The sequence below is a fragment of the Oncorhynchus kisutch genome, linkage group LG3 (genome assembly GCF_002021735.2).
Source record: "Oncorhynchus kisutch isolate 150728-3 linkage group LG3, Okis_V2, whole genome shotgun sequence".
In the NCBI taxonomy this organism is placed as follows: Eukaryota; Metazoa; Chordata; class Actinopteri; order Salmoniformes; family Salmonidae; genus Oncorhynchus; species Oncorhynchus kisutch.
Window position 1 is genome coordinate 2,388,091 of NC_034176.2, and position 72,089 is coordinate 2,460,179.

General features: G+C 42.5%; 2 protein-coding genes across 4 annotated transcripts in view; both read left to right on the forward strand.

Annotated features, from left to right (window-relative positions):
• Window positions 1-6,010: 6,010 nt before the first annotated feature.
• On the forward strand, window positions 6,011-39,736 carry LOC109874989 (Golgi phosphoprotein 3-like). 2 transcript variants are annotated; one of them, XM_031816593.1, is made up of 4 exons: window positions 6,011-6,490; window positions 23,346-23,477; window positions 26,003-26,117; window positions 37,828-39,736. In XM_031816593.1, the coding sequence occupies exons 1-4, from the start codon at window positions 6,215-6,217 to the stop codon at window positions 38,250-38,252; spliced, it is 948 nt and encodes a 315-aa protein (XP_031672453.1). In that variant the 5' UTR covers window positions 6,011-6,214; the 3' UTR covers window positions 38,253-39,736. The 2 variants fall into 2 exon arrangements, with proteins under 2 accessions (XP_031672453.1, XP_031672455.1); XM_031816595.1 differs by lacking the exon at window positions 6,011-6,490 and adding an exon at window positions 16,570-17,035.
• Window positions 39,737-66,024: 26,288 nt separating this feature from the next.
• pdzd2 (PDZ domain containing 2) overlaps window positions 66,025-72,089 on the forward strand; it is a 157,722-nt gene continuing 151,657 nt past the window's right edge. For both annotated transcript variants that reach the window (XM_031816597.1, XM_031816596.1), the window contains exons 1-2: window positions 66,025-66,321; window positions 66,768-67,300. In XM_031816597.1, the coding sequence (XP_031672457.1) occupies window positions 66,175-66,321; window positions 66,768-67,300 (680 nt within the window). In that variant the 5' untranslated portion in view covers window positions 66,025-66,174. The remainder of the gene's footprint in view (window positions 66,322-66,767; window positions 67,301-72,089) is intronic.

Here is a 72,089-nt window from a genome sequence, read left to right on the forward strand (position 1 = left end):
CTCAGCCGTCTAACCCCTCGGCCGTCTAACCCCTCGGCCGTCTAACCCATCAGCCATCCCTTCTCCTCAGCCGTCTAACCCCTCGGCCGTCTAACCCCTCGGCCGTCTAACCCCTCAGCCGTCTAACCCCTCGGCCGTCTAACCCATCAGCCATCCCTTCTCCTCAGCCGTCTAACCCCTCGGCCGTCTAACCCCTCGGCCGTCTAACCCCTCAGCCGTCTAACCCCTCGGCCGTCTAACCCATCAGCCATCCCTTCTCCTCAGCCGTCTAACCCCTCGGCCGTCTAACCCCTCGGCCTTAATAACCCCTCGGCCTTAATAACCCCTCAGCCGTCTAACCCCTCGGCCTTAATAACCCCTCGGCCGTCTAACCCCTCGGCCATCTAACCCCTCGGCCGTCTAACCCATCAGCCATCCCTTCTCCTCAGCCGTCTAACCCCTCGGCCGTCTAACCCCTCAGCCGTCTAACCCCTCGGCCGTCTAACCCATCAGCCGTCTAACCCCTCGGCCGTCTAACCCATCAGCCATCCCTTCTCCTCAGCCGTCTAACCCCTCGGCCGTCTAACCCCTCGGCCGTCTAACCCCTCAGCCGTCTAACCCCTCGGCCGTCTAACCCATCAGCCATCCCTTCTCCTCAGCCGTCTAACCCCTCGGCCGTCTAACCCCTCGGCCTTAATAACCCCTCGGCCGTCTAACCCCTCAGCCGTCTAACCCCTCGGCCTTAATAACCCCTCGGCCGTCTAACCCCTCAGCCGTCTAACCCCTCGGCCGTCTAACCCCTCGGCCGTCTAACCCCTCGGCCGTCTAACCCCTCAGCCTTAATAACCCCTCAGCCGTCTAACCCCTCAGCCTTAATAACCCCTCAGCCTTAATAACCCCTCAGGCGTCTAACCCCTCAGCCTTAATAACCCCTCAGCCGTCTAACCCCTCAGCCGTCTAACCCCTCAGCCTTAATAACCCCTCAGCCTTAATAACCCCTCAGCCGTCTAACCCCTCAGCCGTCTAACCCCTCAGCCTTAATAACCCCTCGGCCGTCTAACCCCTCGGCCGTCTAACCCATCGCCCATCCCTTCTCCTCGGCCGTCTAACTCCTCGGCCGTCTAACCCCTCGGCCGTCTAACCCCTCAGCCGTCTAACCCCTCAGCCGTCTAACTCCAAGTCACCCCCCCATCCCATCTACTTCTTATCCCCACTCCCCCTCTCCTCGTCCCCCCAACCTCCTTAGCTCAGCCTTCAACACAATCATTCTGGACCTGCTACAGCACGAACTCAGCCAGCTGAAGAAATCTGGTTACTATCTTTCTGTGGGTCACCGACTTCCTGACCAACCTGTCACAGCACATTCAGATGGGAAAACATCTTTCAGACTTCCTCTCTCTCAACACAGGGGTGCCGCAGGGTTGGTGCTCTCCTCTAGTTCCTCTCCACCAACGACTGCACCTCAAACTACTCACGTTGACTTAATGACACCACCCTGGTCGGTCTCATCTCCAACGACACATCTGTCGAACTACTCACGTTGACTTAATGACACCACCCTGGTCGATCTCATCTCCAACGACACAGCTGTCGAACTACTCACGTTGACTTAATGACACCACCCTGGTCGGTCTCATCTCCAACGACACATCTGTCGAACTACTCACGTTGACTTAATGACACCACCCTGGTCGGTCTCATCTCCGAAGTACCGTAGAGCGGTTGACCGCATGGTCAAGTCGCAACACAACCTGGAACTCAACACAGTCATACCCCCCCCCCCCCCCCCCCCCCCACCATCTCTCCTCCCCGATTGGTGGCAGTCGTCAGCACCAATCGAGACCTACATTTAAACCTATATTGAGACCTATATTGAGACCTAATTAAGACCTATATTGAGACCTTTATCGAGACCTATATCGAGACCTATATTGAGACCTAAAATACCTTTATCGAGACCTTTATTGAGACCTATATTGAGACCTACAATAACTATATTGAGACTCATATTGAGACTCATATCGAGACCTATATTGAGACCTCCCCCTTTTTCCTCCAAACATAACGATGGTCATTATGGCCAAACAGTTCTATTTTTGTTGCATCAGACCAGAGGACATTTCTCCAAAAAGTACGATGTTTGTCCCCATGTGCAGTTGCGAACAGTAGTCTGGCTTTTTTATGGCGGTTTTGGAGCAGTGGCTTCTTCCTTGCTGAGCGGCCTTTCAGGTTGTGTCAATATAGGACTCGTTTTACTGTGGATATAGATACGTTTGTACCTGTTTCCTCCAGCATCATCATAAGGTTGTTTGCTGTTGTTCTGGGATTGATTTGCACTTTTCGGACCAAAGTACGTTCATCTCTAGGAGACAGAACGGGTCTCCTTCCTGAGCGGTTTGACGGCTGAGTGGTTCTATTGTGTTTATACTTGCGTACTATTGTTTGTACAATGAACGTGGTACCTTCAGGCATTTGGAAATTGCTCCCAAGGATGAACCAGACTTGTGGAGGTCTCCAATTTTGTTTCTGAGGTCTTGGCTGATTTCTTTTGATTTTCCCTCTTCTCAAGCAGAGGCATTGAGTTTGAAGGTAGGCCTTGAAATATATCCACAGGTACACCTCCAATTGACTCAGATGTTGTAAATTAGCCTATCAGAAGCTTCTAAAGCCATGACATAATTTTCTGGAATTTTCCAAGCTGTTTAAAGGCACAGTCAATTTAGTGTATGTAAACTTCTGACCCACTGGAATTGTGATACAGTGAATTATAAGTGAAATAATCTGTCTGTAAACAATTGTTGGAAAAATGATTTGTGTCATGCACAAAGTAGATGTCCTAACCGACTTGCCAAAACTAGGGGTGATCAGTCCTTTATTCCAAATATTGGGGAAGATGCCAGAGCTAAGGATGATGTGAAAGAGTTTTAGTATAGCCAATTGGAATTTGTTGCCTGTATATTTGCTCATTTCACTGAGAATACCATCAACACCATATGCCTTTTTGGGTTGGAGGGTTTTTATTTTTCCCTGTAGTTCATTGAATGTAATTGGAGAATCCAGTGTGTTCTGGAATCCAGTGTGTTCTGGAATCCAGTGTGTTCTGGAATACAGTGTGTTCTGGAATCCAGTGGGTTTTGGTCTTTAATCGTTGATTCTAAGATTTGTATTTGATCATGTATATGTTTTTGCTGTTTGTTATTTGTTATAGAGCCAAAAAGATTGGAGAAGTGGTTTATCCATACATCTCTGTTTTGGAAAGATAATTTGTTGTTTTGTTTAGTGTTTTCCAATTTTCCCAGAAGTGGTTAGAGTCTATGGATTCTTCAATTACAATGAGCTGATTTCTGACGTGCTGTTCCTTCTTTTTCCGTAGTGTATTTCTGTATTGTTTTAGTGATTCACCATAGTGAAGGTGTAGACTCTGGGTCTCTTTGTTATTGGTTGGACAGGTTTCTACATTTCTTCACAATTACAGTGGAACGTTTTGTCCAGGAAGTTGTCTAAAAGGGATTGAATTTGTTGTTGCCTAATTGTTTTTTGGTAAGTTTTCCACACTACATTCCTTCCATCTATAGCATTTCTTAATATCACTCAGTTCATTTGGCTTTGATGCTTTCATGATTGAGTATTGCTCTGTTCAAGTAGACTGTGATTTTGCTGTGATCTGATTGGGATGTCAGTGGGCTGACTGTGAACGCTCTGAGAGACTCCGGGTAGAGGTCAGTGATAAAGTAATCTACAGTACTACTGCCAAGAGATGAGCTATAGGTGTACCTACCAGAGTCTCTCTCCTTTTTGAGTTTTGATTCTGTTAGTGAACTTATAGGGTACTATGAATGGCTAATTGTTGGCAGGAAAAAAAGCAACGCTTGGAAAAAAAATGGGTATGTGGGTGAAGGTCATGCTTAGGCGAATAAACTAAATACATTGCTATAGTTTACACTTTTCTTTGTTTGTAGTTATTTCATGAAATGTTGTTTTTAGAAAAGTGTTTTTAGTGGGTTTTTTTTTAAGGTACCATGGAATAGCGTTACACACAAGTATGTTAAAGTCCATTTAAATCAGGTTGATTTAGCAATTCTTTAGTAAGTAATACTTAAAAGCCAAGTCTAGTTGTCTTATTTTCACGATTTAAATAAATAATGGGGTGGGAATGGTGTTGGACATGTCACTATTAACATCCGCACTGAGGAGATTTGGCGTAAAGTCATCTGCTTCACTCACCGACACATTCATTTTCTCTGTTCGTTCTTTGTTGTTTCTTTGCCATACATTCCATGATGTACAATTGCACTAAATATGATTTGAATAATACAAAATCTTACATCTCTGCAGTTTTACTGTATTTTACATCAGACGATCTGGTAATAAATAAGGTTGCTAGCTATTACTCCAATGAGCTAGCTGGCTAGCATTTACTGCTAGTGAAGTTGCTAGCTAGCATAAACTAGCGCTAACTGGGCTAGTCATTGTCTAAATGACAGGTAGAATCAACATTCATAACCCCCCCCAGGGGCCAGTTACTCCCAACACACTCATCCAATATATTACTACTCTAGAGAGAAAAAATATTAGTATTATTTTATTAAACAACTGGATTATTTATCTTAAGGCTTTCCTAGAGTGTCAAAACAACAACAAAACCAAATTATTTATTTGTTTTAATCAATCAATCTTATGTTACAGTGATGAGCATAAACTTTTATACTAACATCTCCAATCTGAGGACAAAAGGATGTGTAATTCCACTACATTTTATGGGATGAAAATGCAAGCTTGTATTGTACTGCTTTCACAAATAGTATTTACTGTACTTTAGCCTATAAAAACAAATTGGGTAATGTTATCCTGTGTGTATAACAGCATGCCGTGGATGATTGGTAGTGATGATGTGCAGATGCAGGGTATTCCGTCATTGTAAATAAGAATTGGTTCTTAACTGACTTGCCTAGTGAAATAAAGGTTTAAAAAAAAGTTATATATATTGGTTGGGTGAAAATGGTGTTGGGTACTTTCGAATCAATGAAAGTAACCTGTAGTGGACTTGTGATAATTTTTTGTGCTTCTTCTCTGTGCCATGCGACTGGAGAAAATACCTGATACTTGCTTTGCTCTCAGGAACAGGGCGCCACTGAAAGGAAGTGATTATTGGGGTGGAGGTGGATCAACTGAAATGGAAGATTCCCAGTGTCTGTGAAGCTCGTAGTTTTGTATGACGCAGGCGAGCAATGTAAAACAGAAGAGTCACCTGTCTGTCCTTTTGAGTTTTGATTCTGAGTCTTTACCTGACAAAGTAATGTTAAGATATATCACTTATCCCGTAAGAGCTTTTGTTCCGAACCCACTACAGTGTTTCAGGTGCCAAGTTTATGGTCATGTTGCAGAAGTGTGTAAGAGGGAGATTCCAAGTACTTGACTTGGGCAGGAGCTCACCGGAGCTGAGTACCGGCAGCTCAAATGTTCTGCTGCTTGAGTTCCTTATAGAATATTAGCGCAAATGTATTGTGGAAATATAAACAGTACCCTCACCCAATATAAGTACTGGCAAATATTTTTGTCCAAGTCGAGCACAAGAGATTCCTAGACGTGAGAAGTGTGCATTTAGTGTGCATCATTGCATTTACTTGATAGCTACCTACACAAATAGCTAGCTAGAACAAAGTGTTAATAAGATCAATTCATTTAAAAAGATTAAAAGCAATACAAATAAGTTATCCAGTAGGCAGCTGCAGAGAAGTATGAGATTTTACTGCAGAAGAGTTACAAGACATTTTGAATGACCGTGTGCCCTCCTCCCAGGCTGCTGGCTTGGAGTAGAATCAGATGGGGCCAAAGTAGGGGAATAGTGGTGAACTTTTAATGGAAGCAGGGTTAGTTGGTAGGGCAGTAGAGAATTCATAATAGAACAGTAGGCTGATACATAGCCAATGCAGTAGGTGGCGGCATGCACCTATAAAAACCATTTGCAGACCGCCATAATACCAAAGAAGAAGAAGCAGAAGAATCCGAAGTTGAAGCTCCATGCGTGCAGACCAAACACTTAACGTCTGACGAGTTGACATTTGCAGGGCAAGGGGCGAGGGAGGACAGGACTATCCAAGATGGCGGCTTGAACAGACGCTTTTTTACCGAGCTCCGTACCAAACTTCAGAAAGATTGTGATTAAAAAAAAAAATTGTTCAAGATATAAGACCTTTCCTGTGACTGGAATAATAATTGGATCATTTATTTCAACATGTCCATGCAAAGTCGTGACAAAACAAGAAAGGAAGAAGTTAACCGTTCTATTGCTAATCAACAAGAAAGAAACGTGCTTATAGACAACTGCCATAACTACGCTTGGCCTATGGATAATATCATGCTTTTGAATGCTGTTGAAGATGACGAATTCCCCTCTTTACCGGTTACTCCGTGCAAACCTCCACCCTCCAAAAACCCCAACATGAACTCTGACATCGTGGCTACCCTCTCCTTACTCATCAACTCCAGGTTTGACGCCATTGAGAAAATGGTAGGCGCGAACACCATGGTTATCGAAGGCTTGAAAAAGTCTGTGGAATTTGCATGTGGTGAAATTCCTCCCTAAAATCTCACCAGAAGGAACAGGTTGATGGTTTCAGCCATTGTATTCTCATTTTCCTTATGTTGTTTACCTAATAAGCATCAGGTGACTATTTTTCAGGAATACTCAGGTATTTCAATTTATTAGTTTGTTCTTGTATGACCAGAAGACCTGTTTTGTTTACAAACTTCCGAAGAAGACTGAAAGCTGTATTTTTCAAAAAATTGTATGTATACAGTAACTAAGATACTGTTTTAAAGGGCATACAGGTCTGCTCTGACTTTACACGGTTATTGTTCTATTTAGATATTAATACTTATTTCTAAAAAAACGTCTTAGGAACGTTTATATGTAAAACATTTTGTTATTCAATTATTTTATGATCAGTTTTCACATGTACTTAAAATAGTAGGTACCCTTTTATTTAAATTATTATTTGTTGTTTTATTTCTTAGAATAGTTCCTGATTAAACTAAAGAGGGTTTTTAGTCTCTCTTACTACAAGAACCCTTGGTTTGGTCTTGAACATAATTTCCAGTTGAGTTGAATTTCAAAGCCGGATAACGTCTAGCTCAAAGGTTATGGAATAAGCCATTTTCACTTTAAATTGACTTAAATGGTGCAGACCTCGGTTCCTTATCGTTTACGTTCACTGCTCCTACGTTTTTGACTCATCCTACTACAGTTTATACTTTTATAGAATCTTTGTTGTTTTGTCTTTGTCTATAGTATCTCTTAATGGGGGTTACGAAAAAATGTGAAGCGCAAGGCCTTGTTTTTATTTGCTAAACAATTTCGAACAGATTTTTGCTTTTTTTCCAAGAGTCTCACTCAATTTCTGCTGATGCCAACTTCTGGAGGTCACAGTGGGGCAACGATATTTGTCTTTCCCATGGATCTGAACGCTTTGCTGGTGTCACTACAATGAAAAATACCTTTGGTGGTAATATTCTACACTGACCCCTTTGGTGGTAATATTCTACACTCTGTGACCCCATTGGTGGTAATATTCTACACTCGGACTGTTACCCCTTTGGTGGTAATATTCTACACTGACCCCTTTGGTGGTAATATTCTACACTCTGTGACCCCTTTGGTGGTAATATTCTACACTCGGACTGTTACCCCTTTGGTGGTAATATTCTACACTGACCCCTTTGGTGGTAATATTCTACACTCTGGTAATATTCTACACTCGGACTGTGACCCCTTTGGTGGTAATATTCTACACTCTGTGACCCCTTTGGTGGTAATATTCTACACTCGGACTGTTACCCCTTTGGTGGTAATATTCTACACTGACCCCTTTGGTGGTAATATTCTACACTCTGGTAATATTCTACACTCGGACTGTGACCCCTTTGGTGGTAATATTCTACACTCGGACTGTGACCCCTTTGGTGGTAATATTCTACACTCTGTGACCCCTTTGGTGGTAATATTCTACACTCTGTTACCCCTTGGGTGGTAATATTCTACACTCGGACTGTGACCCCTTTGGTCACTTTATTTGTCTTGTGATCAGTTACAATGACATTACTCTCATTACTGTAAACTTCTACGGGTATAACACCAAACATGAGAATGATGAGTTACAATGACATTACACTCATTACTGTAAACCTCTACAGATACAACACCAAACATGATCAGTTGCTTGAATCTATAGAGAAACATATACTTCATTGGTTATCTAAATTTCCCAATTCGTTATTATTGATAGGAGGGGACTTTAACATTACAATAGATTATTCAACTGATAGATGGCCCCCAGGGAGGCCAACCAATCAGAATTTGGGTTTAATACTTTTTATGGAGAAGTTTGATCTTACTGATATATGGAGAGAGAGGTTTCCAACAAAACAGGCTCCAGACAATCCAGAATATATGTTTGGCTTATATCCAAATGTATTGATGGTGAGTGTGTTACTACAAATATTTGTACTACTCCCCTCACAGACCATAGGGACATTTACATTGATATCAAAATATTCACCCCTGATACTAACCTTGGCAAAGCATCCTACTGGAAGCGAAATAGCTCATTATTAAATAATGATATACACTGCTCAAAAAAATAAAGGGAACACTAAAATAACACATCCTAGATCTGAATGAATAAAATATTCTTATGAAATATTTTTTTCTTTACATAGTTGAATGTGCTGACAACAGAATCACACAAAAATTATCAATGGAAATCGAATGTATCAACCCATGGAGGTCTGGATTTGGAGTCACACTCAAAATCAAAGTGGAAAACCACACTACAGGCTGATCCAACTTTGATGTAAGGGAACACCCCCCTGAAATGGACAAAATTTAATGGCAAGTTATTGGCACTGGACAAACCATATACACGGTGTCCAATACCACTCAATTCGGCGTCGTTTCGTTCAAAGTTGATTGCAAATGCCATTTGGCAAATGCCAGGTGTAACACTTTAAAATCCAACAGGTGGCGAGCGTGCTCCACCGTGGTTTTTCATATTGTAATGTCCTAAAAACAAGTCAAAATTAGGCTCAGTAGTGTGTGTGGCCTCCACGTGCCTGTATGACCTCCCTACAACGCCTGGGCATGCTCCTGATGAGGTGGCGGATGGTCTCCTGAGGGATCTCCTCCCAGACCTGGACTAAATCATCCGCCAACTCCTGGACAGTCTGTGGTGCAACATGGTGTTGGTGGATGGAGCGAGACATGATGTCCCAGATGTGCTCAATTGGATTCAGGTCTGGGGAACGGGCGGGCCAGTCCATAGCATCAATGCCTTCCTCTTGCAGGAACTGCTGACACACTCCAGCCACATGAGGTCTTGCATTAGGAGGAACCCAGGGCCAACCACACCAGCATATGGTCTCACAAGGGGTCTGAGGATCTCATCTTGGTACCTAATGGCAGTCAGGCTACCTCTGGCGAGCACATGGAGGGCTGTGCGGCCCCCCCAAAGAAATGCCACTCCACACCATGACTGACAAACCGGTCATGCTAGAGGATGTTGCAGGCAGCAGAACGTTCTCCATGGCGTCTCCAGACTGTCACATCTATCACATGCTCAGTGTGAACCTGCTTTCATCTGTGAAGAGCACAGGGCGCCAGTGGCGAATTTGCCAATCTTGGTGTTCTCTGGCAAATGCCAAACGTCCTGCACGGTGTTGGGCTGTAAGCACAACCCCCACCTGTGGACATCGGACCCTCATACCACCCTCATGGAGTCTTTTTCTGACCGTTTGAGCAGACACATGCACATTTGTGGCCTGCTGGAGGTCATTTTGCAGGGCTCTGGCAGTTATCCTCCTTGCACAAAGGCGGAGGTAGCGGTCCTGCTGTTGGGTTGTTGCCCTCCTACGGCCTCCTCCACATCTCCTGATGTACTGGCCTGTCTCCTGGTAGCGCCTCCATGCTCTGGACACTACGCTGACAGACACAGCAAACCTTCTTGCCACATCTCGCATTGATGTGCCATCCTGGATGAGCTGCACTACCTGAGCCACTTGTGTGGGTTGTAGACTCCGTCTCATGCTACCACTAGAGTCAAAGCACCGCCAGCATTCAAAAGTGACCAAAACATCAGCCAGGAAGCATAGGAACTGAAAAGTGGTCTGTGGTCCCCACCTTCAGAACCACTCCTTTATTGGGGGTGTCTTGCTAAATGCCTATAATTTCCACCTGTTGTCTATTCCATTTGCACAACAGCATGTGAAATTTATTGTCAATCAGTGTTGCTTCCTAAGTGGACAGTTTGATTTCACAGAAGTGTGATTGACTTGGAGTTACATTGTGTTGTTTAAGTGTTCCCTTTATTTTTTTGAGCAGTGTAGTTAAATTTGAGGTTAAAGATCGGCTCTCACACTTTTGGGAAAGGGCTTGTGAAGAAAAATCTTATTGCAAGAACTGGGAGCTCTTTAAATTTGAGGTGTCCAAATACTGGTAGTAATCTTGCTAAGACTAGAAGAGCTGAGGAGGAAAAGATAACTTCCCTTTCTCAGAGGTCCCCAGCCGACCTCTCGGGGGAGGAGAAGATGGAACTAATTGAGTTACAAAATAAACTGGATAGTATATATAAATTAAAAGCAGAAGGAGCCTTTATTAGATTTAGGAAAAAATGGATTGAGGAGGGAGAACAGAATTCATCCTATTTCATTAGACTTGAGAAATGTCACTCTAAAAATAAAACTATCCAGAAGTTAAACATTGATGGTGTTATTACAGATGACCAAAAATTAATCGCTAAATACTGTAGCAATTTTTACAGAAAATTGTATAGCTCTACGTACTGTCAGGAATCCACAGATATGTTTTTTAACTCACTGAATAATGTTCACTCTATCAGTGATATAGAATCTAAACAGTGTGATGAACCCATCAAAGTTGAAGAGATTATAGAGTCTATCAAACATCTAAAGAACAATAAATCACCAGGTGTTGATGGAATTACATCAGAATTTTACAAATTATTTTCTGAACAAGTAGCTCCCTTCCTATTTGAAGTCTTTTTTTAGAGAGTCTTCTTAATAATGACTATAAGATATTAGCCTTACTACTTGCAAAAAGAAGTCCTGGATGCAATCATTGATGAAACACAGTCTGGCTTCATGAGGAACAGACATATTTCTAACAATGTCAGACTAGTATTAGACATACTTGACTACACAGACCTAATAACTGAGGATAGCTTCATATTATTTTTAGATTTTTATAAAGCATTTGACACAGTAGAGCATCAGTTTCTCTTCCACTCCCTTGAGAGACTTGGCTTTGGGGATTTGTTCTGTAAGGCTATTAAGACTCTCTATGCAAATGGTAACAGCTCTATCAAATTTAAATATGGCACCTCACCTAGATTTGAGTTAAAGAGAGGAATTAGGCAAGGTTGTCCTATCTCTCCGTACCTCTTTTTATTAATCACCCAACTTCTTGCAAATTCTTTAAATAATAGTCCTGTACAAGGTATTTCCATAGCTGGTAAAGAAATTATTATAAGCCAGCCGGCTGACGATACTACACTTTTTCTGAAAGATGCTAACCAAATTCACATATCGATCAATGTGATACAATCCTTTTCCAAAGCTTCTGGTCTATATCTTAACATTAATAAATGTGAACTCATAGCTGTCAAAGATTGTGTGACACCTTCATATTATGGTATTCCAGTGAAAGAGGAACTTACATATTTAGGCATAACCATTACAAAGGATCAGAAGTATAGAGGCTTACTCAATTTTAACCCTCTTATAAAAAAAAAACAGAAGAAACTAAATCAATGGCTACAGAGGGACTTATCTTTAAAAGGTAGAGTCCTAATAACCAAGGCTGAAGGTATCTCTAGACTAACATATGGTGCTCTATCTTTATATCTTGACAGTAAAATAAGCAAGGAGATAGACCAGATGCTTTTCAACTTTCTGTGGAGAAACCGTACCCATTACATTAGGAAAACTATTGTAAACTATTGTAATGAACACTTATGAGAATGGTGGGCTGAATTTTCTGGACTTTACTACTTTAAATAATACTTTTAAGATCAATTGGATAAAACAATTCCTAAGAAGACCCACTTCTATCTGGAATTTTATTCCTCATCATGTCTTCTCTACTTTTGGTGGCCTTAACCTCATGTTGTTTTGCAATTATAATATTGACAGAGTTCCAGTGAAACTTTCTGCTTTTCATCAGCATGTTTTCTTTTCATGGTCCTTCATTTATAAACACAATTTTTCTCCACACAGATATTATATATGGGATATATTGTATAAAAATACCTCTGTTTTTAGAATATTGGTTCCGAAATAATATCCTATTCGTGAGCCAACTGGTAAATGCAGAGGGTCTTTTACCCAGTTATAAAGAATTCTTATCACTTTACAAGGTCCCTGTAACACCTAAAGATTTTGCAATTGTTTTAGATTCCATTCCCTCAGGTGTTGCTATGTTATTCAGGAACGTGTCAAGACCTGACCCTCAGAGCCTACCTTCTATTGACCCTGTTGACTCATCAGTAGGAAAGATTTGTTTCTCTTTTGGTCCATTCAACAACAGAGCGATACGATCCTTGTTTCAGCAGGATGTTGTATCTATACCTCATGTCATGCCTTATTGGAATGGATTTATTAATAATATCTGTTGGAAAAAAGTTTGGATGTTGCCACACACATACCTACTTGTTAACAAAGTTTCCTTTAAAGTTTCCTTTAAAATAAATATTAACCTGCCAACCACTACATGAAGAAGTTTAAGGAAAACATCAACTCAAATTGCTCCTTTTGTAATGACCACCCAGAAACAGTTTTGCATCTTTTTTGGCATTGTATGCATGTAAGAAAACTGTGGCAAGACATCAGTAGGTTTATAATCGAAAACATTTATGAAGATTTTACACTATTGTGGAGAGATGTACTGTTTGGATTCTTTACATACAATAGAAATAAGCTGAAACATTTTTTTATGTAATTCATTTCATTATTCTTTTGGCCAAATTTCATATACACAAATGTAAATTTACAAACAGAAAACCACATTTTCGTACCCTACAAAAATAAATTGAACTGTATTTTAAGACTGTTAAATGCTCTACTAACAAAAAAGCGGTTAGAATTGTAAGTATGTGCATGTCCCTTAAGGTCCTTGTGTAATTGTAATGTGATATTGTACCCTCTAGACCCGCCCCCAGCCCCGCCCCTAGTTCGATTGTCCATTGTTTGTAATCTATGTATGCTTGTGTTCCCTCATGTACTTTATGTATTGATTTGTTGTTAATAAAATAAAATTTAAAAAAAGGGGGCGAGGGAGGAAGGAAGGATTTTTAAATGGACCGCCCTTGGTCGGATATTCGTCACTCATTCATCCTGCAATGATAGTGTTTCCAGCCACCGGTAGCTTGTGGGTGCTTTATATGAGCTACAGTGAATTATGAGTGCATGTCTACTTATATTAAATATATAATTATTAATATACACCTACTGTATGATAGCTGGTAAATGTATTAGCTAACTAACGTTAGCCTGCCTACTGTATGATAGCTAGTAAATTAATTAGCTAGCTAATGTTAGCCTGCCTACTGTATGATAGCTAGTAAATTAATTAGCTAGCTAATGTTAGCCTGCCTACTGTATGATAGCTAGTAAATTTATTAGCTAACTAATGTTAGCCTGCCTACTGTATGATAGCTAGTAAATGTATTAGCTAACTAACGTTAGCCTGCCTACTGTATGATAGCTAGTAAATTTATTAGCTAGCTAATGTTAGCCTGCCTACTGTATGATAGCTAGTAAATGTATTAGCTAACTAACATTAGCCTGCCTACTGTATGATAGCTAGTAAATTTATTAGCTAACTAACGTTAGCCTGCCTACTGTATGATAGCTAGTAAATTAATTAGCTAACTAACGTTAGCCTGCCTACTGTATGATAGCTAGTAAATGTATTAGCTAACTAACGTTAGCCTGCCTACTGTATGATAGCTAGTAAATTTATTAGCTAGCTAATGTTAGCCTGCCTACTGTATGATAGCTAGTAAATGTATTAACTAATGTTAGCCTGCCTACTGTATGATAGCTAGTAAATTTATTAGCTAGCTAATGTTAGCCTGCCCAGCTGGAACTTCTGAAGAAGGAAAATGTTTTATTTCTACAATTTCCAAAAGATAACTAAACAAAAACATTGTTATTTTTTACGAGATGTGTTTGTGCTGTAATGTGCATTAGTAGCACAATTTCTAACTTATTTGCATTCATTTTTACTTACACTTGTATGTTGACTTCTCCATTGATGTTGTTAAGTTTTTGCAGACTTTTCTTAGCGGATGTACAATCGTTGCAAACTGAATTATGGGGAGTGTCAGGCTCCGGATTGAACATAATTGTACACTCGCAAAGTCGAAAATAAGAACGAGGGCTGAGGGGCTTACCAAACTTCCCTTGCTTGGCTAATCATTTGGACCGCCCCCCAAGATGGCAATGGGGATTCTCCCAAGGGCATAAGGCGAGGGTAAGTAGACAAGGATGTGTCTTTTAAGTGTTTGGACCACAGCCCATCTCTACATTTTCCTCCCTGGCTTTACCTGTGGGTTGCTCTAGCTCAGTGGTTCCCAAACCATTTATAGTCCCTTACCCCTTCAAATATTCGGCCTCCAGCTGCGATTTCTCCCCCCCCCCCCCCCCCCCCAGCACCAGGGTCAGCGCACTTAGGTCAGTAAAGAAAACAGTAAGCTCATCTCTCAATTCAAAAAAACTTGTCAATATTTTGCCCCTTGATAACCAGCGCACTTCTGTATGTTGTAAAAGCGTTACATGGTACCTGCCCATGTCATTGCATAGTGAATAAAATACACGAGAGTTCAGGGGCCTAACAAAGTTAACCATTTTCACTTTAGTGTCCAAAACGTCTTTCAAGATGTCAGCAACAGCCTCTCGGTGGATGCTGCAGTGTACCCAAGTGGCATCGGCTGCTTGCACGCGCGTTACCACTCCACTATGTCACACTGTCATGTCTTTTACACCATCAGTACAGGTACCAACACATCTTGACCACCAAAAACCATTTGTGACACAGCTGTCCAGTACTTTCAAAATATCCTCTGTTGTCCTGGTTACCAGTGGTTTGCAGAAGAGAATGTCTTCCTTAATTGACCCCCCATGAACAACGGACAAATACCAGGAGCTGTGCCAGGCCCACCACGTCTGTTGACTCATCCAGTTGTAACAGACATATACCAGGAGCTGTGCCAGGCCCACCACGTCTGTTGACTCATCCAGTTGTAACAGACATATACCAGGGGCTGTGGCAGGCCACATCTGGTGACTCATCCAGCTGTAACAGACATATACCAGGAGCTGTGCCAGGCCCTGTTGACTCATCCAGCTTTAACAGACATATACCAGGAGCTGTGCCAGGCCCTGTTGACTCATCCAGCTTTAACAGACATATACCAGGAGCTGTGCCAGGCCCTGTTGACTCATCCAGCTGTAACAGACATATACCAGGAGCTGTGCCAGGCCACGTCTGTTGACTCATCCATCTGTAACCATATAATTCACTGGTATGTGAAGTGGTAATTGTTTCAAAACATCTCCTGCCATGTCACTAATGCGTTGTGAAATAGTGTTGTTTGATGAAGACATTGTCTGTATAGTTATTTTGGCCTTTTTCCCCAGCATTTTCCCAGCCATATCTGCGGCAGCAGGAAGAATTAAGTCCTCCACAAGAGTTTGGGGCTTGTCTGTCCAAGCCAGTCCTCCACAAGAGTTTGGGGCTTGTCTGTCCAAGCCAGTCCTCCACAAGAGTTTGGGGCTTGTCTGTCCAAGCCACTCGGTAGCTCACCATATAAGACGTTTCTAGCCCCTCCTTATTAATGGTATCTGTTGATTTTATACATGTCTAACTACTCGGAAGTCATCTTAATTCTCGCTCAAAAAATCCTGTGGCATATTTTTCAAATTGGCATGTTTTGTTTCTAAATGTTTGCGCAAGAGTGAAGGTTTCATCAAGTTGTGAGATAGTACTTTTGCACATATAACACACTGTGGCTGAGGAAAGGCACTACTCTGAATATAAGTGAACCCCAAATCAATGTAGTTCTCATCATATTTGAGTGGCTAGGACAGACAAGCCCCATACTATTGTGGAGGACTTGGGTCCAACGTCCCTGTCTGTTAGGTGCTCTCCCGGGTAAGGGGACAGTAGCTCCTCCGCTGCATCAGATTCACAACTGTCAGTGTCCATGCTAGCTGGGCTAACAACACATGTAGAATTATTAATGCTAGCATTGGATGTGCTCTGGGAAGCAGAATAACTCGTGTCGTCGACAGGTACAGCAGCAGTACTACCAGTAGAGCTGGTATGCGTCTCTATGGACGCGGGCCTAACTAAATGGACTGTTTGAATATATATAGATTTTTTTACAAAGAAATACAACTTTTTTTTTGTGTAAATGTGAATCACATTTTTTGTTGTTGTAGTTTTTCTTTTCTTTTTTATCGTACCCCGAACGGCATTGCCTACCCCAGTTTGGGAATACCTGCCACATTCACTGCTCTCGTTATCACCTGCCGCCATATTGGATCAACTCCCAGCGGAAGAGGAAGACAACTGAAATTATTATGTCTCCTCCTATTCGTTGTAGGATAGTTAAAACCAGGGTTAAAAACCAGACGTCCGTAGCTGTATGTATCAGGATAAACATTTGAAGTGGTTTATAATATCGGTCAGTGAGAGTACGAAGCGAAGGGTTTCGTCTTTTTGAGGGTTTTATTTTTTTTAGGACTTGTTGTAAATATGACTTCCCTGGCACAGCGGAGTTCGGGCCTAGTGCAGAGGCGGACCGAGGCCTCTCGTAGCTCTGCCTCCGACAAGGACCGAGGAACCGGGGATGAGGACTTCGAGACCCGCCGCCACGGAGGAGGAGGAGAGGAAGAGGAGGAAGAGGATAAGGCAGACTCCAAAGAAACTCGACTCACATTGATGGAAGAAGTGTTGCTCTTGGGATTGAAGGACCGCGAGGTATAACTTAATAACATGTATTATATTATTATTTTTACAGCTAAAACCATATTATAGTATTTAGCTGGTTAGGTAACGTAAGTTAACGCTACTCAAAGATCTCATCAAATGTACTAACAGGTGCTATCTTCATTTTGTCAACATCGAATGAATGCTAATGTCAGCTAGCTACAATTTTTTTTTTCTCACCTTTATTTAACCAGGTAGGCCAGTTGAGAACAAGTTCTCATTTACAACTGCGACCTGGCCAAGATAAAGCAAAGCAGTGTGACACAGACAACAACACAGAGTTACACATGGAATAAAACAAACAAGCCAATAACACAAACAAGTCAATGACACAGTAGAAAAAATAAAGTCTATATACAGTGTGTGCAGAAGGCATGAGGAGGTAGGCAATAAATAGTAACTTGAGGGGGTATCCCATGAAGGAAGCTAAATCTACTCTGGGGAGGTTTTCTAAAGTTAACCAGTTTCTCTTAGCTTCACAGCTCAGGCATCTGCCTTACTATTATTATGATGATGATGATGATGTAGTATGTTGTTCGGCTTGTAATATACAGGGCCAACCCCGTTTTGGTCATTTCCGCTAGCTATGTAGCATACCACCCTGCATACCACTGCTGGCTTGCTTCTGAAGCTAAGCAGGGTTGGTCCTGGTCAGTCCCAGGATGGGAGACCAGATGCTGCTGGAAGTGGTGTTGGAGGGCCAGTAGGAGGCACTCTTTTTCCTCTGGTATAAAAAATATCCAAATGCCCCAGGGCAGTGATTGGGGACATTGCCCTGTGTAGGGTGCTGTCTTTCGGATGGGACGTTAAATGGGTGTCCTGACTCTCTGAGGTCATTAAAGATCCCATGGCACTTATTGTAAGAGTAGGGGTGTTAACCCCGGTGTCCTGGCTAAATTCCCAATCTGGCCCTCAAACCATCACGGTCACCTAATAATCCCCAGTAACTATTCCCCAGGTTGTTGCTGTAAATGAGAACATGTTCTCAGTCAACTTACCTGGTAAAATAACGGATAAATAAAATAAAATGTGTCTTACAAATTTAATCGCAGCACGTTTTTGGACTCATTCAGCAGTTTTTACTTGCTTAAGTACAATACCATTGGAAATGAATGTTGAGTGTATATTCCTTTAAAATTGGAATTGATGCTTCCTGTTGACAAGACATTTTGATAAATATCCCAATCCAAACACTTTTAATGTGTCCGAATCAATAACCAATATGCACAAACAGTTTGTTTATTGAAAACCTAGAACATAGTGTAACAGATGTGAAACGGCTAGCTTAGTCAGCGGTGGTGCAGCGCTAAATAGTGTTTCAATCGGTGACGTCACTTGCTCTGAGACCTTGAAGTAGTTGTTCCCCTTTGCTCTGCAAGAGCTTTTGTGGAGTGATGGGTAACGATGCTTCGTGGGGTGACTGTTGTTGATGTGTGCAGAGGGTCCCTGTTTCGAGCCCGGGTATGGGCGAGGGGACGGACTAAAGTTATACTGTTACATACACATACATGTGCAACAATAGTAATCATATTTAATCGTTAAGGGAGCACCTTAGAACCTACACATGTTGTTTTGAAGAGTGACAATACGTCGATGATATTGATTAGGAGGGGGGGAATCGGGTTGTACACGCTGTTAAAACAAACACAACATCCCTGGTTATTTTATTTATTTTACCTTTTATTTAAATAGGCAAGTCGGTTTAAGAACAAATTCTTATTTTCAATGACGGCCTAGGAACAGTGGGTTAACTGCCTGTTCAGGGGCAGAACGACAGATTTGTACCTTGTCAGCTCGGGGATTTGAACTTGCAGCCTTTCGGTTACTAGTCCAACGCTCTAACCACTAGGCTACCCCTAGAGCACAACCTGCAGAAGACATCTAGCCACATTTTTAAGTGTGGCGTTTTGATTCAAGTAAGTGTAACGCAATATATATTTTTTTGTTAATCACTTCCATCGATGTCACACTGAAATCAATAGAACGAGGGGGAAAACGTTTGTGGGGTAGTGCTGTTTAAACTAACACTATTCAAAGGCTACACGGGAATGTGGAATAACCTATACTATTCAAAGGCTACACAGGAATGTGGAATAACCTATACTATTCAAAGACTACACGGGAATGTGGAATAACCTATACTATTCAAAGACTACACAGGAATGTGGAATAACCTATACTATTCAAAGGCTACACGGGAATGTGGAATAACCTATACTATTCAAAGACTACACGGGAATGTGGAATAACCTATACTATTCAAAGACTACACGGGAATGTGGAATAACCTATACTATTCAAAGACTACACGGGAATGTGGAATAACCTATACTATTCAAAGACTACACGGGAATGTGGAATAACCTATACTATTCAAAGACTACACGGGAATGTGGAATAACCTATACTATTCAAAGGCTACACAGGAATGTGGAATAACCTATACATGGTTGGTTTGATGAGAATTTACATTAGGCTTATATCTATATTTAGGAAGGTGGTTTTTTTGGGGGGGGGGCTGTCATCACGGAAAAGGTAACAATCGACTTTTTTTCTGTTAATTAACTTAACCTACTGTGGGGCAAAAAAGTATTTAGTCGACAACCATTTGTGCAAGTTCTCCCACTTAAAAAGATGAGAGGCCTGTAATTTTCATCATAGGTACACTTCAAATATGATGGACAAAATGAGAGAAAAAAAATCCAGAAAATCACATTGTAGGATTTTTAATGAATTTATTTGCAAATTATGGTGGAAAATAAGTATTTGGTCAATAACAAACATTTATCTCAATACTTTGTTATATACCCTTTGTTGGCAATGACAGAGGTCAAACGTTTTCTGTAAGTCTTCACAAGGTTTTCACATACTGTTGCTGGTATTTTGGCCCATTCCTCCATGCAGATCTCCTCTAGAGCAGTGATGTTTTGGGGCTGTTGCTGGACAACACGGACTTTCAACTCGCTCCAAAGATTTTCTATGGGGTTGAGACCTGGAGACTGGCTAGGCCACTCCAGGACCTTGATGCTTCTTACGAAGCCACTCCTTCGTTGCCCGGGCGGTGTGTTTGGGATCATTGTCATGCTGAAAGACCCAGCCACGTTTCATCTTCAATGCCCTTGCTGATGGAAGGAGGTTTTCACTCAAAATCTCACGATACATGGCCCCATTCATTTTTTCCTTTACACGGATCAGTCGTCCTGGTCCCTTTGCAGAAAAACAGCCCCAAAGCATGATGTTTCCACCCCCATGCTTCACAGTAGGTATGGTGTTCTTTGGATGCAACTCAGCATTCTTTGTCCTCCAAACACGACGAGTTGAGTATTTTGGTTTCATCTGACCATATGACATTCTCCCAATGTTCTTCTGGATCATCCAAATCCTCTCTAGCAAACTTCAGACGGGCCTGGACATGTACTGGCTTAAGCAGGGGGACACGTCTGGCACTGCAGGATTTGAGTCCCTGGCGGCGTAGTGTGTTACTGATGGTAGGCTTTGTTACTTTGGTTCCAGCTCTCTGCAGGTCATTCACTAGGTCCCCCCCGTGTGGTTCTGGGATTTTTGCTCACCGTTCTTGTGAACATTTTGACCCCACGGGGTGAGATCTTGCGTGGAGCCCCAGATCGAGGGAGATTATCAGTGGTCTTGTATGTCTTCCATTTCCTAATAATTGCTGCCACAGTTGATTTCCTCAAACCAAGCTGCTTACCTATTGCAGATTCAGTCTTCCCAGCCTGGTGCAGGTCTACAATTTTGTTTCTGGTGTCCTTTGACAGCTCTTTGGTCTTGGCCATAGTGGAGTTTGGAGTGTGACTGTTTGAGGTTGTGGACAGGTGTCTTTTATACTGATAACAAGTTCAAACAGGTGTCATTAATATAGGTAATGAGTGGAGGACAGAGGAGCTTCTTAAAGAATAAGTTACAGGTCTGTGAGAGCCAGAAATCTTGCTTGTTTGTAGGTGACCAAATACTTATTTTCCACCATAATTTGAAAATAAATTCATAAAAAATCAATGATTTTCAGGATTTTTTTTTCCTTCTAATTTTGTCTGTCATAGTTGAAGTGTACCTATGATGAAAATTACAGGCCTCTCATCTTTTTAAGTGGGAGAACTTGCACAATTGGTGGCTGACTAAATACTTTATTGCCCCACTGTATATGTTGCATTGTGATTTGTTTATCATCAGTGACTTCTTTGGCTGCTATTTTAAGTGATCGTTTGATTGTCAAATCCATGTATTGGTGTGTGGCCAATTTACTTTTATAGAGAGACAATTTTCCATGCCATTTCATTAACTCTACGTTCTGATTGTGTAACGAGGTGGTTCTGAGTGTGTGACGAGGTGGTTCTGAGTGTGTGACGAGGTGGTTCTGAGTGTGTGACGAGGTGGTTCTGAGTGTGTGACGAGGTGGTTCTGAGTGTGTGACGAGGTGGTTCTGAGTGTGTGACGAGGTGGTTCTGAGTGTGTGACGAGGTGGTTCTGAGTGTGTGACGAGGTGGTTCTGAGTGTGTGACGAGGTGGTTCTGAGTGTGTGACGAGGTGGTTCTGAGTGTGTGACGAGGTGGTTCTGAGTGTGTGACGAGGTGGTTCTGAGTGTGTGATGAAAATCAATGGTACAAATCAATCAATCTTATGTTACAGTGATGAGTATAAACATTTTATACTCACATCTCCAATCTGAGGACAAAAGGATGTATTGTATTGTATATATAAGGATAATTCCACTACATTTTATGAGGCGAAAATGCAAGTTTGTTCTGTATGTTTTATACGACCCCCTTTACAAACAGGCCCATTGTTTTTTACCACGTTCTTGCCTGCATACATCTTTCACACATCTCGTGTGCCGGCGTGCCGGGGATGAGTGGTGGTGTGCAGTTGTGGGTGGGGTCTATTTGAATAAATCCATTGAAGAGACAGCATGAAACAATGAATCTATTAAAGATTCAGCATGAAAAATGAATCTATTAAAGATTCAGCATGAAAAATAAATCCATTCATAATTTGTTTCGGTAGGTCTTAAGAAACATAAGATTCATGTATTTAATTTTAAAAATAAATATAGAATAGCATATTTTAGAGTTTTATTTATTTATGTTTTCCAAGTCTGTACAGCCATGGCTGCGCCATCCAAATGAAATCAATATTATGTTCATTTAACAGACAAGGCACACCTACCTGATCAAAGTCAAGACACTAGGGCTGTCCCTGACAAAAAAAAAAATGGTAGTCAATCGAAAGTTAAACTTGTTTTTAATAAAATCAACAATATATGCATTAAGCTTGTCTGATGCTTTAAAGACTAACAATGAAATAGACAACACTTTATTTTAACGGTGATGCATAATTCAAACCATCAATACGCATATTAGAGCTCATGCATATGAGAGAAGAAAAAATATATTTTAAATCATTATTATCCCGTTGGTTATACAATGCATAGCCTATTGCATATTAAGCACGGCCGGGGAAAAAAAAAACTGATTTTAAGATGTCTTTTCATTGGTCTAGCCTATATTCCAAAATTAAACCAATTCTACTAATTGCCTTTTTGAGTGTAGACTGTTATTATTATGCATTACTGGATGGACTTGATTACCTTGTGTTGCGCTCCACGTTCTATCCACGGGTCTGGGAGAGAACGTATAGGCCCTGGTGATGCTGTTGGTTCACTGATTGTGCATGGAGGTTTACAGAGTTAACCTAGAATTAGTGAATTTCTATTTGAATAGGACTTATAAGCATAGCTAGATAACATTCAGTATGTAGGATCAATTTTATATTCTGAAATCCTGAAATACATTTTCATCATATCCTGTTTCTTAACACCTACCTAAAATAAATAATGGGTTTATTGTTATGGTTTATATTTAAATAGATTTATTAGACTTGTTAAAATGTAGATTTTCCAGAGGTTTCTATGTGTGGAGGCCTGGAGATAAACGTTGTTAATTTAACGGTCAATTACCTTGAGACCGGCAGTCAGACAATAGCCGACTGACAAAATGTAATTATCGCCACAGCCCTACACTCATAGAATAAATGCTGGATCTGGGGTCTCAGTCAGCAGTCACACGGGCATTAGTCTCCTAAGCAGCAGGCTGAACACTGTGATCCTAGAGAGAGTGAAGGCTACAGGATGGCTCTGGTGATCTGCATGCTCACACACACACACACACACACACAGTGTCTTCTCTCTGTGTTCAGGACTACATGTTGTTCTTGAACAACCATCTCGTCAGGCCCGTGTTGCAGCTTGCTTACACACACACACTCACCCCCTTTCCTTCTCTCTCAGGGCTACACGTCGTTCTGGAACGACTGCATCTCGTCGGGGCTGCGTGGCTGCATGCTCATCGAGCTGGCCATCAGAGGACGACTACAGCTGGAGACCTGTGGCGTGAGGAGGAAAAGCCTGCTCGCCAGGAAGGTAAGGGATCCTGAACAACTGACCTCTCTTAAGTGGCGGCAGGTAGTCTAGTGGTTAGAGCGTTGGACTAGTAACCGGAAGGTTGCAAGTTCAAACCCCCCGAGCTGACAAGGGTACAGAATCTGTCGTTCTGCGCCCCTGAACAGGCAGTTAACCCACTGTTCCTAGGCCAGTTAACCCACTGTTCCTAGACCAGTTAACCCACTGTTCCTAGGCCAGTTAACCCACTGTTCCTAGACCAGTTAACCCACTGTTCCTAGACCAGTTAACCCACTGTTCCTAGACCAGTTAACCCACTGTTCCTAGACCAGTTAACCCACTGTTCCTAGACCAGTTAACCCACTGTTCCTAGACCAGTTAAACCACTGTTCCTAGGCCAGTTAAACCACTGTTCCTAGGCCAGTTAAACCACTGTTCCTAGACCAGTTAACCCACTGTTCCTAGACCAGTTAACCCACTGTTCCTAGGCCAGTTAACCCACTGTTCCTAGGCCAGTTAACCCACTGTTCCTAGGCCAGTTAACCCACTGTTCCTAGACCAGTTAAACCACTGTTCCTAGACCAGTTAACCCACTGTTCCTAGACCAGTTAACCCACTGTTCCTAGACCAGTTAACCCACTGTTCCTAGACCAGTTAACCCACTGTTCCTAGGCCAGTTAACCCACTGTTCCTAGGCCAGTTAACCCACTGTTCCTAGGCCAGTTAACCCACTGTTCCTAGGCTAGTTAACCCACTGTTCCTAGACCAGTTAACCCACTGTTCCTAGACCAGTTAACCCACTGTTCCTAGACCACTGTTCCTAGGCCAGTTAACCCACTGTTCCTAGACCAGTTAACCCACTGTTCCTAGGCCAGTTAACCCACTGTTCCTAGGCCAGTTAACCCACTGTTCCACCAAACAGAGGTTCACTACTAACAGAGTGGTCTCAGCCACCAGACAGAGGTTCACTACTACCAGAGTGGTCTCAGCCACCAGACAGGTCCCTACTTGATTCTTGTTTCTGGTTAGTAAAGGTCTTTAGTTTATAGGGAGACTCACAGAAGGTGGGCTCTAATGGACGAATAGTACCATTTAGTACCTCCGCGTTGATTGTAAGGATTCGGCAAAACCTGAGACTTTTATAAGTGTTCACAGTGTGTTTTTTGTTGTTTTGCCCGGGAGACGGTTACACATTCCCCATGATGAAGAACGAAGCCTGTAAGGTACAGACATGACCATGGCTCCTTTACACACTCTGTATGCTACAGTAAAACCACCATTAAACCCTCTTTTAATGACAGGATTATCAGAAGAAAGATATTCAAGTAATATCAACAGTTTTAATAGTGAAGATTTTAAAATATATATATATATATATTTGCACCTTTTTATTTTACTAGGCAAGTCAGTTAAGAACAAATTCTTATTTCCAATGACGCCAAATCCGGACGACACTGGGCCAATTGTAAGCCGCCCTATGGGACTCGGCCGGATGTGATACAACCTGGAATTCGAACCAGGGACTGTAGTGACGCCTCTTGCACTGAGATGCAGTGTCTTAGACCACTGCGCCACTCGGGAGCCCAAGAAAGCGTGTTTAAATGTCCTTTTGTGCGCTTGGCGCCATTTTTCTCTTTGTTACGAAGAGTAAAAATTCCTGACTTTCCTCTTAGGATAAACGTGTAGTTCACCAGGCGCTCTGCAGACTCTGCAGTGGTTTCTGTCTCCTGACCTGCTCAGTTCCCGAAATAAAGAGCCGTTTCGGACCACCTGAACTATTGATTTAGAACCAGAGAGAGAGAGAGACCGCAAGTCGCAAAGAGAACAGGAGCTGCTTCCACTATTCCAGCACCATGTCCACATCAACGTGACAACTAAAAGATACCAAAAACAATTTTGTCCTATCGACATAAGCTAAATATGATGTGGCTGTCCATGGTTCTGCTTTCTGTTTGTAGCGTGACGCCAATGCCATTCTCTCTCATGTTTCTGTTAGTGATGTGTGCTCTCAAAACAATTTTGATAGGAGAGAAGCCAAATCCAGTGATGTATGCTCTCAAAACAATTTGATAGGAGAGAAGCCAAATCCAGTGATGTATGCTCTCAAAACAATTTGATAGGAGAGAAGCCAAATTCAAGCTAGCTACCATTGACACGTCTATTTTTCCCCCTTCCACACCTGGACCAATCATTTGAGCTTGCTCGGTTTAGCTGAAAGATGATTAGGAATACGTTTTTTTTTGTTGTCAAGGGAGGCCAGATGCTCACTGGCTTCCCTTGACCAATAAAAATACAATAAAAAGACAAGTATTCTTCTGCTGATTCTGACTTGTATTTATTCTAGAAGTTGTGTTCTGTGTGGTTGTCTCATCTCCAGGGGATCTATAGGTCATTGAGTGGCAGTATTGTTTTGTTCTGACTGTGTTCTACATACAGTCGACTAAAGCTGTTGTGGTTTTTGTATTGTGTGTCTAGGTGTTCTGTAAGTCATTGAATGGCGGTACAGGTTGTGTTTTCATTCTGTCTCGTTCTATTGTGTCTCCTAGGTGATCTGTAAGTCAGATGCTCAGACGGGAGACGTGCTATTGGACGAGGCTCTGAAACATGTGAAGGAGACCCAGCCCCCAGAGACGGTGCAGAGCTGGATTGAGCTGCTCAGCGGTGAGTGTGTTAGAACCACACTTTAACATAGAGGTTTTCTACTAACAGAGTGGTCTCAGTCACCAGACAGAGGTTCACTACTAACAGAGTGGTCTCAGCCACCAGACAGAGGTTCACTACTAACAGAGTGGTCTCAGCCACCAGACAGAGATTCACTACTAACAGAGTGGTCTCAGCCACTAGACAGAGGTTCACTACTAACAGAGTGGTCTCAGCCACCAAACAGGTTCACTACTTACAGAGTGGTCTCAGCCACCAGACAGAGGTTCACTACTAACAGAGTGGTCTCAGCCACCAAACAGGTTCACTACTAACAGAGTGGTCTCAGCCACCAGACAGAGGTTCACTACTAACAGAGTGGTCTCAGCCACCAGACAGAGATTCACTACTAACAGAGTGGTCTCAGCCACTAGACAGAGGTTCACTACTAACAGAGTGGTCTCAGCCACCAAACAGGTTCACTACTTACAGAGTGGTCTCAGCCACCAGACAGAGGTTCACTACTAACAGAGTGGTCTCAGCCACCAAACAGGTTCACTACTAACAGAGTGGTCTCAGCCACCAGACAGAGGTTCACTACTAACAGAGTGGTCTCAGCCACTAGACAGGTTCACTACTAACAGAGTGGTCTCAGCCACCAGACAGAGGTTCACTACTAACAGAGTGGTCCCAGCCACCAAACAGGTTCACTACTTACAGAGTGGTCTCAGCCACCAGACAGAGGTTCACTACTAACAGAGTGGTCTCAGCCACCAGACAGAGATTCACTACTAACAGAGTGGTCTCAGCCACCAGACAGAGGTTCACTACTAACAGAGTGGTCTCAGCCACCAAACAGAAGTTCACTACTAACAGAGTGGTCTCAGCCACCAGACAGAGGTTCACTACTAACAGAGTGGTCTCAGCCACCAGACAGAGGTTCACTACTAACAGAGTGGTCTCAGCCACCAGACAGAGGTTCACTACTAACAGAGTGGTCTCAGCCACCAGGTGGCAGTATGGTTGTTTTGATTCTGACAGTGATTGTATTGGATATATGTGTTTAGTTATTACAGTTTTATTATAAAAACAAAAACAAAGCCTGTAACACCTTCCCCCTTAAGACAACAAATATCCTATATTTTTGTTGGACAAGTTTGCTCACAACCAACAGAACTTCCATTTCACAACATGATCAAGTTAAATTGTCATTTTCTCCAATGTCAACATGGTGTCTACTGGCTGTCAATATTTTATACATATTTCGTATGTTACGTTCCCCAGCAAGAAACCAGTAATGCTAATCAAACAGAAGGGGAATTAGCAAAGACTCTCTAACCTGTGATGGCCCAGGTGCTATTTTAACAGTGGCTGACCAAGTAACGCAGCTTAGTGAGTTACTACAGAGAGCATCAGTAACACAGCTTAGTGAGTTACCACAGAGAGCATCAGTAACACAGCTTAGTGAGTTACCACAGAGAGCATCAGTAACACAGCTTAGTGAGTTACCACAGAGAGCATCAGTAACACAGCTTAGTGAGTTACCACAGAGAGCATCAGTAACACAGCTTAGTGAGTTACCACAGAGAGCATCAGTAACACAGCTTAGTGAGTTACCACAGAGAGCATCAGTAACACAGCTTAGTGAGTTACCACAGAGAGCATCAGTAACACAGCTTAGTGAGTTACCACAGAGAGCATCAGTAACACAGCTTAGTGAGTTACCACAGAGAGCATCAGTAACACAGCTTAGTGAGTTACCACACAGAGAGCATCAGTAACACAGCTTAGTGAGTTACCACACAGACAGCATCCGTAACACAGTTTAGTGAGTTACCACACAGATTATTATTCCAACTGGTAACCGACAACCAGGGATTTTACATCTGAAATGTCATGGTGTTTTACCTGTTAATGCAGTGATGTAGTCACTAAACCCTGTCTTAGTTCAGTCCCTAGTGTTTCAAGCCAGAGTCTTGAACTCGAATACTACAACTCTGTTTTGGTACAGACCTATTTACCATCTGTGCTAGTACGCTATATTCAGTTGTTATAGTCTCTCTGGCAGGTCTGTGTTATGTCTGAAGTTAGACGTAAACTAATGTCTGAAACTATTGCTTTTCTATTGTTTCATTTCACAACTTGCAAGTATGTTGTTTTGGCTGTCGTTCTGTTGTTTTGGCTGTCGTTCTGTTGTTTTGGCTGTTGTTTTGGCTGTCGTTCTGTTTTGGCTGTCGTTCTGTTGTTTTGGCTGTTGTTTTGGCTGTCGTTCTGTTGTTTTGGCTGTTGTTTTGGCTGTCGTTCTGTTGTTTTGGCTGTCGTTCTGTTGTTTTGGCTGTTGTTTTGGCTGTCGTTCTGTTGTTTTGGCTGTCGTTCTGTTGTTTTGGCTGCTGTTCTGTTTTGGCTGTTGTTTTGGCTGTCGTTCTGTTGTTTTGGCTGTTGTTTTGGCTGTCGTTCTGTTGTTTTGGCTGTTGTTTTGGCTGTTGTTTTGGCTGCCGTTCTGTTGTTTTGGCTGTTGTTTTGGCTGTCGTTCTGTTGTTTTGGCTGTTGTTTTGGCTGTCGTTCTGTTGTTTTGGCTGTTGTTTTGGCTGTCGTTCTGTTGTTTTGGCTGTCGTTCTGTTGTTTTGGCTGTTGTTTTGGCTGTCGTTCTGTTGTTTTGGCTGTCGTTCTGTTGTTTTGGCTGTCGTTCTGTTGTTTTGGCTGTTGTTTTGGCTGTTGTTTTGGCTGTTGTTTTGGCTGTTGTTTTGGCTGTTTTGGCTGTTGTTTTGGCTGTTGTTTTGGCTGTCGTTCTGTTGTTTTGGCTGTCGTTCTGTTGTTTTGGCTGCCGTTCTGTTGTTTTGGCTGCCGTTCTGTTGTTTTGGCTGTCGTTCTGTTGTTTTGGCTGTCGTTCTGTTGTTTTGGCTGTTTTGGCTGTCGTTCTGTTGTTTTGGCTGTTGTTTTGGCTGTCGTTCTGTTGTTTTGGCTGTTGTTCTGTTGTTTTGGTTGTTTTGGCTGCCGTTATGTTGTTCTGGCTGTTGTTCTGTTGTTTTGGCTGTTGTTCTGTTGTTTTGGCTGCCGTTCTGTTGTTTTGGCTGTTGTTTTGGCTGCCGTTCTGTTGTTTTGGCTGCCGTTCTGTTGTTTTGGCTGTTGTTTTGGCTGTCGTTCTGTTGTTTTGGCTGTCGTTCTGTTGTTTTGGCTGTTGTTTTGGCTGTCGTTCTGTTGTTTTGGCTGTTGTTTTGGCTGCCGTTCTGTTGTTTTGGCTGTCGTTCTGTTGTTTTGGCTGTTGTTTTGGCTGTCGTTCTGTTGTTTTGGCTGTTGTTTTGGCTGTCGTTCTGTTGTTTTGGCTGTCGTTCTGTTGTTTTGGCTGTTGTTTTGGCTGCCGTTCTGTTGTTTTGGCTGCCGTTCTGTCGTTTTGGCTGCTGTTCTGTTTTGGCTGTTGTTTTGGCTGTCGTTCTGTTGTTTTGGCTGTCGTTCTGTTGTTTTGGCTGTTGTTTTGGCTGTCGTTCTGTTGTTTTGGCTGTCGTTCTGTTGTTTTGGCTGTTGTTCTGTCGTTCTGTTGTTTTGGCTGTCGTTCTGTTGTTTTGGCTGTCGTTCTGTTTAGAATTCCTCTGAAAACAAGCTGATAGCTCATAGTCACAGTAAACATTCCAAGCCCTGATTGTGTGGCAGACAGCTGTATCCTAGCTACTGTCTTAACCATAACCTGTTCTCAATTTTACAATCTGTTTTCACTCGTTTATTTCACACACAGCTGTTATCCTCTCGCCTAAATCAAATTAAACCTGAATTTATATTTTTAACATCGCAAGACACTTAAACAACAATAAATCAAATAAGCAGCCATGACGGGGGTTCAACCATCAGTACAAATTGGACATATCGCTCTAGCATGCCAAATATCAGAACTTAAAATCATACTGATGATGCAATATGCTTTTGATGTTTTTGGGACAATTTTTTAAAAATCATGTTGACTACTTTTTAAACATCTTCTCGAGAACTGCTGGACTGATCGGCATCAAATTTGGTATAGCATTTATGGATGGACTTCGTAAAATGCCATGTTTTCCAAGACTCTATCTGAAACAATATGGCCACTATAAAGACAGGGAGCTTGCATTAATGGTTTTTCCTTTCTGACAGCGCCACCATGCAGCCAAACTGAACCGAACTTTACAGGTTAGTTAGACTCATATCCCTGAGCATGTGTGCCAAATTTCATCACTCTTGAGTCAAACTGATCGAGAGAGATGGAATATGTTCCCGTTATAGTGCCACAGAATGGGCCATCTTAATATGTCTTAAGTGGAACTTGTGTACCAAGGTTTGTTACAATACAAAAATCCATGTCCAATTCATGTGCCAGACCACGCAAATGTTTATTGGTCAGGAGCGGCCATGTTTGAGATGCTAGCCTTTGAAAATAGTGTGTTGAGGCGGGATATCAAGTTTTGTGCAGATTGGTCATTTGTTGCCAGAAGAGGAGCGTTTTGCGTTCTTCACAAATTCAAAATGGTTGAACATCCATCGGTATATGATACTACTAATGAACAGGTATTATAATACTCATGTGTCCCTGAGGTAAATGTGTTCCTTGTGAGGAGAGGAACCTAATGTACAGAATGTCATGACTCTAGGTCACATGGCATGAGGGGCGTGAGCTTTCAAGGTTTGGATTTTCAATCCTTTGTTAGTGCCCCCGTGTGGCCAATTGGCATGGCATCGCATGAGAAGGTTTGGCCCATGGTCCATGTCAACCATCATCCAGTCCTCCTAATGTGTATTATCTCACAGGAATTAGCATTTTTTCACCAAATTGATTGAAACATTAATACTAATGAACTGGTATTATACTAATGAACCTGTATATAATGCTAATGAACTGGTATTATAATACTAATGAACTGGTATTATACTAATGAACTGGTATTATACTAATGAACCGGTATATAATACTAATGAACCGGTATATAATACTAATGAACCGGTATATAATACTACTAATGAACAGGTATTATAATACTAATGAACCGGTATTATAATACTAATGAACCGGTATATAATACTACTAATGAACCTGTATATAATGCTAATGAACTGGTATTATACTAATGAACCTGTATATAATGCTAATGAACCGGTATATAATACTACTAATGAACCTGTATATAATGCTAATGAATTGGTATTATACTAATGAACCGGTATATAATACTACTAATGAACCGGTATATAATCAAATCAAATTTATTTATATAGCCCTTCGTACATCAGCTGATATCTCAAAGTGCTGTACAGAAACCCAGCCTAAAACCCCAAACAGCAAGCAATGCAGGTGTAGAAGCACGGTGGCTAGGAAAAACTCCCTAGAAAGGCCAATACCTAGGAAGAAACCTAGAGAGGAACCAGGCTATGTGGGGTGGCCAGTCCTCTTCTGGCTGTGCCGGGTGGAGATTATAACAGAACATGGCCAAGATGTTCAATGTTCATAAATGACCAGCATGGTCGAATAATAATAAGGCAGAACAGTTGAAACTAGAGCAGCAGCACAGTCAGGTGGAAGTTGAAACTGGAGCAGCAGCATGGCCAGGTAGACTGGGGACAGCAAGGAGTCATCATGTCAGGTAGTCCTGGGGCATGGTCCTAGGGCTCAGGTCAGTTGAAACTGGAACAGCAGCATGGCCAGGTGGACTGGGGACAGCAAGGAGTCATCATGTCAGGTAGTCCTGGGGCATGGTCCTAGGGCTCAGGTCCTCCGAGAGAGAGAAAGAAAGAGAGAAGGAGAGAATTAGAGAACGCACACTTAGATTCACACAGGACACCGAATAGGACAGGAGAAGTACTCCAGATATAACAAACTGACCCCAGCCCCCCGACACATAAACTACTGCAGCATAAATACTGGAGGCTGAGACAGATATACAGATATAATACTACTAATGAACCGGTATATAATACTACGAATGAACTGGTATAATACTACTAATGAACAGGTATTATAATACTAATGAACCTGTATATAATGCTAATGAACTGGTATTATACTAATGAACCTGTATATAATGCTAATGAACTGGTATTATACTAATGAACCTGTATATAATGCTAATGAACTGGTATTATAATGCTAATGAACTGGTATTATACTAATGAACCGGTATATAATACTACTAATGAACCGGTATATAATACTACTAATGAACCGGTATATAATACTACTAATGAACCGGTATAATACTACTAATGAACCGGTATAATACTACTAATGAACTGGTATAATACTACTAATGAACTGGTATAATACTACTAATGAACTGGTATAATACTACTAATGAACTGGTATTATAATGCTAATGAACTGGTATAATACTAATGAACTGGTATTATAATACTAATGAACCGGTATATAATACTACTAATGAACCGGTATTATAATACTAATGATCTGGTATAATACTACTAATGAACTGGTATTATACTAATGAACCGGTATTATAATACTAATGAACTGGTATAGTACTAATGAACCGGTATTATAATACTAATGAACCGGTATTATAATATTAATGAACCGGTATTATAATACTAATGAACCGGTATTATAATACTAATGAACCGGTATTATAATATTAATGAACCGGTATTATAATACTAATGAACCGGTATTATAATACTAATGAACCGGTATTATAATACTACTAATGAACTGGTATAATACTACTAATGAACTGGTATAGTACTAATGAACCGGTATTATAATACTAATGAACCGGTATTATAATACTAATGATCTGGTATAGTACTAATGAACTGTTATTATAAAACTGAGCTGGTAGGTATAATACTAATGAACTGGTAGGTATAATACTAATGAACTGGTATAGTACTAATGAACCGGTATTATAATACTAATGAACCGGTATAGTACTAATGAACTGGTATAGTACTAATGAACAGGTATTATAATACTAATGAACCGGTATATAATACTAATGAACCGGTATTATAATACTAATGAACCGGTATATAATACTACTAATGAACCGGTATATAATACTACTAATGAACCTGTATATAATGCTAATGAACTGGTATTATACTAATGAACCTGTATATAATGCTAATGAACCGGTATATAATACTACTAATGAACCTGTATATAATGCTAATGAATTGGTATTATACTAATGAACCTGTATATAATACTAATGATCCGGTATATAATACTACTAATGAACCTGTATATAATGCTAATGAATTGGTATTATACTAATGAACCTGTATATAATGCTAATGAACAGGTATTATAATACTAATGAACCGGTATATAATACTAATGAACCGGTATTATAATACTAATGAACCGGTATATAATACTACTAATGAACCGGTATTATAATACTAATGAACCGGTATATAATACTACTAATGAACCGGTATAAAATACTAATGATCTGGTATAATACTACTAATGAACTGGTATAATACTACTAATGAACTGGTATTATAATGCTAATGAACTGGTATTATACTAATGAACCTGTATATAATACTACTAATGAACAGGTATTATAATACTAATGAACCGGTATATAATGCTAATGAACCGGTATATAATACTACTAATGAACCTGTATATAATGCTAATGAATTGGTATTATACTAATGAACCTGTATATAATACTAATGAACCGGTATATAATACTAATGAACCTGTATATAATGCTAATGAACTGGTATTATAATGCTAATGAACTGGTATTATACTAATGAACCGGTATATAATACTACTAATGAACCGGTATATAATACTACTAATGAACTGGTATAATACTACTAATGAACAGGTATTATAATACTAATGAACCGGTATTATAATACTAATGAACCTGTATATAATGCTAATGAACTGGTATTATACTAATGAACCTGTATATAATGCTAATGACTGGGATTATACTAATGAACCTGTATATAATGCTAATGAACTGGTATTATAATGCTAATGAACTGGTATTATACTAATGAACCGGTATATAATACTACTAATGAACCGGTATAATACTACTAATGAACCGGTATAATACTACTAATGAACTGGTATAATACTACTAATGAACTGGTATTATAATGCTAATGAACTGGTATAATACTAATGAACTGGTATTATAATACTAATGAACCGGTATATAATACTACTAATGAACCGGTATTATAATACTAATGATCTGGTATAATACTACTAATGAACTGGTATAGTACTAATGAACCGGTATTATTATACTAATGAACTGGTATTATAATACTAATGAACCGGTATTATAATACTAATGAACCGGTATTATAATACTACTAATGAACTGGTATAATACTACTAATGAACTGGTATAGTACTAATGAACCGGTATTATAATACTAATGAACCGGTATTATAATACTAATGATCTGGTATAGTACTAATGAACTGTTATTATAAAACTGAGCTGGTAGGTATAATACTAATGAACTGGTAGGTATAATACTAATGAACTGGTATAGTACTAATGAACCGGTATTATAATACTAATGAACCGGTATAGTACTAATGAACTGGTATAGTACTAATGAACAGTTATTATAATACTAATGAACCGGTATATAATACTACTAATGAACCGGTATTATAATACTAATGAACCGGTATATAATACTACTAATGAACCGGTATAAAATACTAATGATCTGGTATAATACTACTAATGAACTGGTATAATACTACTAATGAACTGGTATTATAATGCTAATGAACTGGTATTATACTAATGAACCTGTATATAATACTAATGAACCGGTATTATAATATTAATGAACCGGTATTATAATAATACTAATGAACTTGTATAATACTAATGAACCGGTATTTAGAATACTAATGAACCGGTATTAGAATACTAATGAACTGGTATAGTACTAATGAACCGGTATTATAATTCTAATGAACCGGTAGTATAATACTAATGGACCGGTATTATAGTACTAATGAACCGGTATTATAGTACTAATGAACCGGTATTATACTACTAATGAACTGGTATTATAATATTAATGAACCGGTATTATAATACTAATGAACCGGTATATAATACTACTAATGAACCGGTATAAAATACTAATGATCTGGTATAATACTACTAATGAACTGGTATAATACTACTAATGAACTGGTATTATAATGCTAATGAACTGGTATTATACTAATGAACCTGTATATAATACTAATGAACCGGTATTATAATATTAATGAACCGGTATTATAATAATACTAATGAACTGGTATAATACTAATGAACTGGTATAATACTAATGAACCGGTATTTAGAATACTAATGAACCGGTATTAGAATACTAATGAACTGGTATAGTACTAATGAACCGGTATTATAATTCTAATGAACCGGTAGTATAATACTAATGGACCGGTATTATAGTACTAATGAACCGGTATTATAGTACTAATGAACCGGTATTATACTACTAATGAACTAGTATTATAATATTAATGAACCGGTATTATAATACTAATTAACTGGTATAATACTACTAATGAACTGGTATTATAATATTAATGAACCGGTATTATAATACTAATGATTCTGCTTTATGATACTAATGAAACGGTATAATACTAATGAACTGCTATATGATACTAATGAACCGGTATTATAATACTAATGATCTGGTATAGTACTAATGAACTGTTATTATAAAACTGAGCTGGTAGGTATAATACTAATGAACTGGTAGGTATAATACTAATGAACTGGTATAGTACTAATGATCCGGTATTATAATACTAATGAACCGGTATAATACTAATGAACTGGTATAGTACTAATGAACTGGTATAGTACTGTTATTATAATACTAATGAACTGGTATAGTACTAATGAACTGGTATAGTACTAATGAACTGGTATAGTACTGGTATTATAATACTAATGAACTGGTATAGTACTAATGAACTGGTATAGTACTGGTATAGTACTGTTATTATAATACTAATGAACTGGTATAGTACTAATGAACTGGTATAGTACTGGTATAGTACTGTTATTATAATACTAATGAACTGGTATAGTACTGGTATAGTACTGTTATTATAATACTAATGAACTGGTATAGTACTGTTATTATAATACTAATGAACTGGTATAGTACTAATGAACTGGTATAGTACTGTTATTATAATACTAATGAACTGGTATAGTACTGTTATTATAATACTAATGAACTGGTATAGTACTAATGAACTGGTATAGTACTGGTATAGTACTGTTATTATAATACTAATGAACTGGTATAGTACTGGTATAGTACTGTTATTATAATACTAATGAACTGGTATAGTACTGTTATTATAATACTAATGAACTGGTATAGTACTAATGAACTGGTATAGTACTGTTATTATAATACTAATGAACTGGTATAGTACTGTTATTATAATACTAATGAACTGGTATAGTACTAATGAACTGGTATAGTACTGGTATAGTACTGTTATTATAATACTAATGAACTGGTATAGTACTGTTATTATAATACTAATGAACTGGTATAGTACTAATGAACTGGTATAGTACTAATGAACTGGTATAGTACTGGTATAGTACTGTTATTATAATACTAATGAACTGGTATAGTACTGTTATTATAATACTAATGAACTGGTATAGTACTAATGAACTGGTATAGTACTGTTATTATAATACTAATGAACTGGTATAGTACTGTTATTATAATACTAATGAACTGGTATAGTACTAATGAACTGGTATAGTACTGGTATAGTACTGTTATTATAATACTAATGAACTGGTATAGTACTGTTATTATAATACTAATGAACTGGTATAGTACTAATGAACTGGTATAGTACTGGTATAGTACTGTTATTATAATACTAATGAACTGGTATAGTACTGTTATTATAATACTAATGAACTGGTATAGTACTAATGAACTGGTATAGTACTGTTATTATAATACTAATGAACTGGTATAGTACTAATGAACTGGTATAGTACTGTTATTATAATACTAATGAACTGGTATAGTACTAATGAACTGGTATAGTACTGTTATTATAATACTAATGAACTGGTATAGTACTAATGAACTGGTATAGTACTGTTATTATAATACTAATGAACTGGTATAGTACTAATGAACTGGTATAGTACTGTTATTATAATACTAATGAACTGGTATAGTACTAATGAACTGGTATAGTACTGTTATTATAATACTAATGAACTGGTATAGTACTAATGAACTGGTATAGTACTGTTATTATAATACTAATGAACTGGTATAGTACTAATGAACTGGTATAGTACTGTTATTATAATACTAATGAACTGGTATAGTACTGTTATTATAATACTAATGAACTGGTATAGTACTGTTATTATAATACTAATGAACTGGTATAGTACTGTTATTATAATACTAATGAACTGGTATAGTACTGGTATTATAATACTAATGAACTGGTATAGTACTAATGAATGCCAGCTATGTTGCTGAACCCCAAATGAGATAAAAGAAGAGAATAATAAAATGTCATGAAAGCCAAACCCCTTTGGATGCTTTCTTTCCCCACTGCAATTTGATTGGACTGTTATTGAGTTGTTGACATAAGTCACATTCAATCACGATGCTTTAGGCTTTGAACTCTGTAGCACGCTTAACTCCCCCCCTTCCCTTGCAGGCGAGACGTGGAACCCTCTGAAGCTGCACTACCAGCTGAGGAACGTGAGGGAGCGCCTGGCCAAGAACCTGGTGGAAAAGGGCGTGCTGACCACGGAGAAACAGAACTTCCTCCTCTTCGACATGACCACTCATCCGCTCACCAACAACAACATCAAACAACGCCTCATCAAGAGGGTTCAGGAGGCCGTGTTGGAGAAATGGGTCAACGACCCGCACCGCATGGACAAACGGATGCTCGCCCTCATCTTCCTGGCCCACTCGTCTGATGTCCTGGAGAATGCCTTTTCCCCCTTGCTGGATGACCAGTATGACCTGGCCATGAAGAGAGTACGGCAGCTCCTGGACCTGGAGCCAGAGGGGGAGAGCACGAAGACCAACGCCAATGAGTTGTTGTGGGCCGTGGTGGCCGCCTTTACCAAGTGACCTGACCTACCACCTTCAGACACCAGAGGGTGCTGTTGGTTTGGTGTTGGTTGATGACGGTGGGGTTGAGGGAGAGGACAGGACAGTTTGGGGAGGGACAACGAGGAGAGGGCTGGTCTGTCTGGCCCATCAAGGTAGTGACTTGACTGACTTGAGGTCACCTCTGTCTTTCTGAAGAGACTGGCCTGCTCCAGACCTGTCCCACAGCTTTCTGAACAGAATGGTCTGTTCCAAACCTGTCCCACAGCATTCTGAACAGAATGGTCTGTTCCAAACCTGTCCCACAGCATTCTGAACAGAATGGTCTGTTCCAAACCTGTCCCACAGCATTCTGAACAGAATGGTCTGTTCCAAACCTGTCCCACAGCATTCTGAACAGAATGGTCTGTTCCAAACCTGTCCCACAGCATTCTGAACAGAATGGTCTGTTCCAAACCTGTCCCACAGCTTTCTGAACAGAAAATATCTCCCTCTCCCTCGGTCCTTCTCCTTTTCCCTTCATCGAGCTCTTTCTCTCTGCAAAGATGTCATTTAATCACTCACTTTTACAAGAAATAAAAACTCTCCCTGATGGAGTGACAAGCAAGGTTTTGAATACTGGACTGCAATATCCAATCATCATCCTCTTCCTCCCTGGACAAATCTTTCACAAATGTCTTCAAAGTATGTATGTTATTCTCTACAGGTATCTATCTAGCTCTTATTCACTATAACCGACAGTGAGCTCCAACAGTATTGGGACATTGACCCATTTGTTGTTGTTTTGACTCTGTACTCCAGCACTTTGGATTTAAAAATGACACAATGACTATGAGGTTAAAGTGCAAACCGTCAGCTTTAATTTGAGGGTATTTTCATCCATATCGGGTGAACCGTGTAGAGAAGTACAGAACTTCTTGTACATTGTCCCCCCCAATGACTACTTTAATATACATATAAGAACATTTGTCCCAATACTTTTGGTCCCCTAAAATGGGTGGGAGGACTATGTACAAAAAGAAAATGCTTTAATTTCTCAACAGTTCACGTGATATGGGATGAAAATACCCTCAAATTAATGCTGACAGACTGCACTTTAACCTCATAGTCAATGTATCAGAGCCAAAACAACAAATATGTCACTGTCCCAATACTTTTGGAGCTCAGTGATGCAGATTCCATGTACGTGGAACACGGTAGTAGTATATTAATTGAATACTAGATCATTTTCTTCCTGACAAGTCTTGGATTTGATTTCCTCTCCAACATGACGACATGGTCTGAAGTTTCCTGTTTCTGTTTTACTCTCATGTTTTGTGGATGAAAAGCTTCCCTAGTTACGGTGTCTGGGTTCCCGACCACGGCTCCATCTGAAATCTATCCTACTACGTAGACACTGAGTGTACAAAACATTAGGAACACCTTCCTAATATTCAGTTACGCCCCCCTTTCTGCCCTCAGAACAGCCTCAATTCATCAGGGGTATGGGACTCAATTCATCAGGGGTATGGGACTCAATTCATCAGGGGTATGGGACTCAATTCATCAGGGGTATGGGACTCAATTCATCAGGGGTATGGGACTCAATTCATCAGGGGTATGGGACTCAATTCATCAGGGGTATGGGACTCAATTCATCAGGGCTATGGGACTCAATTCATCAGGGCTATGGGACTCAATTCATCAGGGCTATGGGACTCAATTCATCAGGGTATGGGACTCAATTCATCAGGGGTATGGGACTCAATTCATCAGGGGTATGGGACTCAATTCATCAGGGGTATGGGACTCATTCATCGGGGCTATGGGACTCAATTCATCAGGGGTATGGGACTCAATTCATCAGGGCTATGGGACTCAATTCATCAGGGTATGGGACTCAATTCATCAGGGGTATGGGACTCAATTCATCAGGGGTATGGGACTCAATTCATCAGGGCTATGGGACTCAATTCATCAGGGCTATGGGACTCAATTCATCAGGGGTATGGGACTCTACAAGGTGTCGAGAGCGTTCCACAGGGATGTTGGCCCCATGTTGACTCTCATTCTAGACTCTATCCGATACCTAAGAAATATAGATCTATGAAATTATAGCCTAGATCTCCAAAGGGAACTCGGGAGTACTGTCTGGTCTGGTAAGGGTACGTCTAGCTGGGAATATATATAGTGCACTACTATAGACCAGCGCCCTATTCCCTATATAGTGGCACTACCTTAGACCAGAGCCCTATTCCCTATATAGTGGTACTACTATAGACCAGAGCCCTATTCCCTATATAGTGCACTACTATAGACCAGCGCCCTATTCCCTATATAGTGGCACTACCTTAGACCAGAGCCCTATTCCCTATATAGTGGTACTACTATAGACCAGAGCCCTATTCCCTATATAGTGGCACTACTTTAGACCAGAGCCCGATTCCCTATATAGTGCACTACTTTAGACCAGAGCCCTATTCCCTATATAGTGCACTACTTTAGACCAGAGCCCTATTCCCTATATAGTGCACTACTTTAGACCAGAGCCCTATTCCCTATATAGTGGCACTACTTTAGACCAGAGCCCGATTCCCTATATAGTGCACTACTTTAGACCAGAGCCCTATTCCCTATATAGTGCACTACTTTAGACCAGAGCCCTATTCCCTATATAGTGCACTACTTTTGGCCTGAGCCCTATTCCCTATATAGTGCACTACTTTAGACCAGAGCCCTATTCCCTATATAGTGCACTACTTTAGACCAGAGCCCTATTCCCTATATAGTGCACTACTTTTGGCCTGAGCCCTATTCCCTATATAGTGCACTACTTTAGACCAGAGCCCTATTCCCTATATAGTGCACTACTTTAGACCAGAGCCCTATTCCCTATATAGTACACTACTTTAGACCAGAGCCCTATATAGTGCACTACTTTAGACCAGAGCCCTATTCCCTATATAGTGCCCTACTTTAGACCAGAACCCTATTCCCTATATAGTGGCACTACTATAGACCAGAGCCCTATTCCCTATATAGTGCACTACTTTAGACCAGAGCCCTATTCCCTATATAGTGCACTACTTTAGACCAGAGCCCTATTCCCTATATAGTGCACTACTTTAGACCAGAGCCCTATTCCCTATATAGTGCACTACTTTAGACCAAAGCCCTATTCCCTATATAGTGCACTACTTTAGACCAGAGCCCTATTCCCTATATAGTGCACTACTTTAGACCAGAGCCCTATTCCCTATATAGTGCACTACTTTAGACCAGAACCCTATTCCCTATATAGTGCACTACTTTAGACCAGAGCCCTATTCCCTATATAGTGCACTACTTTAGACCAGAGCCCTATTCCCTATATAGTGGCACTACTATAGACCAGAGCCCTATTCCCTATATAGTGGCACTACTTTAGACCAGAACCCTATTCCCTATATAGTGCACTACTTTAGACCAGAGCCCTATTCCCTATATAGTGCACTACTTTAGACCAGAGCCCTATTCCCTATATAGTGCACTACTTTAGACCAGAGCCCTATTCCCTATATAGTGGTACTACTATAGACCAGAGCCCTATTCCCTATATAGTGCCCTACTTTAGACCAGAACCCTATTTCCTATATAGTGGCACTACTTTAGACCAGAGCCCCCATAGGGAATAGGTGGTCATTTGAGACTCACCCATTCCCTCCCCCCCTCTTTAGTTTCTACGTTTCGGTCCGTCCTCTGAACGGGATTCAGTAACGGGAAAGAAACCGCTCCAACGATCCACCACTGACGTCCCTCCCTCGGTAACAGGAAGTCCCTCCCTCGGTAACAGGAAGTCCCTCCCTCGGTAACAGGAAGTCCCTCCCTCGGTAACAGGAAGTCCCTCCCTCCGCGTGAAAGGTTGTTTTCTTCTTCTTCATTCACCCGTCTTATCGTTGTGTCTTATAATAATAGTTTTTGTTTTTAACTTTCTCATCAAGACAGCGAGTGATTGTGTTCGTTGTGTCTGTGCAGAGTAAAACAATGAAACGAGAATGGAGGGGGGACGGGACTGTCTCTGTTATAGAGCTTATGGACAGCTCCATATGCAGTGCCTTCGGACAGTATTCACACCCCTTGACCTTGTTCTACGTTTTGTTTTAAATATGTATTTGTTTGTGTCACTGGCCTCTACACACCACAATCATAATGTCAAAGTGGAATTGTGTTTTTAGAAATGTTTACAAAATTATATATTTTTTTCTTTTTAAAAAGGGAAAAGCTGAAATGAGTCAATTTTAGTTTTCAACTCCTTTGTTATGTCAAGCCCTAGATAAGTTCAGGAGTAAAAAATGTGCTCAACAAGTCACATAACAAGTTGGCGTGGACTCACTCTCTGTGTGTAATAATAGTGTTTAACGTGATTCTCTGTACCCCACACAGACAATTATCTCTAAGGTCCCTCAGTCGAGGAGATGTAGTGCAAGGCACACACCTGTGTATATAATGTCCCACAGTTGACAGTGCATGTCAGAGCCAAGGACAATCCATGAAGTGTAAAGCTGTCATCAAGGTAAAAGGTGGCTACTTTGAAGAATCTCAAATATAAAATATATTTTGATTTGTTTAACACTTTTTTTTTTGTTGGTCACTACATGATTCCATATGTGTTATTTCATAGTGTTGATGTCTTCACTATTATTCTACAATGTAGAAAATAGTAAAAATAAAGAAAAACCTTTTGAATGAGTAGGTGTTTTGACTGGTACTGTATGTATTCTTGGCTGAGTAGCTTGGACTGCGAATGCAACTTGCCGGCATTCAAATGATTAGCTTCTTTTAGAGAACATGTATTTAAGCTTGGATCTGCTTGGTTCTGGATTAGCTTGTACTGTCTTGCTGAACTCCAGGGTCATTGTCACAACATAGGGTCTTTAATGATCTGTACTGGTCTTTAATGATCTGTACTGGTCTTTAATGATCTGTACTGGTCTTTAATGATCTGTACTGGTCTTTAATGATCTGTACTGGTCTTTAATGATCTGTACTGGTCTTTAATGATCTGTGCGGGTCTTTAATGATCTGTACGGGTCTTTAATGATCTGTACGGGTCTTTAATGATCTGTACGGGTCTTTAATGATCTGTACTGGTCTTTAATGATCTGTACTGGTCTTTAATGATCTGTACTGGTCTTTAATGGTCTGTGCTGGTCTTTAATTGTCTGTGCTGGTCTTTAATGGTCTGTGCTGGTCTTTAACGGTCTGTGCTGGTCTTTAACGGTCTGTGCTGGTCTTTAACGGTCTGTGCTGGTCTTTAATGGTCTGTACTGGCCTTTTAATGGTCTACTGGTCTTTCTTTTCCATGATTTATTACTTAATGACTTCATCCTCAAAATAGCGCACTATATAGGGAATAGGGCGCCATTTGGGATTTATCCAATGTCTTCAGGACTTTGTCTTCTTCAGGACGTTGTTGTGTGACGTCGTGTTCAAACAACGGCCTGTCAAGAACGCCTTTGACCAATCACTTAATTTCATGTTGCACGATTTAAAATGTTTTATTTTCTCAGAACTCTCATGATTTGTACTCCTGAAGTTTATTGCTTGTTGTAATGGTCTGTTGATGCATTATCTTGTTGGAACGGTCTGTTAATGCATTATCTCGTTGCTGTGGTCTGTTGCCGCATTATCTTGTTGCGGTCTGATGCATTATCCTGTTGTAATGGTATGTTAATGCATTATCTTGTTGTTGTGGCCTGCCGATGCATTATCTCGTTACGGTCTGTTGGTGCATTATCTTGCTGTAATGGTATGTTAATGCATTATCTTGTTGCTGTCTGTTGATGCATTATCTTGTTGCTGTCTGATGCATTATCCTGTGGTATGTTGGTGCATTATCTTGTTGTTGCGGTCTGTTTATGCATTATCTTGTTGCGGTATGATGCAATATCTTGTTGCGGTCTGTAGATGCATTATCTTGTTGTTGCGGTCTGTTGATGCATTATCTTGTTGTTGCGGTCTGTTGATGCATTATCTTGTTGCGGTCTGTAGGTGTGATGTTCGGATGTAACAACACCTGCACAGGATCGGTACATGTGGTTAACTGAGCATTACTTTCCCAGAATCTATGTTCATTGATTCTCTCGTTTTAGTAGTGTCAGCTTGGCGAGTTGAGACATATTATCGGTAGAAAAGTTAACTTCTGTAATAGATCTCAGCACATATATGGTGAAGAAGTAAGGCCAGAGTAATGGATGTTGAAGAGGTACAATCTTAGATAAAAAGGTGCTATCAAAAAGCGTTCTTCAGCTGTCCCCATAGATCAGTGGTCACCAACCGATCTGGTGAGGAGGTAAGGCCAGAGTAATGGATCTCAGCACAGATACTGGTGAAGAAGTAAGGCCAGAGTAATGGATGTTGAAGAGGTACAATATTAGATAAAAAGGTGCTATCAAAAAGCGTTCTTCAGCTGTCCCCATAGATCAGTGGTCACCAACCGATCTGGTGAGGAGGTAAGGCCAGAGTAATGGATCTCAGCACAGATACTGGTGAAGAAGTAAGGCCAGAGTAATGGATGTTGAAGAGGTACAATATTAGATAAAAAGGTGCTATCAAAAAGCGTTCTTCAGCTGTCCCCATAGATCAGTGGTCACCAACCGATCTTTTGACCGGTCCATCTTCAAGGCATTCCTAGTCGATCTACAAACATTTATGTAGAAAAAAAATAAACTTACGCCGATTCTTAAAAATAATATATATTATTAGTGTGAAAATAAATAAATAAAAATATTTATATTGATATTATTAGTGTAAAAATATAGTATTAGTGTAAAAATAAATATAGTATTAGTGTAAAAATAAAAAATAAATATAGTATTAGTGTAAAAATAAATATATATTATTAGTGTAAAAATATAAAATATAAATATTTAAATATATATTTTATGCACTTGATTCAGAAGCCCTGCGCACCATTTATAACCATTTAATTTGTCTGAAAAGACCAACTCTACCTACCTGGCGGACTGGAAGACCTGTAGCTAAATCGAGTGCGTATACTGTGCTGGCCAAGACCAACTCTACCTACCTGGCGGACTGGAAGACCTGTAGCTAAATCGAGTGCGTATACTGTGCTGGCCAAGACCAACTCTACCTACCTGGCGGACTGGAAGACCTGTAGCTAAATCGAGTGCGTATACTGTGCTGGCCAAGACCAACTCTACCTACCTGGCGGACTGGAAGACCTGTAGCTAAATCGAGTGCGTATACTGTGCGGGCCAAGACCAACTCTACCTACCTGGCGGACTGGAAGACCTGTAGCTAAATCGAGTGCGTATACTGTGCTGGCCAAGACCAACTCTACCTACCTGGCGGACTGGAAGACCTGTAGCTAAATCGAGTGCGTATACTGTGCTGGCCAAGACCAACTCTACCTACCTGGCGGACTGGAAGACCTGTAGCTAAATCGAGTGCGTATACTGTGCTGGCCAAGACCAACTCTACCTACCTGGCGGACTGGAAGACCTGTAGCTAAATCGAGTGCGTATACTGTGCTGGCCAATTCGATAGCTCGCCTACCTTCCACGACCCCTGCCACAGCAACGTGTGAGAGCAGATATTAAAATCTTACCCTACGAAGTCCTGAGTACTAGCTGATAGTTAACTTCACCCACCTGGTTATAGTTCCGTCTCTGATTTAAAAAGGGAGGAATACAAATCAGTGGAACTGGCTTCAGGGTCCTAGAGTCACACCCCATTTATACCCAAGGAGAGTTTGGAGGAAAGGATCTGCCACAGAACAGCGCCTTTGGAACATCTGAGGGTTTAACGGTCTTGCTCCTAGGGCAGAACAGCAGGAGATGAGGACTAGGACACTGATGACAGCAAGTAATAGCAGCAGTAGCCCACTGACCGGGGGGGGGGCAGTAGCCCACTGGCCCGGGTGGGGGTGGGGGGGGCAGCAGTAAGTAGGCCACTGGCCAGGAGGGGGGGCAGCAGTGGCCCACAGGCCGGGGGGGGGGGGCGAGAGACTGAGTGTGCAAGTAATAGGAGTACTGCAACATGATTTTAGATCAGTGTCCTGCGGTGAAATGAGTTTCATGAATCCTGGGTAGTCTCCGGACCAGAAAAACAGACTAGATCAGATAAAATAAAATGTTATTTGTCGCATGCTTCTAAAACAACAGCTGTAGACTAAACATGTACAGTGGACTTCCTTTACAAGTCCTTTTCCTATCAAGGAGTTAAAGACAAATACTTTTTTGTAAACAATTCAGCTGACTTCCTCAAGTAATAGAAGTCGCAGATGTTAATTGTCTGTTAAAATAAAAATTTATATATATTTTTTTTTACAATGAACAGACTTCTGTAAATGTTTTAGAAATTGTGGGACACACACACCAATTCAATGGTTTGACTTGTTTATTACATTATATTAACAAATTATTCACCGTTATTAATTTTTATTTATTTATTTATTTTACCTTTATTTAACCAGGTAGGCAAGTTGAGAACAAGTTCTCATTTACAATTGCGACCTGGCCAAGATAAAGCAAAGCAGTTCGACAGATAAAACGACGCAGAGTTACACATGGAGTAAAAACAAACATACAGTCAATAATGCAGTATAAACAAGTCTATATACAATGTGAGCAAATGAGGTGAGAAGGGAGGTAAAGGCAAAAAAGGCCATGATGGCAAAGTAAATACAATATAGCAAGTAAAATACTGGAATGGTAGTTTTGCAATGGAAGATGGAAGATAATAATCCTTTATACCTAATTTTATAAAGATATAGCCGCCTAGGGATCTGATCTCATTATTCTGTCAACTTCTCCCTGATTGGACAAAGAGTTCATAAATCAATGGCGCTGACTCCGCCCCATGCATTCGGGGTTCTGCTCTGAAGACGGAGCATGGAAATATTATTTAGGCTCAACTTCAGCAAAACGTAACTGCATCTATACACAAGAAGACTTCCGGTTTTCGGATTTTGCCTTCAAAATAAAAGTCCGTGGTAAAATCCCTATGCGTCTGATATGGTACAAAATCAATATTTTTTTGTTTGTTGTAGCTTTGCATAGTGAATAATGTTTAAACTATTTTACAAATTTTAACTACATGGGGGGAAACTAAAGAGAGTTACTACTTTATATAAGATAAACAGTTTTATAAGATGGAGCACATTGAGTAAATTAATGTAAAGAACATAATAATAGCCTACTGGTATAAAAATATATACACTATAAATACACACACACCTTCAAATGAGCTATTTCTGCAACACTCGTTGCTGACAGGTGTATAAAATCGAGCACGCAACAGTGCAATCTCCAGGCCTCCCGGGTGGTGCAGTGGTCTAAGGCACTGCATCGCAGTGCTAGCTGTGCCACCAGAGACTCTGGGTTTGAGCCCAGGCTCTGTCGCAGCCGGCCGTGACCGGGAGGTCCATGGGGCGACGCACAATTGGCCTAGCATCGTCCGGGTTAGGGAGGGTTTGGCTGGTAGGGATATCATTGTCACATCACTCCTGTGGCGGCCCAGGCGCAGTGCACCCAGGTTGCTAGGTGCACAGTGTTTCCTCTGACACATTGGTGCGGCTGGCTTCCGGGTTGGATGCGCGCTGTGTTAAGAGGCAGTGCGGCTTGGTTGGGTTGTGTTTCAGAGGACACATGACTTTCAACCTTCGTCTCTCCCGAGCCCGTACGGGAGTTGTAGAGATGAGACAAGATACTAACTACTAACAATTGGATACCACGAAAAAGGGCGGTAAAATTTAAAAAATAAAATTTCAAAAAACAATGCAATCTCCAAACATTTGCAGTAGAATGGCCCGTACCGAAGAACTCAGTGATTTTCAATCTGGCACCGTTATAAGATGCCACCTTTCCAACAAGTCAGTTGGTCAAATGTCTGCCCTGCTAGAGCTGCCCCGGTCAACAGTAAGGGCTGTTATTGTGAGGTGGAAACGTCAAGGAGCAACAACGGCTTAACCGTGAAGTGGTAGACCACACAAGCTCACAGAACTGGACCGTGAAGTGGTAGGCCACACAAGCTCACAGAACCGGACCGTGAAGTGGTAGGCCACACAAGCTCACAGAACCGGACCGTGAAGTGGTAGGCCACACAAGCTCACAGAACCGGACCGTGAAGTGGTAGGCCACACAAGCTCACAGAACCGGACCGTGAAGTGGTAGGCCACACAAGCTCACAGAACCGGAGCGCCGAGTGCTGAAGCATGTAGTGCGTAAAAATCATCTGTCCTCGGTTGCAAACTGCCTCTGGAAGAAACGTCAGCACAAAAACTGTTCGCCGGGATCTTCATGAAATGGGTTTCCATGGCCGAGCAGCCTCACACAAGCCTAAGATGCCAAGTGTCAGCTGGAGGGGTGTAAAGCTCTCCGCCATTGGATTCTGTGGCAGAGGAAACACGTTCTCTGGAGTGATGAATCATGCTTCACCATCTGGTTGTCCGATGGATTCATCTGAGTTTGGCGGAAGCCAGGAGAATCCTACCTCCCCAATGCATAGTGCCAACTGTAAAGTTTGGTGAAGAAGGAATAATGGTCTGGGGCTGTTTTTCATGGTTCAGGCCCCTTAGTACCAGTGAAGGGAAATCTTAACTCTACAGCATACAATGACATTCTAGACGTTTCTGTGCTTCCAACTTTGTGACAACAGTTTGGGGAAGGTCCTTTCCTGTTTCAGCATGACAATTCCCTTGTGCAGAAAGCGAGGTCCGTACAGAAATGGTTTGTTGAGATCAGTGTCGAAGAACTTGACTGGCCTGCACAGATCCCTGACCTTAACCCCATTGAAAACCTTTGGGACGAATTGGAACACCGACAGCGGGCCTAATCGCCCACCACGCTCTTGGGAAGCAAGTCCCCACAGAAATGTTACAACATCTAGTGTTAAGCAGAAGAGAGGAAGCTGTTATAGTAGCAAAAGGGGGACCAACTCGATATTAATGCCCGACATATTCGACGAGAAGGTGTCCACATTTTTTATTCTTTACTATGATTCTTGTTAATTTACTGGTGCTAAGCAATTCATTAATTTATTCTTTATTCATAACAAATGATCATCAACAGTAACACAAAAGTAAGATCAGGGTTCAGTATACCAGCTCCTGAAACACACCAAACAATCTGTGTGTGTACAGGTTACACCACTTTTGGCACATCATTGCAGATTGATCTTTTGACGATGTCCACGGAAGCGTTATTTCAAGACATTCACCAATCCTACTCAATGAGTCTGATGTACACATTCTTAGATAACATTAATGCAATCATCTTTTTTTTCCTGATAATTCATCCAAAATACAACATCTCATGTTATCGTGAATGAATTAATTGATGTTATCTCTGTAACGTTAGTGAACAAACACACATGGACTACTTCTACCTGACAGTGGCGATTTTAAATCTTGGTGGGGCATCAAAAGATAGTGGGATCCATGCCAGCAAAGCCACTAAACAACACATTAATTACACTATAATGGTAACAACGGTGCCCACAAACTGTTAGGGCCAACATAAAGCTGTCCCAACAGCAGAGTCCCAACATCAGTCCCAACACCTTTCCACTGCTACACCTGGCTATCAGCAGAGCCTTGTCTGGCAGCGGAACAGTTCATTCAGCCTCATTTACTGCCTTTTTAAAAAGACATAGCTGATATGACTGACTTGCTTAAACAAATGTGGTTTCTACTGACAGTTGAGATGTAAAAACTAGATTGAATCGTACTACACCGGCTGCGACGCTCGTTGGATGTGGCAGTGCCTGCAAACTATTACAGACTACAAAGGAGCCACGAGCTGAGAGCTTCCCAGTGACACAAACCTCCCAGACGAGCTAAATTGCTTCTATGCTCGCTTCGAGCCAAGTAACACTGAAACATGCATGAGAGCATCAGTTGTTCCAGACAACTGACCCGTAGCACTCACATCTGTACCCATGAAGAGCTTTGAAAGGCTGGTCATGGCTCACATCAACACCATTATCCCAGAAACCCTAGACCCACTCCAATTTGCATCCCGCCCCAACAGATCCACAGATGATGCAATCTCTATTGCATTCCACACTGCCCTTTCCCACCTGGACAAAAGGAACACCTGTGTGAGAATTGACTACAGCTCAGCGTTCAACACCATAGTGCCCTCAAAGCTCATCACTAAGCTAAGGAACCTGGGACTAAACACCTCCCTCTGCAACTGGATCCTGGACTTCCTGAAGGGCCGCCCCCAGGTGGTGAGGGTAGGCAACAACACATCCGCCACACTTCACTGTAAAGTCTACACTTGTTGTATTCAACTCATGTGATAAATAACATTTGATTTGATTGCATTGGAGGTATTCATTTAAACCCCACATTTAATGCAAATGTCAGGTACATATGAACAAATATGAATAATTGTTCATGTTTAGCAATTATTTTCAATATATCATGAATACAACAGGTGAAGAACTTACCGTGAAATGCTTACTTACAAGCCCTTAACCAACAATGGAGCTAAGAAAATATTTGACGTGGGGGACATTTATTCTGAAACTTTCCGAAGTTCCGTGACCCGGAAGTACCTTTTTAATGTTGCTGACCAGCCGCTGGTGTCAAGCGACGCTACCAGTGACGAACACGCACAACAGTCCCGTCTTAATTTAGCAAGGATTAATTTATGATTCAATGTAATTTCATATTTAGTCTTCGCGCACATTTGTGAATACATTGTATGAAGGACTTTTATTTATTTATTATTATTTGCGTGCAGAAAATAATTTCCCTGGATTGTTTTCAGTTATTTGAGAAGTCTACTCTTCGGATAACTAACGTTTTGTCTTGCTACTCAGGCGTAAATGAATCTCCTTTTAGCGGAGGAACCCTCAACTAAGGAGAAGTCCGTGGTTGTATTCGCTAAAAGTTGAAAGTTGGTTGGTATTGGTATTTCAGCATTTGCATTTGGGCATCAGTTGTACGGGACAAGCATAAGTACAGGTAAGCGTTTTCAGAATTTACATTTTTTACAAGAATCGACTCATGGTGACCCAATGTTGTTGCTTGCAAATTCCGCGACCAGTCATCAAAGCTGAACTCCGCCTCGATATAAGAGAACGGAGTTGAGGGTGCATCAGCTAGTGTAAAACAAAACAAATGATTAATTAACATGCTGTTTATAGGTTATATTCTTCATCTAGTATTTATTTTTTAAAGGGTTCTTATTCTAGGTGAATTGGTTGAATAGATCCAAAGCTAAAAAAAACAATGTTTATAAGATAATGTATAGAAGATAATGTATATGAGATATTTCTTTGAACGTCAAGAGCCTGAATTCCATAATTCAAAGTTGGAGAATCATTCAAGTTTCAAGAGTTACATAGAACTCATTCGTTCGCATTGCATTGCAAGAAAAAGCTGGACCAAAATATATATATCTAGTTTTTGAATAGAATGGATTTGCAATGTGTGATGTGTTACCGCATTCTCGACCGCTACATTTGCTTGGAAAAAGGTTGACATTAGGCTACGTTATCGACGTCGTGCGTGACAAAGCCCTATAGTACAGCGCAGGGGACGTTTGCATTGATTTGCATAGTCTGCGTTTACTGTTCTCTCCTTTAAAACAAAAGATTGATGAAATATCAACAGTCATCATCATATTAATCATCACCCGATTCAATCGGTTTTGTTTTGTTTTGTAGTTCACTACTGATGAGAACTTCTCAGTTAGCCTGCTAGTCTCAAGTTGTTGATACTAGGCTATTCTCTGTGTGTGTGTGTGCAGGCCTGGGTAGGTTACTTTAGAAATGTAATCCGTTACTAGTTACCAGCCTAAAATTGTAATCAGTAACATAATTTTGGATTACCTCAGTCAGTAACGTAATCTGATTACTTTTAGTAACTTTTGGATTACTTTGCCCCCGAAGGTTGATGCAATTAGCATAATAAAAACATCCCCATAAAAGTCATTCAGTTTCAGATATAAATATCTTTTTTTATTTTTTTGCATCTCAATCCACCACATTCTCCGATATAACACTTCCGGATCTTCGATGAAAGATGACAAGAGCGGTGTTTGTCAGACCCCGAGACGTCCCGAAAAATCTGTATTTTCACAAAATCGTCTGTAGCGTCCGAATGGTTTGGCCAACAAAACTATTATATCTGTGGACTCTCAGGAACATGTCGGTTGTTTTGCTCTCGGATGCCTACAGGCCTCGTGTAAAGGGCCCCTGGTACCAGTTGGGAAAAAAGACGAGACTCGTCATGAACACAGTGTTCTCCATTTTACTCTACGACCCCCACAAGCGTCTGGAGACTCGTCTGAAGTCGGTACAGCTGATCTGCCAACTCCTCGTCTGAAGTCGGTACAGCTGATCTGCCAACTCCTCGTCTGAAGTCGGTACAGCTGATCTGCCAACTCCTCCTCTGTAGCAGTGGAGGAAGGCTCATAATAATGTCTGGAATGGATTCAATGGAATGGTATCAAACACATCAAAGACACAGTTTCTATCTGGTTGATTTCACTCCATTGACTCCATTCCAGCTATTATAATGAGCCCATCCTCCCCTCAGCAGCCTCCACAGGTCTGTAAGTGTCCAAACAGTTTGGCCCACAGACTAATACGACCCCTCTGTGGAAAGTTGAGACTCTCACGGACATGGACACGTTGATTGTTTTGCACTTGGACGCCCACAGACTGGTCTGAAGGTGCCACTGTCCCGGTCACAGACTGGTCTGAAGGTGCAACGGTCCCGGTCACAGACTGGTCTGAAGGTGCCACGGTCCCGGTCACAGACTGGTCTGAAGGTGCCACGGTCCCGGTCACAGACTGGTCTGAAGGTGCCACGGTCCCGGTCACAGACTGGTCTGAAGGTGCCACGGTCCCGGTCACAGACTGGTCTGAAGGTGCCACGGTCCCGGTCACAGACTGGTCTGAAGGTGCCACGGTCCCGGTCACAGACTGGTCTGAAGGTGCCACGGTCCCGGTCACAGACTGGTCTGAAGGTGCCACGGTCCCGGTCACAGACTGGTCTGAAGGTGCCACGGTCCCGGTCACAGACTGGTCTGAAGGTGCCACGGTCCCGGTCACAGACTGGTCTGAAGGTGCCACGGTCCCGGTCACAGACTGGTCTGAAGGTGCCACGGTCCCGGTCACAGACTGGTCTGAAGGTGCCACGGTCCCGGTCACAGACTGGTCTGAAGGTGCCACGGTCCCGGTCACAGACTGGTCTGAAGGTGCCACGGTCCCGGTCACAGACTGGTCTGAAGGTGCCACGGTCCCGGTCACAGACTGGTCTGAAGGTGCCACGGTCCCGGTCACAGACTGGTCTGAAGGTGCCACGGTCCCGGTCACAGACTGGTCTGAAGGTGCCACGGTCCCGGTCACAGACTGGTCTGAAGGTGCAACGGTCCCGGTCACAGACTGGTCTGAAGGTGCCACGGTCCCGGTCACAGACTGGTCTGAAGGTGCCACGGTCCCGGTCACAGACTGGTCTGAAGGTGCCACGGTACCGGTCACAGACTGGTCTGAAGGTGCCACGGTCCCGGTCACAGACTGGTCTGAAGGTGCCACGGTCCCGGTCACAGACTGGTTTGAAGATGCCACGGTCCCGGTCACAGACTGGTCTGAAGGTGCCACGGTCCCGGTCACAGACTGGTCTGAAGGTGCCACGGTCCCGGTCACAGACTGGTCTGAAGGTGCCACGGTCCCGGTCACAGACTGGTCTGAAGGTGCCACGGTCCCGGTCACAGACTGGTCTGAAGGTGCCACGGTCCCGGTCACAGACTGGTCTGAAGGTGCCACGGTCCCGGTCACAGACTGGTCTGAAGGTGCCACGGTCCCGGTCACAGACTGGTCTGAAGGTGCCACGGTCCCGGTCACACTGGTCTGAAGGTGCCACGGTCCCGGTCACAGACTGGTCTGAAGGTGCCACGGTACCGGTCACAGACTGGTCTGAAGGTGCCACGGTCCCGGTCACAGACTGGTCTGAAGGTGCCACGGTCCCGGTCACAGACTGGTCTGAAGGTGCCACGGTCCCGGTCACAGACTGGTCTGAAGGTGCCACGGTCCCGGTCACAGACTGGTCTGAAGGTGCCACGGTCCCGGTCACAGACTGGTCTGAAGGTGCCACGGTCCCGGTCACAGACTGGTCTGAAGGTGCCACGGTCCCGGTTGGGAAATGATGAATGGAAGTTTATATGGAGACTGTTTAGTGCTACAGAACAAGGGGTTAAATACATGTAAAACAATCCTGATCAACACAATGGCCAAATCTAAAGGAGGGGGAACCATCTGTTCCATGCAGTGAATCTGTTATTCAATGCATTTCAATGGGCTAATAGCAGTAAGACCAAATACAATTTTTTTAAATCAAATTATTTTATTTTATTTTGTTTTGTTACTTCAAAGGGTCTTAAAAATCAATTAGCAAAATAATCCTTAGTATGACCTTCTTAAAATAATTCCATACAGCTTAGACAGGGCTTAGACTCCTATTGGTGAAGAGGCATTAGAAGAAGACAAAGGATCCATCAAATGCATTTGGTGTGTCATCATAGTGGTCTCTGATTGGTGGTCATCATTTGGTCTGTCATTATAGTGGTCTCTGATTGGTGGTCATCATTTGGTCTGTCATTATAGTGGTCTCTGATTGGTGGTCATCATTTGGTGTGTCATTATAGTGGTCTCTGATTGGTGGTCATCATTTGGTGTGTCATTATAGTGGTCTCTGATTGGTGGTCATCATTTGGTCTGTCATTATAGTTGTCTCTGACTGGTGGTCATCATTTGGTGTGTCATTATAGTGGTCTCTGATTGGTGGTCATCATTTGGTCTGTCATTATAGTGGTCTCTGATTGGTGGTCATCATTTGGTCTGTCATTATAGTGGTCTCTGATTGGTGGTCATCATTTGGTCTGTCATTATAGTGGTCTCTGATTGGTGGTCATCATTTGGTGTGTCATTATAGTGGTCTCTGATTGGTGGTCATAATTTGGTCTGTCATTATAGTGGTCTCTGACTGGTGGTCATCATTTGGTCTGTCATTATAGTGGTCTCTGATTGGTGGTCATCATTTGGTGTGTCATTATAGTGGTCTCTGATTGGTGGTCATCATTTGGTGTGTCATAGTGGTCTCTGATTGGTGGTCATCATTTGGTCTGTCAGTATAGTGGTCTCTGATTGGTAGTCATCATTTGGTGTGTCATCATAGTGGTCTCTGATTGGTGGTCATCATTTGGTCTGTCATTATAGTGGTCTCTGATTGGTCGTCATCATTTGGTGTGTCATCATAGTGGTCTCTGATTGGTGGTCATCATTTGGTCTGTCATTAGTGGTCTCTGATTGGTGGTCATCATTTGGTGTGTCATCATAGTGGTCTCTGATTGGTGGTCATCATTTGGTGTGTCATCATAGTGGTCTTTGATTGGTGGTCATCATTAGGTGTGTCATAGTGGTCTCTGATTGGTGGTCATCATTAGGTGTGTCATAGTGGTCTCTGATTGGTGGTCATCGTTTGGTGTGTCATCATAGTGGTCTCTGATTGGTGGTCATCGTTTGGTGTGTCATCATAGTGGTCTCTGATTGGTAGTCATCATTTGGTGTGTCATCATAGTGGTCTCTGATTGGTGTGTCATCATAGTGGTCTCTGATTGGTGGTCATCATTTGGTGTGTTGTCATAGTGGTCTCTGATTGGTGGTCATCATTTGGTCTGTCATTATAGTGGTCTCTGATTGGTGGTCATCATTTGGTGTGTCATCATAGTGGTCTCTGATTGGTGGTCATCATTTGGTCTGTCATTAGTGGTCTCTGATTGGTGGTCATCATTTGGTGTGTCATCATAGTGGTCTCTGATTGGTGGTCATCATTTGGTGTGTCATCATAGTGGTCTTTGATTGGTGGTCATCATTAGGTGTGTCATAGTGGTCTCTGATTGGTGGTCATCATTAGGTGTGTCATAGTGGTCTCTGATTGGTGGTCATCGTTTGGTGTGTCATCATAGTGGTCTCTGATTGGTGGTCATCGTTTGGTGTGTCATCATAGTGGTCTCTGATTGGTAGTCATCATTTGGTGTGTTGTCATAGTGGTCTCTGATTGGTGGTCATCGTTTGGTGTGTCATCATAGTGGTCTCTGATTGGTGGTCATCATAGTGGTCTCTGATTGGTGGTCAGACTTAAACTTAAACTTGCACCTTTGTTCAATGCTGAATTGAATTTCATTAAGAAAACAGAAAAGTGTCAAACATATTTTTGGAATTTTAAATTAATACAAGAAGTAATCATCTATTTTTCTCCAAAAGTCTCTAATCTGATTACAATATAATGTAACAGATTAGTTCATTTAAAGTCTCTAATCTGATTACAATATAATGTAACAGATTAGTTCATTTAAAGTCTCTGTAATCTGATTACAATATAATGTAACAGATTAGTTCATTTAAAGTCTCTGTGATCTGATTACAATATAATGTAACAGATTAGTTCATTTAAAGTCTCTAATCTGATTACAATATAATGTAACAGATGAGTTCATTTAAAGTCTCTAATCTGATTACAATATAATGTAACAGATTAGTTCATTTAAAGTCTCTGTAATCTGATTACAATATAATGTAACAGATTAGTTCATTTAAAGTCTCTGTAATCTGATTACAATATAATGTAACAGATTAGTTCATTTAAAAATGGTCAACAGTTACTCCCCAACCCTGTGAGAGATGATGATAATGACCGTGATGTCTGGGCTGGTGGTACCAGGCTCACATCTTCTGTTTTCACCAGATCAGATCCTTTCAGGCTTACTGAGAGAAAGTGTGTGTGTTTATCACACCATGATTTGGGTTGATTTGTTGACACTATATATTTTGATAACATTGTCTCAGCCTTTTGATAGTTCCTTTAAACCAGTCACAAAATCCAAATTTTGATGGTGTCCAATGTCTGAACGGATCAGAAAATGGGCTAATGTGGACCTTATATCCATGTATAGCATCCTCTATTCATATTCAAGCCTACATACCTCTTACTTTGACAGTTTATAGGATACGAACTGTTAGTAACCAGTTTGGAATGTCCAGTTTGGAATGTCCAGTTTGGAACGTCCAGTTTGGAATGTCCGGTTTGGAATGTCCGGTTTGGAGTGTCCGGTTTGGAATGTCCGGTTTGGAATGTCCGGTTTGGAATGTCCAGTTTGGAATGCGTTATGTCATAAATGACAACATTACGTGGTGGGATAATAGATGGAATTATATTTTATTCAATTTATAACTAATATAACATCTCATGCAACATTCAAGATAAGTATTTAACTTTTAGGCTAACTTTCTTAGCTTGAACTCAAAAGTTTATTTTCAGAACTTCAAGTTATTCCTCAGATGACCCTGTCATGTGCTCCTTATGTTGAGCTTATTGTTTTATATGGTAAGTACAGTGCCTTATTATTACCATGTATCGATAGATACAGTATATACACCGTCTAAATGATAAGTACAGTGCGTTAAACACATTTATATACAATGCATTTGGAAAGTTCAGACCTCTTCCCTTTTTCTAAATTTTGTTACTTTACAGCCTTATTCTAAAATGTATTAAATTTAAAAAATTCTTATCAATCTGCACACAATACCCCATAATGACATCACAATACCCCATAATGACATCACAATACCCCATAATGACATCACAATACCCCATAATGACATCACAATACCCCATAATGACATCACAATACCCCATAATGACATCACAATACCCCATAATGACATCACAACACCCCATAATGACATCACAATACCCCATAATGACATCACAATACCCCATAATGACATCACAATACCCCATAATGACATCACAATACCCCATAATGACATCACAATACCCCATAATGACATCACAATACCCCATAATGACATCACAATACCCCATAATGACATCACAATACCCCATAATGACATCACAATACCCCATAATGACATCACAATACCCCATAATGACATCACAATACCCCATAATGACAAAGCGAAAACAGGTTTAGATTTTCTTGATAATTCATTAAAAATAAACAAATAAATACCTTATCTACATACAGTGGGGAGAACAAGTATTTGAAACACTGCTGATTTTGCAGGTTTTCCTACTTACAAAGCATGTAGAGGTCTGTATTTTTTTAATCATAGGTACACTTCAACTGTTAGAGACGGAATCTAAAACAAAAATCCAGAAAATCACATTGTATGATTTTTAAGTAATTAATTTGCATTTTATTGCATGACGTAAGTATTTGATACATCAAAAAAGCAGAACTTATTATTTGGTACAGAAATCTGTGTTTGCAATTACAGAGATCACATGTTTCCTGTAGTTCTTGACCAGGTTTGCACACACTGCAGCAGGGATTTTGGCCCACTCCTCCATACAGACCTTCTCCAGATCCTTCAGGTTTCGGGGCTGTCACTGGGAAATACAGACTTTCAGCTCCCTCCAAAGATTTTCTATTGGGTTCAGGTCTGGAGACTGGCTAGGCCACTGCAGGACCTTGAGATGCTTCTTATGGAGCCACTCCTTAGTTGCCCTGGCTGTGTGTTTCGAGGCGTTGTCATGCTGGAAGACCCAGCCACGACCCATCTTCAATGGGGGAAGGAGGTTGTTGGCCAAGATCTCGCGATACATGGCCCCATCTATCCTCCCCTCAATACAGTCCCCTTTGCAGAAAAGCATCCCCAAAGAATGATGTTTCCACCTCCATGCTTCACTGTTAGGATGGTGTTCTTGGGGTTGTACTCATCCTTCTTCTTCCTCCAAACACGGCGAGTGGAGTTTATACCAAAAAGCTCTATTTTTTGTCTCATCAGACCACATGACCTTCTCCCATTCCTCCTCTGGATCATCCAGATGGTCATTGGCAAACTTCAGATGGGCCTGGACATGCGCTGGCTTGAGCAGGGGGACCTTGCGTGCGCCGCAGGATTTTAATCCATGACGGCGTAGTGTGTTACTAATGGTTGTCTTTGAGACTGTGGTCCCAGCTCTCTTCAGGTCATTGACCAGGTCCTGCCGTGTAGTTCTGGGCTGATCCCTCACCTTCCTCATGATCATTGATGCCCCACGAGGTGAGATCTTGCATGGAGCCCCAGACCGAGGGTGATTGACCGTCATCTTGAACTTCTTCCATTTTCTAATAATTGCGCCAACAGTTGTTGCCTTTTCACCAAACTGCATGCCTATTGTCCTGTAGCCCACCCCAGCCTTGTGCAGGTCTACAATTTTATCTCTGATGTCCTTACACAGCTCTCTGGTCTTGGCCATTGTGGAGAGGTTGGAGTCTGTTTGATTGAGTGTGTGGACAGGTGTCTCTTATACAGGTAACGAGTTCAAACAGGTGCAGTTAATACAGGTAATGAGTGGAGAACAGGAGGGCTTCTTAAAGAAAAACTAACAGGTCTGTGAGAGACGGAATTATTTTAATTGAAAAAATTTATTTTACCTTTATTTAACTAGGCATGTCAGTTAAGAACAAATTCTTATTTTCAATGACGGCCTAGGAACAGTGGGTTAACTGCCTGTTCATGGGCAGAACGACAGATTTGTACCTTGTCAGCTCTGGGGGTTTGAACTTGCAACCTTCCGGTTACGAGTCCAACACTCTAACCACTAGGCTACCCTGCCACCTCTACACTCTAACCACTAGGCTACCCTGCCACCTCTACACTCTAACCACTAGGCTACCCTGCCACCTCTACACTCTAACCACTAGGCTACCCTGCCGCCTCTACACTCTAACCACTAGACTACTGTTCATCAAGGGGTCTGAATATGTTCTGGATGCGCTGTATGTAAAGTAGATAGGTAGATAAAGTCTCTGTTCATCAAGGCGTCTGAATATGTTCTAAAAATATGTGTATCTCTCCCATTTGTTTCATCCATTAACACAACACAATTATGCTAGTCACTGTGAGCCGGTTTCAACATTTTAATGACTCACTTCTAGACAACGTAGCGTCCGAGAACACTTTGGGAGAAGAAGTCAACAGAAATAAACAGAAACATTGACACCTGAGACAACCTGAGACACAGTCGGCTTTTGTCCAGCAGGTCCCTGGGGGTCGTTAAAGGGTTAACCTGTATTCCTGCTGTTTAAACGTCATGAAGCAGGTATCTCTTTCATTCACCACTGTTTGGAGGTTGGAGATGTGTTGTGAGTGGATGAACCAGCTGCGAGGAAGCCTGTTAAAGGAGCCCTTTTGAAGTGCTTTGTTTGACAATCAGATGAAAACATCATGAATGGTTGTGTTTATGGTTGTGTTTATGCCACCTTGAAAAGTTAATACATTTTAAAAGTTAAATGACACATCTTTATGACAAGATCCACAGAGATCCTAGTGAATTAATAGAGATTCTATATGTAGTTCTATGACTCACAGAGATCCTAGTGAATTAATAGAGATTCTATATGTAGTTCTATGACTAGACCCACAGAGATCCTAGTGAATTAATAGAGATTCTATATGTAGTTCTATGACTCACAGAGATCTTAGTGAATTAATAGAGATTCTATATGTAGTTCTATGACTCACAGAGATCCTAGTGAATTAATAGAGATTCTATATGTAGTTCTATGACTCACAGAGATCCTAGTGAATTAATAGAGATTCTATATGTAGTTCTATGACTCACAGAGATCCTAGTGAATTAATAGAGATTCTATATGTAGTTCTATGACTAGACCCACAGAGATCCTAGTGAATTAATAGAGATTCTATATGTAGTTCTATGACTCACAGAGATCCTAGTGAATTAATAGAGATTCTATATGTAGTTCTATGACTCACAGAGATCCTAGTGAATTAATAGAGATTCTATATGTAGTTCTATGACTCACAGAGATCTTAGTGAATTAATAGAGATTCTATATGTAGTTCTATGACTAGACTCCTAAAATATAGGAGGTCTCGTACCAGGAATACATGTAGTCTGCTTTCTCCCCTGCACATAACCCCCGTAACAAACCCCCGTAACAAACCAAATCACACAATACAGCTTGTCTAGCCGATGACATCGAGGATGAGGAAACTCCACAAAGACCTAAATGGCTCAAACAGAGATGTTATAAGCCGTGTCTGGATGAACCTGGCAGAGAGCCAGATAGTAAAGCCGTTAGAAAGCCCTGACACAGATCAAACAGACTGTGAATATTTGTTATTTTCTTTAAAGTGAACAACCCCCGACCACCCAGCCTGTGTGATGAAGGGTAAGGCTATGACTTGATGAGGTTCTCTTTTGGCCGCATTCCATATCGGATCTAGTGTCGTCCGTCCTTTTGTAACGGTCTACAGATTGTCCTGTGTAGAGGTCTCTGAAGACAGAGCTTTGTAAACAGTCTACAGATTGTCCTGTGTAGAGGTCTCTGCAGACAGAGCTTTGTAACAGTCTACAGATTGTCCTGTGTAGAGGTCTCTGAAGGAGAGCAGTATGTCAGAGTCATTTCAGTAGAAGGAAATTCACTCCATACAGGGTCTAATATCACTGAGAGAAACAGTGTCTAATATCACTGAGAGGAACAGGGTCTAATATCACTGAGAGGAACAGGGTCTAATATCACTGAGAGGAACAGGGTCTAATATCACTGAGAGGAACAGGGTCTAATATCACTGAGAGGAACAGGGTCTAATATCACTGAGAGGAACAGGGTCTAATATCACTGAGAGGAACAGGGTCTAATATCACTGAGAGGAACAGGGTCTAATATCACTGAGAGAAACAGGGTCTAATATCACTGAGAGAAACAGGGTCTAATATCACTGAGAGAAACAGGGTCTAATATCACTGAGAGAAACAGGGTCTAATATCACTGAGAGAAACAGGGTCTAATATCACTGAGAGAAACAGGGTCTAATATCACTGAGAGAAACAGGGTCTAATATCACTGGGAGGAACAGGGTCTAATATCACTGAGAGAAACAGAACAGAACAGACACCCGGACACCTGCCATTATCACACTGTAGGGGAGGGTGTTATCACTACCAGCATTATCACACTATAGGGCAGGGTGTTATCACTACCAGCATTATCACACTGTAGGGGATGGTGTCATCACTACCAGCATTATCACAATGTAGGGGTGGGTGTTATCACTAACAGCATTATCAATGGTAGCAACACACACAGGATTATGTACAGTGGGAAGAACAAGTATTTGAAACACTGTAATTTTAATCATAGGTCCACTTCAACTGAGAGACGGAATCTAACATGAAAATCCATAAAATCACATTGTAGGATTTTTAATGAATTTATTTGCAAATTATGGTGGAAAATAAGTATTTGGTCAATAACAAAAGTTTATCTCAATACTTTGTTATATACCCTTTGTTGGCAATGACAGAGGTCAAACGTTTTCTGTAAGTCTTCACAAGGTTTTCACATACTGTTGCTGGTATTTTGGCCCATTAATCCATGCAGATCTCCTCTAGAGCAGTGCTGTTTTGGGGCTGTTGCTGGGCAACACGGACTTTCAACTCCCTCCAAAGATTTTCTATGGGGTTGAGATCTGGAGACTGGCTAGGCCGCTCCAGGACCTTGAAATGCTTCTTACGAAGCCACTCCTTCGTTGCCCGGGCGGTGTGTTTGGGATCATTGTCATGCTGAAAGACCCAGCCACGTTTCATCTTCAATGCCCTTGCTGATGGAAGGAGGTTTTCACTCAAAATCTCACGATACATGGCCCCATTCATTCTTTCCTTTACACGGATCAGTCGTCCTGGTCCCTTTGCAGAAAAACAGCCCCAAAGCATGATGTTTCCACCCCCATGCTTCACAGTAGGTATGGTGTTCTTTGGATGCAACTCAGCATTCTTTGTCCTCCAAACACGACGAGTTGAGTTTTTACCAAAAAGTTATATTTTGGTTTCATCTGACCATATGACATTCTCCCAATCTTCTTCTGGATCATCCAGAATGCTCTCTAGCAAACTTCAGACGGGCCTGGACATGTACTGGCTGAAGCAGGGGGACACGTCTGGCACTGCAGGATTCGAGTCCCTGGCGGCGTAGTGTGTTACTGATAGGTAGGCTTTGTTACTTTGGTCCCAGCTCTCTGCAGGTCATTCGCTAGGTCCCCCCGTGTGGTTCTGGGATTTTTGCTCACCGTTCTTGTGATCATTTTGACCCCACGGGGTGAGATCTTGCGTGGAGCCCCAGATCGAGGGAGATTATCAGTGGTCTTGTATGTCTTCCATTTCCTAATAATTGCTCCCACAGTTGATTTCTTCAAACCAAGCTGCTTACCTATTGCAGATTCAGTCTTCCCAGCCTGGTGCAGGTCTACAATTTTGTATCTGGTGTCCTTTGACAGCTCTTTGGTCTTGGCCATAGTGGAGTTTAGAGTGTGACTGTTTGAGGTTGTGGACAGGTGTCTTTTATACTGATAACAAGTTCAAACAGGTGCCATTAATACAGGTAACGAGTGGAGGACAGAGGAGCCTCTTAAAGAAGAAGTTACAGGTCTGTGGAGCCAGTAATCTTGCTTGTTTGTAGTTGACCAAATACTTATTTTCCACCATAATTTGCAAATAAATTCATAAAAAATCCTACAATGTGATTTTCTGGATTTTTCTTTCTCATTTTGTCTGTCATATTTGAAGTGTACCTATGGTGAAAATTACAGGCCTCTCTCATCTTTTTAAGTGGGAGAACTTGCACAATTGGTGGCTGACTAAATACTTTTTCACCCCACTGTAAGTATTTGATCACCTACCAACCTGTTTCAGGTCACAACATCTCAACAGGGTTTAGGTCTGGACTTTGACTAGGCCGTTCCAAAACATTATATTAGTTGCCATTCAGCCATTCTGATGTAGACGAATTGCTTGTGTGTTTTGCATCATTGTCTTGCTGCATGACCCAGCTGGGCTTCAGATTCAGCTCACAGACGGATGGGCCTGACATTCTCCTGTATAATTATCTGATACAGAGCAGAATTCATGGTTCCTTCTATTAAGGCAAGTCGTCCAGGTCCTGAGGCAGCAAAGCATCCCCAAACCATCACACTACCACCACCATGCTGGACCCCAAACCATCACACTACCACCACCACCATGCTGACCCCAAACCATCACACTACCACCACCATGCTGACCCCAAACCATCACACTACCACCACCATGCTGACCCCAAACCATCACACTACCACCACCATGCTGGACCCCAAACCATCACACTACCACCACCATGCTGACCCCAAACCATCACACTACCACCACCATGCTGACCCCAAACCATCACACTACCACCACCATGCTGACCCCAAACCATCACACTACCACCATCATGCTGACCCCAAACCATCACACAGGTCAGAGAGGAGTACAGGAAGTCAGAGAGGAGTACAGGAAGTCAGAGAGGAGTACAGGAAGTCAGAGAGGAGGTCAGAGAGGAGTACAGGAAGTCAGAGAGGAGGTCAGAGAGGAGTACAGGAAGTCAGAGAGGAGTACAGGAAGTCAGAGAGGAGGTCAGAGAGGAGTACAGGAAGTCAGAGAGGAGGTCAGAAAGGAGTACAGGAAGTCAGAGAGGAGTACAGGAAGTCAGAGAAGTGGGGTCACTAATTCTGTGACACTGTCATTTCAGAGTCTGGGTGGGCTTTGTTGCTGGGTCACTGTCTGGGTCATCACCTTACCACCACCATGATTCACCGTTGTCTGGGACACTGACCCACCATAGACAGTATATGGAAATAAAACTGTCTAAATATCAATGTGTCTGTTGAGAGAGTGAGTCATTCCTGGGGTCTGTCTCTCAGCATCCATCCATCCGTCTGTTGTTGACACTGAGTAAAATATATACACTATCGGTTCAAAGTTTGGATCACCTACTCATTCCAGGGTTTTTCTTTATTTTAACTATTTTCTACATTGTAGAATAATAGTGAAGACATCAAAACTATGAAATAACACATATGGAATCATGTTGGGACCAAAACAACTGTCAAACAAATCAAAATATATATTTTATATTTGAGATTCTTCAAAGAGCCATCCTTTACCTTGACGCAGACCAGGGCCCTGTATAGTGCACTACTTTAGACCAGGGCCCAATGGACTGTATAGTACACTACTTTAGACCAGAGCCCATGGACTGTATAGTGCATAGGATGCCATTTGGCATGTACACTATAACTTCTCTGATGTGGACTTTTCTACTTTTGTTTTTAGGTGAATGAGGTGTGAACCTGACGCTCCCCAGTACCCCCGGGTGGTGATGTGAGCACGGACACCCTTCTCCCTCATCAGTCTCAATTATGGGATATTTACACCCTGCCTGGTCCCGGAACCCTGCCAGCCAAGCGGATAATGGCTCTCCACTCTCTCCAGTTACCCCGTAGAGTGTAGGGAGCCGACACCCCATCTCACACACACACACACACACTTCCCTTACAGCTCTGCTTTGTTCCTGGGTGGTGACATCATGGCCGTGGGGTTGCAGATGGGGACTGCGGCAGACTCACTCACACACACTCAAACTTTTCAGATCTCTCTGACGTCCCAGGGTTTTCACTCTAACCCGTTGTTCTAACACACTGCTAGATGAGATGAGGCAGCCTCAGTCCACTAAACTCCCTGTGTCCTAGTCTATCTGTACTCTGATAGACTGACGCCAGACCCGGCTCTACTCCCTCGCCCACGTACGGTGCCCCTAGAGCAGTGGTGTTCAACTCTGACCCCTACGAGGTTCGGAGCCTGCTTGTTCTCTGTTCTACCTGATCATCAATTATAGCCGCCTGATGTCCCAGGTCTAAATCAGGCCCTGATAAGAGGGGAATCACCCACCTGGTGTCCCAGGTCTAAATCAGGCCCTGATTAGACGGGAGAAAACAATGAAAAAAAATCAGTGGAACTGTCTTTGAGGTCCAGAGTTGAATGTGAGGGCTCTATAGGGGCCTATCAACCCAGGATGCAGGGGGGCTCTGGTCTGGCCCAGCCCCAGCCACGATGCCCATCACCCAGGAGAACGCCCTGAGCCACCTCCCCCTGTTGGAGGACTGGCTCCTGGGGGTACAGACCAGGGACCAGGACAACTATGGAGACCCAGACCAGCAGTCCACCATCAGCAGAGACCCGGACCAAGACTCTTACCAGGTTTGTCATAAATGCATATAGATGATGTATTATACCTGGATCCAGTACTATAGTGTACATAGCCCATCTGTAAATAGCCCACCCAATCTACCTCATCCCCATATTGTTTTTATTTACTTTGCTGCTCTTTTGCACACCAGTATCACTACTTACACATCATCATCTGCTCATCTATCACTCCAGTGTTAATCTGCTATATTGTAATTACTTTGCCACCATGGCCTATTAATTGCCTGACCTCTCTTATCCTACCTCATTTCCACATGCTGTATAGACTTTCCTACTGTATTATGGATTGTATGTTTGTTTTTTACTCCATGTGTAACTCTGTGTTGTTGTATCTGTCGAACTGCTTTGCTTTATCTTGCCCAGGTCACAATTTGTAAATGATAACTTGTTCTCAACTGGCCTACCTGGTTAAATAAAAAATCTCTTCCTTCTACCAGGAGTCAGGACACGAGGTGGATGCCTGCGGCACGGTCAGCGACGGCACGGTCAACAGCGACGGCACGGTCAACAGCGACGGCACGGTCAGCGGCGGTACGGTCAGCGACAGTACCAGTGGAGACATGTCTCTATGTCAGGCCTCTATACAGAAACTGATGGAGTACATTCAGCTCAACTTCACCGAGGACGAAGAGCCCAACGTCGTGGCACGACCCACAATGCCGGGCGGAGGTGTGGACGCGGAGGTGCGAGCCGTGTGTCTCACCAAGAGGGAGGGGGACGGGGCAGAGCTGGGACTGAGTTTCGGTAACATCCCGATATTCGGGGATCCGGAGGGGGAGAACAGGAAGAAGGGAGGAGGGAGGAGGAGGAGGAAGGGGGATCAGGGACCCGTGTTGGACGTGGGGTGTATCTGGGTGACGGAGGTGAGGAAGAGAAGTCCGGCGGCGAGGTGCGGTAGAATTAAACTACGAGACGAGTTGCTGTCACTCAACGGTCAGTTGATGGTGGGCGTCGACGTCACGGGAGCCAGGTAGGAGGGTTTATAATAATAATACTTCTCCCACACTCTCCCCCCCCCCCTCTCTCTCTCCCACTCTCTCTCTCCCCCCCCCTCTCTCTCTCTCACTCTCTCTCTCTCCCCCCCCCTCTCTCTCTCCCACTCTCTCTCTCCCCCCCCCCCCTCTCTCTCTCCCTCTCTCCCCCCCCCCCCCTCTCTCTCTCCCCCCCCACTCTCTCTCTCCCACTCTCTCTCCCCCCCCCCCCTCTCTCTCTCTCACTCTCTCTCTCCCCTCTCTCTCTCCCTCTCCCCCTCTCTCTCTCCCACTCTCTCTCTCCCCCCCTCTCTCTCTCTCCCACTCTCTCTCTCCCCTCTCTCTCTCCCTCTCCCCCTCTCTCTCTCCCACTCTCTCTCTCCCCCCCTCTCTCTCTCCCACTCTCTCTCTCCCACTCTCTCTCTCCCCTCTCTCTCTCCCCCCCCTCTCTCTCCCCTCTCTCTCCCCCCCCTCTCTCTCCCTCTCTCCCCCTCTCTCTCTCCCCCTCTCTCTCTCCCCTCTCTCTCTCCCCCCCTCTCTCTCTCCCCCCCTCTCTCCTCTCCCACTCTCTCTCTCCACTCTCTCTCCTCTCTCCTCTCCCCCTCTCTCTCTCCCACTCTCTCTCTCCCCTCCTCTCTCTCCCCCCCCCTCTCTCTCTTCCCACTCTCTCTCTCTCTCCCCTCTCTCTCTCCTCTCCCCCCCCCCTCTCTCTCCCACTCTCTCTCTCCCACTCTCTCTCTCCCTCTCCCCCTCTCTCTCTCCCACTCTCTCTCTCCCCTCTCTCTCTCCCTCTCCCCCTCTCTCTCTCCCACTCTCTCTCTCCTCCACCTCTCTCCTCTCCTCTCCCCCTCCCCCTCTCTCTCCCACTCTCTCCACTCTCTCTCTCCCTCTCCTCCTCTCTCTCCCCCCCCCCTCTCTCTCTCCCACTCTCTCTCTCCCCTCTCTCTCTCCTCCCCCCCTCTCTCTCTCTCCCACTCTCTCTCTCCCACTCTCTCTCCTCTCCCTCTCGCCCCTCTCTCTCTCCCCTCCTCTCTCTCCTCTCTCCCACTCTCTCTCTCCCCTCCTCTCTCTCCCTCTCTCCTCTCTCCTCTCCCACTCTCTCTCTCCCTCTCCTCTCTTCTCCCGTCTCCCTCCTCTCTCCCTCCACTCTCTCTACTCTCTCTCGCTCGCCACTCTCTCTCGCTCCTCTCCTCTATCCTCCCTCTCCTCTCTTCCTCTCCTCCTCTCTCTCTCTCCCCTCTCTCTCTCATCTCTCCCTCTCTCCTCCTCTCCCTCTCTCTCTCCCTCTCTCTCTCTCCCTCTCGCCACTCTCTTCTCCTCCCACTCTCTCTCTCTCTCCTCTCCGTCCTCTCGCCTCTTCTCGTCTCCCTCTCCCGACTCTCTTCTCTCCCCTCTCTCTCTCTCTCCATCATTCTCCTCTCATACTCTCTCTCACTCCTTCCCCCCTCACTCTCCCTCTCTTCTCTCCCCGCTCTCTCTCCTCATCCTCTCTCTCCTCCCTCTCCTCTCTCCTCCTCTATCCTCTCTCCGTCTTCTCTCCTTCATCTCTCTCTCTCTCTCTCCTCTCCCTCTCTTCTCTCTCCCTCTCTCTCCTCTCTCTCTCTCCTCTCTCTCTCCCTCTCCCTCTCTCTCTCCCCTCTCTCTCGCTCCTCTCTTCGCCTCTCTCTCTCTCCCTCTCTCTCTCCTCTCCCTCCCCTCTCTCTCCTCTCGCCACTCTCCCTCTCCCACTCTCTCTCTCATCTCCGCCTCTCCCTCTCTCTCCCTCGCCTCTCTCTCTCTCTCTCCCTCTCCCACTCTCTCTCTCCCTCTCCTCTCTCTCCCTCTCCCACTCTCTCTCTCCCAGCTCTCTCTCTCTCTTCCCTCTCCCTCTCTCTCTCTCCCACTCCCTCTCTCTCTCCTCTCTCTTCCTCTCCTCTCCTCTCTCCCCCCCTCTCTCTCTCCCACTCTCTCTCTCCCACTAGCTCTCTCCTCTCCCTCCTCTCTCTCTCCCACTCTCTCTCTCCCCCTCTCTCCTCCCCTCTCCCCTCTCTCTCTCTCCCCTCTCTCTCTCCCTCTCCCACTCTCTCTCCCCCTCTCTCTCTCCCTCTCCTCTCTCTCCCTCTCTCCCTCTCTCTCTCTCTGCCCCTCACTCTCTCCCCTCTCCTCTCTCCCTCTCCCCACTCTCTCTCTCCCCTCTCCTCTCCCCTCTCTCTCTCTCCCTCTCCCACTCTCTCTCTCCCCTCTCTCTCTCCCTCTCCCCCTCTCTCTCTCCCACTCTCTCTCTCCCCTCTCTCTCTCCCCCCCCCCCTCTCTCTCTCCCACTCTCTCTCTCTCTCTCCCTCTCCCACTCTCTCTCCACCCCTCTCCCAATGAAATTAAATGTGCTTTATTGGCATGATGTAACAAATGTACATATTGCCAAAGCTTATTTTGGATATTTACAATATTTAAAAAAATGAGAATCAAAATGGTAAAATTGACAACAGTAAAAACACTACCCAAGGGTCAGAATCCATTCAACAATAACAATAAGTATACAGTAGAGGACATGTGCAGGTTGGTCTGTCAGACACTGTCCCTCATCTTATGGCAGGCAGCAATGTAGTGCTCTGCTAACCCACAGCTCTCTGCGTCCTCCCCCAACAGGACGGGTAGCCTATCCTCATCAGATAGGTCTTCAATGTAGTGCTCTGCTAACCCACAGCTCTCTGCGTCAACCCCCAACAGGACGGGTAGCCTATCCTCATCAGAGAGGTCTCTCTGCGTCCTCCCCCAACAGGACGAGTAGCCTACTCTCCTCAGAGAGGTCTTTGAAACCTTGAATAAGGGTTTCGAATTTGGGGAAATGACACTCTCTAATTGTTTTATATTTTTGACATTTAGTCAGGAAATGCAGCTCCGTCTCGGGTTCTGCTGTTGTGCAGTGGTTGCACAGCCTTTCCTCTACAGACAGCTGGGTTTTCCTGTGTCTACCCTTCTCAATGGCAAGGCTGTGCTCACTGAGCCTGTACGTTGTCAAGGTTTTTCTAAGGTTTTGATCAGTAACCATGGTCAAGTAGTAGCCATGGTGTACTGTTGATTTAGGGCCAGATATCACTGCACTTTGCTTTGTGTTTGTGATTGTGTTTCCCAATAAGTAATGTAGTTTTGTTTTGACTGTGTTGTAATTTGTTTATTTCTGATTGATTGGATGTTCTGGTCCTGTGGCTTCAGTGTGTTAGTAGAACAGGTTAGTGAACTCAGGACCAGCTGGATGAGGGGACTGAGGCTTCAGTGTGTTAGTAGAACAGGTTAGTGAACTCAGGACCAGCTGGATGAGGGGACTGAGGCTTCAGTGTGTTAGTAGAACAGGTTTGTGAACTCAGGACCAGCTGGATGAGGGGACTGAGGCTTCAGTGTGTTAGGAGAACAGGTTTGTGAACTCAGCCCCAGGACCAGCTGGATGAGGGGACTGAGGCTTCAGTGTGTTAGTAGAACAGGTTTGTGAACTCAGCCCCAGGACCAGCTGGATGAGGGGACTGAGGCTTCAGTGTGTTAGTAGAACAGGTTTGTGAACTCAGCCCCAGGACCAGCTGGATGAGGGGACTGAGGCTTCAGTGTGTTAGTAGAACAGGTTTGTGAACTCAGCCCCAGGACCAGCTGGATGAGGGGACTGAGGCTTCAGTGTGTTAGTAGAACAGATTTGTGAACTCAGCCCCAGGACCAGCTGGATGAGGGGACTGATGCTTCAGTGTGTTAGTAGAACAGGTTAGTGAACTCAGGACCAGCTGGATGAGGGGACTGAGGCTTCAGTGTGTTAGTAGAACAGGTTTGTGAACTCAGGACCAGCTGGATGAGGGGACTGAGGCTTCAGTGTGTTAGTAGAACAGGTTTGTGAACTCAGCCCCAGGACCAGCTGGATGAGGGGACTGAGGCTTCAGTGTGTTAGTAGAACAGGTTTGTGAACTCAGCCCCAGGACCAGCTGGATGAGGGGACTGAGGCTTCAGTGTGTTAGTAGAACAGGTTTGTGAACTCAGCCCCAGGACCAGCTGGATGAGGGGACTGAGGCTTCAGTGTGTTAGTAGAACAGGTTTGTGAACTCAGCCCCAGGACCAGCTGGATGAGGGGACTGAGGCTTCAGTGTGTTAGTAGAACAGATTTGTGAACTCAGCCCCAGGACCAGCTGGATGAGGGGACTGAGGCTTCAGTGTGTTAGTAGAAGAGGTTTGTGAACTCAGCCCCAGGACCAGCTGGATGAGGGGACTGAGGCTTCAGTGTGTTAGTAGAACAGGTTTGTGAACAGCCCCAGGACCAGCTTGATGAGGGGACTCTTTTCTTTGCTCAGCTCTTGGCATTGCAGGGCTTGGTAATGATATGAGAGGTGCTCACTGTATTTTAGACGTTTCCAAAACTTAATTGCTCTTTTTTGAGTTTTTATTAGTGGATATTGGCCTAATTCTGCCCTGCATGAATTGTTTGTAGTTTTCCTCTGGACATGTCGGAGAATCTTACAGAACTCTGCATGCAGGGTTTCAATGGGGTGTTTGTCCCATTGGGTGAAATCTTGTTTTGCAAGTAGACCCCACACCTCGCTGCCATGAAGTGCAATTGGTTCAATGACATATTCAATTAGTTTTAGCCTAATTTTATTTCAATTTGAATGTGCTTTTTAATGGTGTAGAATGACTTTCTCTCTCAGTTCATTCACTGCCTCATTAAGGTGTCCAGTTGAACTTATTTTTAAACCTAAGTAATTCGTAGTGTGTGCAGTACTCTATATATTTTGTACCAATTGAGAACTTCTCTCTCTCCTCCTCTCTCTCTTTCTC

Excerpts from the sequence above, each read along its gene's own strand:
- LOC109874989 (XM_031816593.1), top strand. The coding sequence starts at position 6,215 with ATGTCCATGCAAAGTCGTGACAAAACAAGAAAGGAAGAAGTTAACCGT. Across the intron at positions 23,478-26,002 it reads AAAGCCTGCTCGCCAGGAAG|GTGATCTGTAAGTCAGATGC; the intron begins GTAAGGGATCCT and ends TGTGTCTCCTAG. Across the intron at positions 26,118-37,827 it reads CTGGATTGAGCTGCTCAGCG|GCGAGACGTGGAACCCTCTG; the intron begins GTGAGTGTGTTA and ends CTTCCCTTGCAG.